The sequence below is a fragment of the Triticum aestivum genome, chromosome 2A, assembly GCF_018294505.1.
Source record: "Triticum aestivum cultivar Chinese Spring chromosome 2A, IWGSC CS RefSeq v2.1, whole genome shotgun sequence".
NCBI classification, from domain to species: Eukaryota; Viridiplantae; Streptophyta; class Magnoliopsida; order Poales; family Poaceae; genus Triticum; species Triticum aestivum.
In genome coordinates this window covers 764,291,856-764,363,944 of record NC_057797.1, presented here as the reverse complement: position 1 = coordinate 764,363,944, position 72,089 = coordinate 764,291,856, and the positions used below count along the sequence as shown (strand labels likewise).

Sequence of the window (72,089 nt, the reverse complement as noted above, 5' to 3'; positions counted from 1 at the left end):
GGTGAAGATGTACTTGAGACTCTTGTGATCAGTGAAAATATCCACCTTTCTTCCCAAGAGAAGATGTCTCCAAGTCAACAAAGCATGCACAACTACCGCCAACTCGAGATCATGAGTGGGGTAGTTCTTCTCATTAGGCTTCAACTGGCGAGAGGTATAAGCAACAACTTTCTTCTCTTGCATCAGTACAGCACCGAGACCTTGGAGAGAGGCATCACAAAAGACCTCGTACGGCTTGGTTTCATCAGGTGGAGTCAGAACTGGAGCAGTGATCAATTTCTCTTTCAAAGTGTTGAAAGCAATATCACACTCCGGAGACCAAACGTACTTGACGTGCTTCTGAAGAAGATTTGAGAGAGGCTTCGCGATCTTAGAAAAGTTTTCAACGAATCTTCGGCAGTAGCTTGCGAGACCGAGGAAGCTACGGAGTTGCTTCACGTTCTGAGGAGGTTCCCAATTAACAATTGCAGACACCTTCTCAGGATTCACGGCAATGCCCTTGGCAGAGATGATATGACCAAGATAAAGAACCTCATCGAGCCAAAATTCACACTTGGAGAACTTGGCGTAGAACTGATGTTCCCTGAGCTTGTCAAGAACCAAACGCAAGTGCTTGGCATGATCTTCCTTGTTCTTGGAGAAAATCAGAATGTCATCGAGATAGACCAAAACGAAGTCATTGGTGTAGGGGTTGAAGATGAAGTTCATCATGCGAGAGAACATCGGAGGAGCGTTGGCGAGGCCAAAAGACATGACAGTGTATTCATATGACCCATAGCTTGTCCTGAAAGCCGTCTTGGGAATATCTTGCTCACGAATGCGAATCTGATGATAACCCATACGAAGATCAAGCTTGGAGAATACTTGGGCACCCTTGAGTTGTTCGAACAGCTCATTGATGTTGGGAAGTGGATATTTGTTCTTGATGGTCTTCTTGTTCAATGGACGATAATCAACACAAAGTCGGTCCGTTCCATCCTTCTTCTTCACAAAAAGAACACCACAACCCCATGGAGAAGTACTAGGCTGAATGAGACCCATTCTTTCTTGAACATCGAATTGTTTCTTCAACTCCTTCAACTCTTCGGGGCCGAGCTTGTAGGGACGTTTGCACACAGGTTCCGTACCGGGCTCAAGTTCAATAACAAATTCAACCGGCCGGTGCGGAGGCATTCCTGGGAGTTCTTCTAGGAAGACGTCTTGATACTCACAGACGACTGGGATTTGCGAAATAGCATCCAATTCACCCTTCTCATTGAGAGAAAACAACTGGATTGTATTATCCCGAGCAGCAAAGACAATGACATCCTCAGACGAATGAGTCAGTTGAATCTGCCTGGCTGCACAATCGAGGTGAGCCTTGTGCTTAGAGAGCCAGTCCATCCCAAGAATAAGATCAATATCTGAATCACCAAGAACCGTTGGAGAAGCCAAGAACTTATAATCGCCCAAAGTGATACTAACATCCGGAATGATGGAGTTAGCCTGCATGCGCTTACCAGGAGAAACAACTGCTAATGGGCTAGGCAGAACTTGTGAAACCAATTCATGCCTAGATGTAAATGGCCTCGAGATGAAACAATGCGAAGCACCCATATCAAAAAGAACTTTTGCAGGAATATCATTAACAGGGAGGTTACCCATGATGACATCTGACGAATCCTCTGCCTGAGTTGCGTTCATCAAGTTGACCTTGGCGGACTTGGGGTTATGCTTGTCCACAGCTGTACTTGCCGATCTGACAGGAGGAGGAGGAGGAGGAAGACGCCTCTGGTTGAAACACTTGTTGGCGTAGTGACCCTTCTGTTGGCACTTGTTGCACGTGACCTCTGAAAGCGGACGGTGGTACGGAGCACTCGATCTTGGAGCTTGAGATGAAGTCTTGTTCTGAAAGCCTGGGTTGGGTGGGTGGGAAGAAGCACTGCCACCTTTGCTCTTCTGCTGATACGGCTGACGGAACGGAGGAGGAGGAAGCCAATACTTCTGCTGCTTGGCCACTTGAGTAGAGGAAGAAGGCGTAGTGTCTCTGACTCGCTTCCTGGAAGCATCACACCTCAACTGAGTAGCCTCTTGCTTCAGTTCCATGTTGTAGAACTCATCGTATCTCAGCGGCTCAAAGAGGACAAGAGCGAGCTGAATTTCTTCACAGAGACCACCCCTGAACTGATAGATCATGCTCTTCTCATCAGGAACATCCTGCTTGGCAAAATGGGCGAGCTTCTGGAACAACTTGTTGTAGTCATAGACAGACAAAGAGCCTTGCTTCAGATTGCGGAATTCCTCACGTTTGCTTTCAGTCACACTCTGAGGGATGTGATGAGCTCGGAAATCACGACGGAAATCATCCCAAGTGATCAAAAGTCCACCTCTGGAATCCTTGTACTGCTGGTACCACTCTGCAGCCTGATCTTTGAGCTGGAAAGAAGTGAACTTGACGAAATCTTCAGGCCTGACGTTGCTGCATTCAAAATGCTTGTGCAGATCCACTAGCCAATCGTCAGCATCGGTAGCCTCAACACAATTGCTGAACGTCTTTGGACCATTTGCGAGGAACTGGTTCAGAGTAGCAAAATGGTTATGGTTGTTGCCTTGATTCCCTTGACTGCCTTGATTGCGTTCTTGGAGGATTTGCATGATCAACTGTGTATTTGCATTGGTTGCGGCCATCACAGCTTGCCAAGCCTCCGGAGGCGGTGGAGGTGGTGGCAGATCAGGATTCGGAGTCGTGCGCGTTGGAGGAGCCATCCTGAAGAGGTTGACCACCATTAGCACACAAATAGACAAATATTGAAGGTGAATCCAACGGAATGAAAATTGCAACATAAAGTCTTCACATCCGAACAAAATGAACGAATGCACTTCTCTTGAAGTGGTCACATATTCCTAAATTGCGAAGCCACGAAGAATTAGGTAGAAGAGGTGCATCAACGAGGGATGGAATCAACATATGACTTCGAAGCAACTCGAATACCACAACTCAAAATAAAACCAAGGATTGGCTTGCGAAATAAGCCGGAACAAACATATCATAGAAATTTCGTCCAAGTTTTCATGGTGGGACCTACACGGGCTCGATCGTACAGCACCATCATGTACAAGGCAGTGCACATGACATACGAAGTGTCCCCGAGTCAGCATAGCCAAGGACTCTTTAAGACACAACGAGACCACTGTAAAATCGACCGTGAATAGGCGAACCACTAGACGTCGAACCCCAATTTCATATCATACATCTGTCGGAAAGATATCCTAAGAGCTACTTGAATTCCCACCTATGAAACTCCCGAAACTTTCCGGTTATGCAATCAGGTGTTGGGGATACAGGGGAAGCAATAATATCTCACCCAAACTAACAATACCTACATCCAGCTGTATCCATCCTTCAACACATAACCAAGAAACCTTCGGAAACCATCTACCTCAACCTTCGAAAAGTATCCGTTATACAAGTTATGGCGATACTCCCGAACTTCCGCCCTAGTACTGGGTGGCGTCGAGGTTATCTCACCAACGAACTGCATTAAGGAGATTTTCGATGTCGCGAACATATCTCAAGTATACTAGAATTGCAACGATAAAATTATGATGACAACACCTCAGAGCTCAACTCCCCGGAACACTTCCACTAAACTCGTGACAGGAGGCACCAAGACAGTATTCTCATCATAAGCCATCGGAACAAATCCAAGATACTCGCGTGATCCTAAAAAAAATTTAGTGAAATTTGAGAAGAGAAGAGTCAAAACTCTACGTCAGGATGCCTTACCAGAGCGATGAGGAGACTGGGAAGTAAAAAGCATTCCTAAGCTCTCCGATATATAATTCCTAAGGACTCAAAACATTTTTCAAGACACAACTCGGCTGCTAAAAACGATCAAGCAATGGGGGCTCCTAAGGTCGGGGAAGGCTCTGATTACCAACTTGTAACGCCCTCGATGCGGCTATATCTCCCACGTGTCGAGGCACGACTTAGAGGCATAACCGCATTGAAAGCAATGTCGCAAGTCAAGAAATCATCACACATTCCATGTACATAAATAATATAAAGGGGAGGTACATAGTTGGCTTACACTCGCCACGTCATATCAAAGTACATAAATAACATCCATCATACAAATCACTCATGGCCCGACTACGGCGCCAAAATAGAAAAGACCCCAACATGCGACAAGGCCCTGAATCTACCCCGACTGGGCACCACTACTGATCATCAGGAAAAGACACATAGTAACGCTGAGAGTCCTCGTCGTACTCCCACTTGAGCTCAAGCGCGCCATCTGGAGCTGTATCATCTGTCCCTACATCTGGTGTAATAGTAATCTGTGAGCCACAGGGACTCAGCAATCTCGCACCCTCGCGATCAAGACTATTTAAGCTTAATAGGTAGGGAAGGGGTAATGTAAGTGGAGCTGCAGCAAGCGACTAGCATATATGGTGGCTAACTTATTCGCAAAAGAGAGCGGGAAGAGGAGGCAAAGCACGAGCGAGAAACTAGAGAGCAACCTGCGCAAACATAACTCCAACACCGTGTCCACTTCCCGAACTCCGCCGAGAAGAGGCCATCACGGCAACACACTCAGTTGATTCATTTTAATTAATTAAGGTTCAAGTTATCTACAACCGGACATTAACAAATTCCCATCTGCCCATAACCGCGGGCACGACTTTCGAAAGATCAATCCCTGCAGGGGGGTCCCAACTTAGCCCATAACAAGCTCTCACGGTCAACGAAGGAATAGACCTCCACCCAAGGCACACCGATCAGACTCGGTATCTCGGTACAACAAGACGATTCGACAGGTTAAAAACAAGTCCAGCAACATCGCCCGAATGTGCCGACAAATCCCGATAGGAGCTGCACATATCTCTTTCTCAGGGCACACTCAGATTGTCCTAGGTACGGGTAGGCCAGCCCAGAGTTGCCCCTGGTGGCCACCGGTAGCTTACAGTTGGACCAACACTCAGAGGAGCACTGGCCCAGGGGGGTTAAAATAAGATGACCCTCGGGCTCCGGAAACCAAAGGGAAAAAGAGGCTAGGTGGCAAATGGTAAAACCAATGTTGGGCATTGCTGGAAAAGCTTTAATCAAGGCGAACTATCAAGGGGTTCCCATTATAGCCCAACCGCGTAAGGGACGCAACAATCCGGGAACATAACACCGATATGACGGAAACTAGGGCGGCAAGAGTGGAACAAAACACTAGGCGAGAGGCCGAGCCTTCCACCCTTTACCAAGTATATAGATGCATTAAGATAACAAGGCAATATAATGATATCCCAACAAGTAAATAAATGTTCCAACAAGGAACGGCTCCAATCGTCACCTGCAACTAACAGCGCTATAAGAAGGGCTGAGCAAAGCGGTAACATAGCCAATCAACGGTTTGCTAGGACAATGGTGGGTTAGAGGCTCAATCATGGCAATTGGGAGGCTGACAAGCAAGTGGTAGGCATCGTAGCATTGGCAAAGCAAAAGAGCGAGCAAACTAGCATAGCAAAGATAGTAGTGATTTCGAGGGTATGATCACCAAGCAAAAGAGCGAGCAAACTAGCATCATGAACTAAAATATCCCAGACTTAGTGAAAATCACCAAGTCCCTGAAAACAGAATTCTCAGGTGCCCCTCTTTGCAAGCTTGCACAAGTCACCACACACATCCTAAAAATGCATGGGTGGCACCTCTGGAAAGAAGACAAAATGCTTAACAATTCATCCCAAAGACTCACAGGCATATCATGCACACAATAAACATGGCAAAAATGACAAAAGTCTATGATGAACTAACGGATCTGCAATTTAACACACGAAGCCTCCTTCTAACAGCATTTTGGGCATCAAGATGACCTCAAATGAAAATGATGCAATGGAATGAAATGATGTACATGTTGAGGCAAAGATTTTGATATATCATATGTCCAAAACGAAGCTACGGATGCGGAGATATCGTCAGTCAAAGAATGCATAAAAGATTAAGGGGGAGAGGGAGAAGTCAACCCTCAGATCTAGGGTTCCTGTAGCAACTGTCCAGATCCGGGCGCGCCGGACCTCGCGCTCACCGGAGAAGGACGCCGGAGGAGAGGAGGATCTCGCCGGAGCTCGGGGAAGAGGCCGGGGGGCCGGATCCGGCGGAGGGCAGCGGCGAGGGGCCGCGGGGCCGGCCGGACATCGAGGTGGCGGAGGGCAGCAGCGTCGGGTGGCGGATCCGAGTGCGCCGGCTTGGGGCGGCGATGGCGATGCGGCAGTGCTGGCGACCGGAGCCGAGGAAGGCGGCGGCGCGGGGCGCTGGAAGCTGGGAGGCGCGGGCGGCGGCGAACGGGCCCGCGGGGGCCGGGCGGGCCTCGGGCGGCGGCGGCGATGCGGTCCCGCCCCGGGGACAGGTGGCGGCGGCGGATTGGGTGGCGGCGGCGGGCGGACGCGTCCGGCTCCGTCCGGACGTGTCCGATTGGCGGCAGAGACGAATTTTTAGGGTTAGGGGGGAGAAGAACCGAGATTTGGAATGGGGGTATATATATAGGCATAGAGGGAGCTAGGAGAGTCCAAATGAGGTGCGGTTTTCGGCCACGCGATCGTGATCGAACGCTCTAGGACATGGAGCAGAGTTTGGGTTTTGGGCCAAATTGGAGGGGTGTTGGGATGCAACACACACGAGGCCTTTTCGGTCCCTCGGTTAACCGTTGGAGTATCAAACGAAGTCCATATGACCCGAAACTTGACAGGCGGTCTACCGGTAGTAAACCAGCCGCGTGGCAAGTCTCGGTCCAATCCGGAAATGTTTAATCCCCACACACGAAAGAAAGCTAGAAATGACCACCGGAGGAGAACGAAGCGCCGGAATGCAAAACGGACAACGGGGAAAATGCTCGAATGCATGAGATGCACATGTATGCAAATGCAATGCACATGATGACATGATATGAGATGCATGAAAAAAAGAAAACAACACACGGAGACAAAGACCCGAACCCGAGAAATAAATATAACTTAATGCCGGAAACGGCAAGAGTTGGAGTACAAATTGGGAAAGTTATATCTGGGTCGTTACACCCCCCTCCTCTGTGCGCATGGGCCTCCTTTTATATGTCTAAGGGGTCACCGACAGGTGGCAATAGAGGTGGGGGTAAAACTGTAAAAGAGGTGGTAGTTGGCTCCACCACCTACAACAGTCGTATCATACCTAACCCTAACGGCAGGGGACAAGGGCATTAAATGCCTGTCTGTGTCACCTAGACAGTACAGAGAGGGACCGCTAGGAACGCCACCGTTTGCCACGATGGCTATCTTGTCAGCGCTTGCTTGCCACCGCATGCCCCCGGCTGCATAGCCTCCCGCCACGTACGCCAGGAGCGGTCCCAGAGCGACACGTTGGTGGGTGAGCTGGAGCGCGGGCTGCGGAGTAGTAGCTTGCCGCGGCAAGCGCCTTGCCGTGGATGTTCCCTTGTCGCGTCCGGGAGCTTGTCGCTCACCGGGTCTTGTCGGGACGCGTAGTGCGCCGCAGCGAGCTTCTTGAGATGCTTTGGTTGTCTTCCCGGCAAGCTCCTCTTGCCGGGGTCTCGTCTCCTTCCCGGCAAGCTCCTCTTGCCGGGGCCTCGTCTCCTTCCCGGCAAGCTCCTCTTGCCGGGGTCTTGTCTCCTTCCCGGCAAGCTCCTCTTGTCGGGGCCTTGTTTTGCTCTTGGATATTTTGTTCTTGAATGGCCCGAAAGGAACCACATAGGGTCTTCGCGGTCGCCCGGCAAGCCTTGCCGCGGGTCGCTGCAACTGCCCGTGCACAAGTTCGGGATACTAAGGTACCCCTACTTTAGTACACCGACAGGAGCCCCGGGCCTGGGCCATACACGGTGTTGAGCGCTGTTGGACTAGGCCCAAAACAGTGCACGGGCACGCGCGGCCTAGGCCACGCCATAACTCACTCTGCATCCACCGCGCCCTCCCCGCACGGCACGCGTCAAACGCGGCATCGTGGGAGAGATCGTGGGCGGTTTTCGAGGTGCCCACTCCCCACGATCACGGGTTGGGGAGAGGCCGCCCCATCCGTCGCCTCGGTTCTACACGCCTGCCACGCGGCTCCCATGCGCTTGGGGTCACGGATGGCGGAGGCGGGAAACGGGGCCGTCGTGGGTCGAGGCAGTGGGTCGGCCCCAGCTTCCTGCCTTCCCGCGTCTTGATTCGCTGAGCGGGGCGGCCGAGCCCCCACCTCGCTCCTTTATAAAGAGCGGGAGGGGAGGACGGAAGCCCGCATTCTCTCATCTTCTCCTTCCTTCAGCTCCTGCTCCCCTTTCTCTCATTCGCCATGGAGAAAGGGAACCCTGGTCCTTCATCAGTGGTGGCGAGGGTCGCCGCCAGACAGCGCATCCCTCCCTCTCCCACACCCGTGGTGGCGGAGCTAGCCGTAAGGGGAAGAAGGAGGGGGCGAGGTCGTGGACGAGGTCGTGGACGAGGTCGAGGACGAGGCCGCGGCGCTCGGGGAAGAGGTGGACAGGGCGGCGCGCCGGCTTCGCCTCCGCCGGCGGCTCCTCTTCCCACGGGGGTCCATGTTGGGGACGACCCCTGCGAGTTCTTCGTCAGGCTGCGCCGGGCGCCTCGTCGTCGACTCCGACTCCCAGCTCCATTTGCGGGCGCGATGGAGTTGGACCCGCCCGAGACACTGAGACTACACATGAGGGGCTGTGGGATCAGCGGCACACGAGTCCGCGTTGAAGTCCCAGCCCCCGGTGTGATGTATCTTGGTCGAGGGTGGAAGACGTTCGCCCGTATCCACAGCTTGACGGCGGGGCTCACCCTCCATTTTGAGTTGATGGAGGGCGATCTCCTCTTCGTCAAGGCCTTTGGGTGCTTCGGCACTCGGGCGAAGTGCTGCGTGGACAGATCCTCCGATAGCGAAGGCCCCTCCTCGAGCGAGAGTGACGAGGAGGGGAGCGACAGTGACGACGAGGGTAGCGGGCGGCAGGACGACGGGTCCGATTAGGTGTCGGGCGCCGCTCCGTGCGGCACCGGCGACCCCATCATCCGTGTCGCCGGCTCCTTGAACTCCCCGGGGTCGTCTCCTTGGGCGGCTGGCGTGGGGAGGCTGCGGAAGAGGAAGAGGGCTGGCGGCAAGGCCGTCAGGTCGGAGTACGAGGGCGTGGTGCCCTCGACAGTGTGCTGACGTCCTGCCGCCTCGTCTTCGAGCCCCGCTTCCGGCGCCGCCATCACCGTCCAGCCTTGAAGGCCCCCGGGATGTTCTCTTGGTGTCTTCTGGCTCTCGTAGCTTGCCTAGGCGCCCCTTTTGCCCTTCTCGCCTCCTTGACCTACCTCCTGAAGAGAGGGACAAGAAAGGATTACGGGCATCTTATCTTTTTAATTTGTAAGCCTTCAGGCCTTAGTTGCATTTAAACTTGTAATTCTCTCTTTCATGTTTTTCATCCTCTATGGACTGTACCTGTGTGGAATGTTTTTTAATGAAAAGGGGATGTTTGCCGGGTCATTGGTCTCGCGGGTAGAACCCACGTCAAGGAGCAAATCCTTGGTATCTTTCAGATAGACACTCCTTCCCCGGCAACAGGCCCTGCCGTCTTCCCACGTCGCTCGACCTTTCTCATGCTTTTGAAGGAGGCAGGGACGAGGCAGGTGCGGCCCCTCATTTCATCCCTTTGCTGCCGCGACTACGACCAAAACTTGGCCCCAGGAACGAGCCCCGGGGCCTAGAGCTAAGGGAGCATGGTAGTTTTTGGGAAGAAACGAGGTTTTGTATTCCCTAGTCCATAAGAGAATGCATGAAGAGGGATGAAAGACTTATCTGAGATTGCAGCCCCCGGCAACTCTGGCTTGCCGTGGGTGAACCTTGGTACTTGCAGCCCCCGGCAACACTGGCTTGCCGGGGTCCAGATGCCGGCACGTCCTTCTTCTCCTTTTCGTCCCCAGGCGGTCCAGCAAGGATATGCGAGCCCTGCGAACCAAAGGAAACAAAAGAAAGGCAAAGGGACGCACACTCGACCTCTAAGTTAGGGGTTAGCCGCTGTTAAGCACTATCAACCCTAACCAAGGACCCGACTCGACCTAGCATGCATGCTATAACTCTGGGCGCCAGCGCTTCATTTACTTGTGCTCAGGGTCTGCGCCTGGCTTTGTACAAAGGATTACATGCAACAGCGGCAAGACTTGTACAAAAGGGTGGTTGCCGGACAGGGTCCGACAACCGCGCCTTACGGGTAAAACTTACGAAGATGCTCGATATTCCAGGAGTTGCTCACTGGTACGCCATCTTCGGTCTCCAGGCGGACAGCGCCAGGCCTGGTGACTCGTTTCACCCGGTAAGGGCCTTCCCACTTCGGCGTCAACTTGTTGGAATTCTTGGCGGACTGAACGCGCCGAAGAACAAGGTCGCCTTCCTCGAGACTTCTGGCGTTAACTTTGCGGCTATGATAGCGGCGCAAAGCTTGCTGGTAGCGAGCGGCTCGCACAGCAGCCTGAAGACGATCTTCCTCAAGGAGCAGCGCGTCATCTTGTCGCAGCTGCTCTTGCTCAAGCTCATCGTAAGCGAGCACTTGAGGTGACCCGTATACGAGTTCCGTGGGGATAACTGCCTCCGCTCCATAGACTAGAGCGAAGGGTGTCTGGCCAGTGGCTCGATTTGGCGTCGTCCTGATCGACCAAAGAACCACCGGCAGCTCCTCGATCCAGTTGCGTCCGCACTTGTGCAGCCTGTCGAAAGTTCTGGTCTTGAGCCCGCGCAGCACTTCAGCATTTGCCCTCTCCGCTTGGCCGTTGCTTCTCGGGTGAGCAACAGAAGCGAAGCAGATCTTGGCGCCAAGATCTTGGACGTACTGCATGAAGGTGCGGCTCGTAAATTGTGTACCGTTGTCGGTGATTATCCTGTTGGGGATTCCGAAACGGCAGACAATCGACCTGAAGAACTTGACTGCTGACTGTGCTGTCACCTTCCTCACTGGTTCCACTTCCGACCACTTTGTGAACTTGTCGATTGCGACGTACAAGTACTCAAAGCCCCCGACAGCTCGGGGAAAGGGGCCGAGGATATCGAGCCCCCAGACCGAGAATGGCCAGGATAAAGGGATCGTCTGGAGAGCTTGAGCTGGCTGGTGTATCTGCTTGGAATGGAACTGGCACGCTTCACACTTGGTTACTTGTGCATTTGCATCCTGGAGGGCTGTCGGCCAGAAGAAGCCTTGCCGGAATGCTTTTCCGACAAGAGCTCTCGCGCCAATGTGGTGACCACATATGCCTCCATGTATCTCTGCCAACAGCTTATGTCCATCTTCCCGAGGAATACACTTCAATTTCACACCGTTGAGTCTTCTTCTGCACAGTGTGTTGTCGACAAACTGGTACATACTAGACTGTCGAGCTACTCTTTCCGCTTCTTCTGGTTCCTCGGGAAGCTCTCCTGTCTGAAGGAAACAGACAATCTGCTGCGCCCATGTTGGAGCCTGTGGCTCGACAACAAGGACTAAAGGCACATCTGCTACTGCGGGAACGTCCGCTTCTATGGCAAGAGCCCGTGGCTCTGCCGGAGCTTAACGTTCCCCGGCAAGCTTGCCGGAGCAAAACTTGTCGGGAGAATCTGCTTCAACGGAACAAACCCTAGGGCTTGCCGGAGCAGACTGCTCCTCAGCATTCTTGGCGTCGATCTTGGGGACCTTCTTGGCGGCGACTTCGGGAAGCTCTGCCGGAAGATAGTCACCAGAAATCAACTTCCTCTTCTTGCTCTGGCTAGTTGATGGTGTTACGGACGGTTGAGTCAGCTTGAGCACAAAAATCCCTGGTTCCACGGGTAATTTAAGTGCAGCGCACTTCGACAGGCCATCGGCAATGTCGTTCTCAGCTCTTGGAACATGTTCCATTTGCAGGCCGTCAAAGCACTCTTCTAGCTTCCTCACTTCATCAACGTAAGCTTCCATCAACGGACTCTGGTAAACCTTGTTCACTTGGCGGATGACAAGCTGCGAGTCACCCCTGACAATGAGCTTCTTAATCCCAAGTTCTGCCGCGATCCTGAGACCGGCAAGCAAGCCTTCATACTCTGCAGTATTGTTTGTCGCTTGCTCCTTGGGAAAGTGCATCTGGACTATGTACTTGAGGTGCTCTCCGGTGGGCGCGACAAGCAGTACACCAGCACCGGCGCCTTGCAGCGAGAAGGCACCATCAAAGTACATGAGCCACTCTTTGCTTGCTTCCTTGGCGGGGATGCTCGTCTCTGGAATTTCTTCGTCTGGAGTTGGCGTCCATTCTGCTATGAACTCTGCCAATGCTCTTCTCTGGATTGTTGATGTACTCTCAAACTTGAGGCCAAAGCTTGACAGTTCCAGTGCCCACTCGACAATCCTGCCTGTTGCTTCTGGATTTTGCAATATCCTCTTCAGCGGAAAGCGAGTGACAACTGTGATCTCATGTGCTTGGAAGTAATGGCGCAGCTTTCTCGAGGCCATGAGAAGGCCGAAAAGCAACTTCTGCACACCATAGTACCTTGACCTAGCCCCCTGCAAAAGGGAACTGACAAAGTAAACTGGGCGCTGCACCATCTTCTTCTGTATCTCCTCTTGCATCTGCGCAGATCCTTGCTTGTCGGGACCAGAGCTTGTCGGGGAAGCCCCCTGCTTGTCGCTGGATGTGCTTGCCGCGGTCGCTGGCTCGTCATCTGCCTCCCTCTCCGCTACTAACGCAGCACTAACCACTTGATTGGTTGCCGCTATGTACAGCAGCAACTTCTCTTGTGGTTTAGGTGCGACAAGTGTTGGAGTGGAGGACAGGTATCTCTTCAAGTCTTGCAGCGCAGCCTCCGCTTCCGGAGTCCATTTCATTGGACCTGCCTTTTCAAAATTTTGAAAAATGGCAGGGCGCGCTCAGCAGACCGAGAGATAAACCTACTGAGAGCAGCCACGCAGTCGGCAAGCTTCCGTACATCCTTGACGCGCTTTGGTGCTTCGATCTGCTCAATGGCCTTGATCTTGTCGGGATTAGCTTCGATTCCCCGCTGAGACACAAAGAACCCGAGAAGCTTGCCGGAAGGGACTCCAAACACACACTTCTCGGGGTTGAGCTTGAGGTTGACCTTGCGCAGATTTGCAAAAGTCTCTTCTAAGTCTTGGATCAGAGTTGCCCTGTCTTTGCTTTTGACCACTATATCATCCATGTAAGCTTCTACATTTCTGTGTATCTGTGGCTTCAAAGCGATATGGACTACTCTGGCAAATGTTGAACCAGCATTCTTTAATCCAAAAGGCATCCGTACGAAACAGTACGTGCCACATGGAGTAATGAATGCGGTTTTCTCCTCATCCTCTTCTGCCATGAAGATCTGATGGTATCCTGAATATGCGTCAAGAAATGAAAGCAACTCACATCCGGCTGTGGAGTCAACAATCTGGTCAATGCGCGGCAAGGGAAATGGATCTTTGGGACAAGCTTTATTAACATCAGTAAAGTCAATACAAAGCCTCCATTTCCCATTCGCCTTGCGCACTACAACTGGATTGGCCAACCACGTGGGATGGAGCACCCCTCTGACAAGGCCTGCTGCTTCCAATTTCTTGATTTCTTCTGCTATGAATTCTTGGCGCTCCACCGCCTGTTTCCTGACCTTCTGCTTGACGGGCCGCGCATGAGGACAAACGGCAAGATGGTGCTCAATTACCTTCCTGGGAACACCGGGGATGTCAGACGGTTGCCATGCAAACACGTCGACATTCGCCCGCAGGAAAGTAACGAGCGCGCTTTCCTATTTAGGGTCAAGCGTGGCACTGATGGTGAAGGTACCACCAGTGCTGTCCTCCTTGGCGGACACCTTCTTGGTAAGTGGTGGAGCTGCCATCATCTTCTTACTCTTGCCGGTGGAGCTCGATGGTGCGTCCTCGACGGCAGCGCAGCACTCCGAAGAGGTGCGCTTGCCGGAGTAGGCATCAGAGCTCTTGCCGGACTTGGTCTTCTTCTTCCCCCCGGCAGCTTCAGCGGCAAGTGCCTTGCGGTCTGTCGCAGCAGCTGCTTCCCGGTAGATCTTGTCGGTGCAGATAAGGGCATCCTTCTTGTCGCCAGGGACAGAGATGATGCTTATCGGGCCTGGCATCTTGAGCATGTTGTATGCATAGTGAGAGGCTGCCATGAACTTGGCGAGCGTTGGACGGCCAAGTATCCCATTGTAAGGCAATGGGAAATCAGCAACGTCAAAAGTGACCCTCTCCGTTCTGAAATTCAGCTCGGTGCCAAATGTCACCGGCAACGTGACCTTCCCTTTCGGCTTGCTCCTTCCCGGGTTAATTCCTTGGAATGTACCGGTCTCTTCGAGCTCGCTGTCCGGGATCTGGAGTTTCTGGAGCACAGCGGAGGAGATCAGATTTAAGCCGGCCCCGCCGTCAACTAGCATCTTAGTGACTTTGAGGTTGCGGATTGTTGGCGAAACCAACAACGGCAAGCACCCGACCGCAGTTGTGCGATCAGGGTGGTCCTCAATGTCAAAGACGATAGGCGTGCTGGACCACTTCAGAAGCTTGCGTGATTCGACAGGTGGCTCTGCCGCATTAACTTCCCGGAGCCACTGTTTGAGTTGGCGGTGGGAAGTATGCAGAGAAGCACCACCATCAACACACAAGACTTCTGTAGCCTTCTGAAACTCCTGCTCACTGTTCTCAACATCATCCATGTCTTCGTCGTCGTCTTCGTCATCATCCTTGTCGCGGCCGCGGGGAGGTCTGTCTCCTTGCCGCTGCTTGACCTTGTCGCGGCGTCCTCCCTGGCCAACGCGCTTCTTGCAGGCCTCTCCACCGCCTCCTTGAGCTCTCTCCTTGTCGCGCCGCTCGTACTCAGCTTTTTGTTGCTGGACAAGCTGCTCGACCTTCCTGCAGCTCTGGAGATCGTGGCCCTTGGTGCGGTGGATCTTGCAGTACTGCTTGTCGGAGCTGCCCTGCTTGTCGGCGGCCGCCACAGCTTGGCAGTTGGTGCATGCGGCAACCTCCTTGCCGGAGCTACCAACTTTGGCTTGCTTGGCGGCGCCGTCATCGCCGGACTGCTCGACGACTACCACCTCTTTGCTCTTCCTCCTGTTGCGCCTCCGGTTCTTCTTTGCCGGGGCGGCATCCTCACTGTCAGATCCCCCTGTTCCAGTAGTCTCTCCGGGGAGTTTCCTCCCTTCCTCAGCGCGTGCGCACTTGTCGGCCAGGGCGTATAGCTCACTGACGTCTCTGATCCTGCTCATCGCCATCTCCTCTCGCATCCTGCGATTACGCACGTTCTGATGGAACGCGCTGATAACCGCGGCAGGGTGGATGTCCGGGATGTTGCGCTGCACGCGGCTGAATCTCTGGATATACTTGCGCAGGGGCTCTCCTTCCTTCTGGGCAAGCAGGTGGAGGTCACTCTCTTGGCCATGTGGTTTGTGGCCGCCTGTAAAGGCGCCGACAAACTGATGGCACAAGTCCGCCCAAGAGGATACGGAGTTGTCCGGCAAGTGCATGAGCCAGGATCTGACTTCAGGCTTGAGCACGAGCGGGAAGTAGTTGGCAAGGACCTTGTCGTCTCGCCCCCCGGCAGCTTGCACCGCAATGGTGTAGATGCTGAGGAACTCCGACGGATGCGACTTGTCGTCGTACTTCTCCGGCACGTCTGGCTTGAAATGTTTCTGGCTGGGCCACTGGACTTGCCACAGCTCACGGGTAAACGCAGGGCAACCTGCCGCGTACGGCAAGTCGCCTAGTTCTCCGGGCGCATGCATGTCAACAGAGGGCCCAGCATGCAGGTCTGATTGACGCCGCGCTTCTCTTCGGCGCTCGATGCGTGTTCGAGCGTCTTCCTGCTGTCTCTCATGAAGAACTTGGCGCTGATCGCGACGAGCTCGCGGATCTGACGACGCGGTGGAGTAGCTGTCAAGGTGGATCCGGCGAGTCGGTGATCTTGGCCTTCGGGGCGGAGAGTCCACAGTGGTTGCACCTTCGCCGGTCTTGTCGCCACCGGCTCGCGCCTGGCTGACTTGCCGCGGCAGCGATGCGCTCGGCTGCCGTGGGTTGTCACCGTTGGCGAAGCCGATGAGGCTCTGGATAGTGGCCCTCCAGTCATCGATCTTCTCTGGCGCTGAAGGGTAGTCTAGGAGTAGCTGGGCACGTGCCAACGCTTCCGTCGGAGTGGTGGGCGGCGGCAGCGAACGGTGCGAGGAGCGAGATATGCTCGGACTTCTAACTGCGTTAGAAGGAGCAACATCTCGTCCAAGCGACCACGCCACGCTCGCGCCAGCATGTTGGCGTGCATGCTGGTCCTGAGCACTCCGGGATCCGCCAGCTTGATCTTGGCCCAGCAGACATATGGTACTATGGGTACCATGACGCTGCTGGTCCCGCGCCTCCTGGGACGGGCGCGGTGCGTGTACGGACGCCAAGGTCTTGGAGTGCGCGCGGTCGTTGTGGGAGGCGACCGCGCCGCCGACGTGCGATGCAGCCTTGTCCTTGGACCCGGCAGCACCATGAGTCCCCCCGTCGTTGCCCGCTCTTCCGCCGGCGCCTACCCCACCAGCCGTTCGCTCTGGCGATGGTGGGATCGGCGCAGACGGATCGGCGCAGACGGAGCGGCTACCTCCGAAGCCTTCTTCTTCGGCGGCATGTTGATGAAGAGGATGAAGATTTGGCTCGTGCGAACGCCGGATCAGGTTCGCACAACCTCGACGCACCCCCTACCTGGCGCGCCAAAGATGTCAGGGGTTGCTGATCCCACGTACACCTATGGGGATCGGCGGACCGAGCCCCTTTCGGTTCGGCAGGGGGCGGTGGATGCACAAAGAGCAGATCGAGGCGAACGCACGAGCGACGCGGTCGGTTTACCCAGGTTCGGGCCGCACGGATGCGTAAAACCCTACTCCTGCTTTGGTGGTTGTATTGAGTTCTTGCTAGGGAGCGATGAGTGCTACAGTACACTCAAGCAGCTGGCGAGACCGAGCGTGAGAATGGCCGTCCCCCCCCCCCCTCCTCTATTGTGCATGGGCCTCCTTTTATATGTCTAAGGGGTCACTGACAGGTGGCAACAGAGGTGGGGGTAAAAATGTAAAAGAGGTGGTAGTTGGCTCCACCGCCTACAACAGTCGTATCATACCTAACCCTGACGGCAGGGGACAAGGGCATTAAATGCCTGTCTGTGTCACCTAGACGGTACAGAGAGGGACCGCTAGGAACGCCACCGTTTGCCATGATGGCTACCTTGTCAGCGCTTGCTTGCCACCGCATGCCCCCGGCTGCATAGCCTCCCGCCACGTACGCCAGGAGCGGTCCCAGAGCGACACATTGGTGGGTGAGCTGGAGCGCGGGCTGCGGAGTAGTAGCTTGCCGCGGCAAGCGCCTTGCCGCGAATGTTGCCTTGTCGCGTCCGGGAGCTTGTCGCTCACCGGGTCTTGTCGGGACATGCAGTGCGCCGCAGCGAGCTTCTTGAGATGCTTTGGTTGTCTTCCCGGCAAGCTCCTCTTGCCGGGGTCTCGTCTCCTTCCCGGCAAGCTCCTCTTGCCGGGGCCTCGTCTCCTTCCCGGCAAGCTCCTCTTGCCGGGGTCTTGTCTCCTTCCCGGCAAGCTCCTCTTGCCGGGGCCTTGTTTTGCTCTTAGATACTTTGTTCTTGAATGGCCCCAAAGGAACCACGGAGGGTCTTGGCGGTCGCCCGGCAAGCCTTGCCGTGGGTAGCTGTGACTGCCCGTGCACAAGTTCGGGATACTAAGGTACCCCTACTTTAGTACACCAACACCTCCCCTTGCTCCTTTATATACGGGGGCAGGGAGCACCCCTAGACACACAAGTTGATCCTCGTGATCGTTCCTTAGCCGTGTGCGGTGCCCACTGCCACCATATTCCACCTCGGTCATATCATTGTAGTGCTTAGGCGAAGCCCTGCGTCAGTAGAACATCATCATCATCACCACGCCGTTGTGCTGACGGAACTCATCCCCGAAGCTTTGCTGCATCGGAGCCCGGGGAGCGTCATCGAGCTGTACGTGTGCCAAGAACTCGGAGGTGCCGGAGTAATGGTTCTTGGATCGGTCGGATCGGGAAGAAGACGTACGACTACTTCCTTTACGTTGTGTCAACGCTTCCGTTGCGATCTACAAGGGTACGTAGATCATACTCTCCCCTCTCGTTGCTATGCATCACCATGATCTTGCGTGTGTGTAGGAATTTTTTTGAAATTACTACGTTCCCCAACAGTGGCATCCGAGCCTAGGTTTTATGGTTTGATGTTATTTGCACGAGTAGAACACAAGTGAATTGTGGGCGATATAAGTCATACTGCCTACCAGCATGTCATACTTTGGTTCAGCGGTATTGTTGGACGAGACGACCCGGACCAACATTACGCGTACGCTTACGCGAGACCGTTCTCCCGACGTGCTTTGCACATAGGTGGCTTGCGGGCGACTGTCTCTCCAACTTTAGTTGAACCGAGTGTGGCTACGCCCGGTCCTTGCGAAGGTTAAAACGGAGTCAAATTGACAAACTATCGTTGTGGTTTTGATGTGTAGGTGAGATTGGTTCTTACTTAAGCCCGTAGCAGCCACGTAAAACTTGCAACAACAAAGTAGAGGACATCTAACTTGTTTTTGCAGGGCATTTTGTGATGTGATATGGTCAAGACATGATGCTAAATTTTATTGTATGAGATGATCATGTTTTGTAACCGAGTTATCGGCAACTGGCAGGAGCCATATGGTTGTCGCTTTATTGTATGCAATGCAATCGCGATGTAATGCTTTACTTTATCACTAAGCAGTAGCGATAGTCGTGGAAGCATAAGATTGGCGAGACGACAACGATGCTACGATGGAGATCAAGGTGTCGCACCGGTGACGATGGTGATCATGACGGTGCTTCGGAGATGGAGATCACAAGCACAAGATGATGATGGCCATATCATATCACTTATATTGATTGCATGTGATGTTTATCCTTTTATGCATCTTATTTTGCTTTGATTGACGGTAGCATTATAAGATGATCTCTCACTAAATTATCAAGAAGTGTTCTCCCTGAGTATGCACCGTTGCCAAAGTTCGTCGTGCCCAGACACCACGTGATGATCGGGTGTGATAAGCTCTACGTCCATCTACAACGGGTGCAAGCCAGTTTTGCACACGCAGAATACTCAAGTTATACTTGACGAGCCTAGCATATGCAGATATGGCCTCGGAACACGGAGACCGAAAGGTCGAGCGTGAATCATATAGTAGATATGATCAACATAACGATGTTCACCATTGAAAACTACTCCATCTCACGTGATGATCGGTTATGGTTTAGTTGATTTGGATCACGTGATCACTTAGAAGATTAGAGGGATGTCTATCTAAGTGGGAGTTCTTAAGTAATATGATTAATTGAACTTAAATTTATCATGAACTTTGTCCCTGATAGTATCTTGCTTGTTTATGTTGATTGTAGATAGATGGCTCGTGTTGTTGTTCCATTGAATTTTAACGCGTTCCTTGAGAAAGCAAAGTTGAAAGATGATGGTAGCAATTACACGGACTGGGTCCGTAACTTGAGGATTATCCTCATTGCTGCACAGAAGAATTACGTCCTGGAAGCACCGCTGGGTGCCAGGCCTGCTGCTGGAGCAACACCAGATGTTATGAACGTCTGGCAGAGCAAAGCTGATGACTACTCGATAGTTCAGTGTGCCATGCTTTACGGCTTAGAATCGGGACTTCAACGACGTTTTGAACGTCATGGAGCATATGAGATGTTCCAGGAGTTGAAGTTAATATTTCAAGCAAATGCCCGGATTGAGAGATATGAAGTCTCCAATAAGTTCTATAGCTGCAAGATGGAGGAGAACAGTTCTGTCAGTGAGCATATACTCAAAATGTCTGGGTATAATAATCACTTGATTCAATTGGGAGTTAATCTTCCAGATGATTGTGTCAATGACAGAATTCTCCAATCACTGCCACCAAGCTACAAGAGCTTCGTGATGAACTATAATATGCAAGGGATGAACAAGACTATTCCCGAGCTCTTCGCAATGCGGAAAGCTGCGGAGGTAGAAATCAAGAAGGAGCATCAAGTGTTGATGGTCAACAAGACCACTAGTTTCAAGAAGGTCAAAGGAAAGAAGAAGGGGAACTTCAAAAAGAATAGCAAGCAAGTTGCTGGTTAAGAGAAGAAACCCAAGTCTGGACCTAAGCCTGAAACTGAGTGCTTCTACTGCAAGCAGACTGGTCACTGGAAGCGAAACTGCCCCAAGTATTTGGCGGATAAGAAGGATGGCAAGGTGAACAAAGGTATATGTGATATACATGTTATTGATGTGTACCTTACTAGAGCTCGCAGTAGCACCTGGGTATTTGATACTAGTTCTGTTGCTAATATTTGCAACTCAGGGACTACGGATTAAGCGAACACTCGCAAAGGACGAGGTGACGATGCGCGTGGGAAATGGTTCCAAAGTCGATATAATCGCGGTCGGCACGCTACCTCTACATCTACCTTCGGGATTAGTATTAGACCTAAATAATTGTAATTTGGTGCCAGCGTTGAGCATGAACATTATATCTGGATCTTGTTTAATGCGAGACGGTTATTCATTTAAATCAGAGAATAATGGTTGTTCTATTTATATGAGTAATATCTTTTATGGTCATGCACCTTTAAAGAGTGGTCTATTTTTGATGAATCTTGATAGTAGTGATACACATATTCATAATATTGAAGCCAAAAGATGCAGAGTTGATAATGATAGTGCAACTTATTTGTGGCACTGCCGTTTAGGTCATATCGGTGTAAAGCGCATGAAGAAACTCCATACTGATGGGCTTTTGGAACCACTTGATTATGAATCACTTGGTACTTGCGAACCGTGCCTCTTGGGCAAGATGACTAAAACACCGTCCTCCGGTACTATGGAGAGAGCAACAGTTTTGTTGGAAATCATACATACAGATGTATGTGGTCCGATGAATATTGAGGCTCGTGGTGGATATCGTTATTTTCTCACCTTCACAGATGATTTAAGCACATGTGGTTATATCTACTTAATGAAACATAAGTCTGAAACATTTGAAAAGTTCAAAGAATTTCAGAGTGAAGTTGAAAATCATCGTAACAAGAAAATAAAGTTTCTACGATCTGATCGTGGAGGAGAATATTTGAGTTACGAGTTTGGTGTACATTTGAAAAATTGTGGAATAGTTTCGCAACTCACGCCACCCGGAACACCACAGTGTAATGGTGTGTCCGAACATCGTAATCGTACGTTATTAGATATGGTGCGATCTATGATGTCTCTTACAGATTTACCGCTATCGTTTTGGGGTTATGCTCTAGAGACGGCCGCATTCACATTAAATAGGGCACCATCAAAATCCGTTGAGACGACGCCTTATGAACTATGGTTTGGCAAGAAACCAAAGTTGTCGTTCCTTAAAGTTTGGGGCTGCGATGCTTATGTGAAAAAGCTTCAACCTGATAAGCTCGAACCCAAGTCGGAGAAATGTGTCTTCATAGGATACCCAAAGGAGATTGTTGGGTACACCTTCTATCACATATCTGAAGGCAAGACATTCATTGCTAAGAATAGATCCTTTCTAGAGAAGGAGTTTCTCTCGAAAGAAGTGAGTGGGAGGAAAGTAGAACTTGACGAGGTATCTGTACCTGCTCCCTTATTGGAAAGTAGTACATCATAGAAAATTGTTTCAGTGACACCTACACCAGTTAGTGAGGAAGCTAATGATGATGATCATGAAACTTTAGATCAAGATACTACTGAACCTCGTAGATCAACCAGAGTGAGATCCGCACTAGAGTGGTACGGTAATCCTGTTCTGAAAGTCATGGTACTAGATCATGATGAACCTATGAACTATGAAGAAGCGATGGTGAGCCCAGATTCCGCAAAATGGCTTGAAGCCATGAAATCTGAGATGGGATCCATGTATGAGAACAAAGTATGGACTTTGGTTGACTTGCCCGCTGATCGGCAAGCAATTGAGAATAAATGGATCTTCAAGAAGAAGACTGACGCTGATGGTAATATTACTGTCTACAAAGCTCGACTTGTCGCAAAAGGTTTTCGACAAGTTCAAGGGGTTGACTACGATGAGACCTTCTCACCCGTAGCGATGCTTAAGTCTGTCCGAATCATGTTAGCAATTGCCGCATTTTATGATTATGAAATTTGGCAGATGGATGTCAAAACTGCATTCCTGAATGGATTTCTGGAAGAAGAGTTGTATATGATGCAGCCGGAAGGTTTTGTCGATCCAAAGGGAGCTAACAAAGTGTGCAAGCTCCAGCGATCCATTTATGGACTGGTGCAAGCCTCTCGGAGTTGGAATAAACGCTTTGATAGTGTGATCAAAGCATTTGGTTTTATACAGACTTTTGGAGAAGCCTGTATTTACAAGAAAGTGAGTGGGAGCTCTGTAGCATTTTTGATATTATATGTAGATGACATATTACTGATTGGAAATAATATAGAATTTCTGGATAGCATAAAGGGATACTTGAATAAGAGTTTTTCAATGAAAGACCTCGGTGAAGCTGCTTACATATTAGGCATTAAGATCTGTAGAGATAGATCAAGACGCTTAATTGTACTTTCACAAAGCACATACCTTGACAAAGTTTTGAAAAGGTTCAAAATGGATCAAGCAAAGAAAGGGTTCTTGCCTGTGTTACAAGGTGTGAAATTGAGTAAGACCCAAAGCCCGACCACTGCAGAAGATAGAGAGAAAATGAAAGATGTTCCCTATGCTTCAGCCATAGGCTCTATCATGTATGATGCTGTGTACCAGACCTGATGTGTGCCTTGCTATAAGTTTAGCGGGGAGGTACCAAAGTAATCCAGGAGTGGATCACTGGATAGCAGTCAAGAACATCCTGAAATACCTGCAAAGGACTAAGGATATGTTTCTCGTATATGGAGGTGACAAAGAGCTCATCGTAAACGGTTACGTTGATGCAAGCTTTGACACTGATCTGGACGATTCTAAATCGCAAACCGGATACGTGTTTACATTAAACGGTGGAGCTGTCAGTTAGTGCAGTTCTAAACAAAGCATTGTAGCGGGATCTACATGTGAAGCGGAGTACATAGCTGCTTTGGAAGCAGCGAATGAAGGAGTCTGGATGAAGGAGTTCATATCCGATCTAGGTGTCATACCTAGTGCATCGGGTCCAATGAAAATCTTTTGTGACAATACTGGTGCAATTGCTTTGGCAAAGGAATCCAGATTTCACAAGAGAACCAAGCACATCAAGAGATGCTTCAATTCCATCCGGGATCTAGTCCAGGTGGGAGACATAGATATTTGCAAGATACAAACGGATCTGAATGTTGCAGACCCGTTGACTAAGCCTCTTCCACGAGCAAAACATGATCAGCACCAAGGCTCCATGGGTGTTAGAATCATCATTGTGTAATCTAGATTATTGACTCTAGTGCAAGTGGGAGACTGAAGGAAATATGCCCTAGAGGCAATAATAAAGTTATTATTTATTTCCTTATTTCATGATAAATGTTTATTATTCATGCTAGAATTGTATTAACCGGAAACATAATACATGTGTGAATACATAGACAAACAGAGTGTCACTAGTATGCCTCTACTTGACTAGCTCGTTAATCAAAGATGGTTATGTTTCCTAACCATGAACAAAGAGTTGTTATTTGATTAACGGGATCACATCATTAGTTGAATGATCTGATTGACATGACCCATTCCATTAGCTTAGCACCCGATCGTTTAGTATGTTGCTATTGCTTTCTTCATGACTTATACATGTTCCTATGACTATGAGATTATGCAACTCCCGTTTGCCGGAGGAACACTTTGGGTGCTACCAAACGTCACAACGTAACTGGGTGATTATAAAGGAGCATTACAGGTGTCTCCAAAGGTAGATGTTGGGTTGGCATATTTCGAGATTAGGATTTGTCACTCCGATTGTCGGAGAGGTATCTCTGGGCCCTCTCGGTAATGCACATCACATAAGCCTTGCAAGCATTCCAACTAATGAGTTAGTTGCGAGATGATGTATTACGGAACGAGTAAAGAGACTTGCCAGTAACGAGATTGAACTAGGTATTGGATACCGACGATCGAATCTCGGGCAAGTAACATACCGATGACAAAGGGAACAACGTATGTTGTTATGCGGTCTGACCGATAAAGATCTTCGTAGAATATGTAGGAGCCAATATGGGCATCCAGGTCCCGCTATTGGTTATTGACCGGAGATCTGTCTCAGTCATGTCTACATTGTTCTCGAACCGTAGGGTCCGCACGCTTAACGTTACGATGACAGTTATTATGAGTTTATGCATTTTGATGTACCAAAGTTAGTTCGGAGTCCCGGATGTGATCACGGACATGACGAGGAGTCTCGAAATGGTTGAGACATAAAGATTGATATATTGGACGGCTATATTCGGACACCGGAAGTGTTTCGGGCGATTTCGGAGAAAACCGGAGAGCCGGAGGGTTACCGGAACCCCCCTCCCCCCCGGAGAAGTAATGGGCCATATGGGCCTTAGTGGAGAGAGAGAGGGGCTGCCAGAGGTGGGCCGCGCGCCACCTCCTCCCTGGTCCAAATTGGACTAGGGGAGGGGGCGGAGCCCCCCCCCTTTCCTTCTCCCTCTCCACCTCTTTCCTACTCCTACTAGGAGGAGGACTCCTCCTTGGAGCGCCACACCTGGCCGGCCGGCCTCCTCCCCTTGCTCCTTTATATACGGGGGCAGGGAGCACCCCTAGACACACAAGTTGATCCTCGTGATCGTTCCTTAGCCGTGTGCGGTGCCCCCTGCCACCATATTCCACCTCGGTCATATCGTTGTAGTGCTTAGGCGAAGCCCTGCGTCGGTAGAACATCATCATCGTCACCACGCCGTTGTGCTGACGGAACTCACCCCGAAGCTTTGCTGGATCGGAGCCCGGGGAGCGTCATCGAGCTGTACGTGTGCCAAGAACTCGGAGGTGCCAGAGTAACGGTGCTTGGATCGGTCGGATCGGGAAGAAGACGTACGACTACTTCATTTACGTTGTGTCAACGCTTCCCCTCTCGTTTCTATGCATCACCATGATCTTGCGTGTGCGTAGAATTTTTTTTGAAATTACTGCGTTCCCCAACACTTGTGGAGATCTATTCGATGTAACCTTCTTTTTGAGGTGTGTTTGTTGAGATCGATGAATTGTGGGTTTATGATCAACTCTATCTATGAATAATATTTGAATCTTCTCTGAATTCTTTTATGTATGATTGGTTATCTTTGCAAGTCTCTTCGAATTATCCGTTTGGTTTGGCCAACTAGATTGGTAGTTCTTGCCATGGGAGAAGTGCTTAGCTTTGGGTTCGATCTTGCGGTGTCCTTTCCCAGTGACAGAAGGGGCAGCAAGGCACGTATTGTATCGTTGCCATCGAGGATAACAAGATGGCGTTTATTTCATATTGCATGAATTTATCTCCCTACCTCATGTCATCTTGCTTAAGGCGTTACTCTGTTTTTAACTTAATACTGTAGATGCATGCTGGATAGCGGTCGATGAGTGGAGTAATAGTAGTAGATGCAGAATCGTTTCGGTTTACTTGTCACGGACGTGATGCCTATATACATGATCATGCCTAGATATTCTCATAACTATGCTCAATTCTGTCAATTGCTCAACAGTAATTTGTTCACCCATCGTAGAATACTTATGCTCTTGAGAGAAGCCACCAGTGAAACCTATGGATGCCGGGTCTATTCTCATCATATCAATCCCCATCACTTTAATCTTGCTTTGCTATTTACTTTGCCTTTTACTTTTACTTTGCATCTTTATACCAAAAATACTTTATCTATCAAATCTCACTCTCGTAAGTGACTGTGAAGGGCTTGACAACCCCTTATCGTGTTGGTTGCGAGTAGCTATCATTTTGTGCAGGTACGAGGGACTTGAGCGTGGCCTCCTACTGGATTGATACCTTGGTTCTCAGAAACTGAGGGAAATACTTATGCTACTCTGATGCATCATCCCTTCCTCTTCGGGGAAATCCAACGCAAGCTCAAGAGATAGCATTCCTCGGTTAACCGTTGGAGTATCAAACAAAGTCCAAATGGTACGAAACTTGACAGGCGGTCTACCGGTAGTAAACCAAGGCCGCTTGGCAAGTCTCGGTCCAATCCGAGAACGTTTAACACCCGCACATGAAAAGAGGCAAAAGGGGACACCGGAGGACATAGGAGCGCCGGAATGCAAAACGGACAACGGGGAAAATGCTCAGATGCATGAGACGAACACGTATGCAAATGCGATGCACATGATGACATGATATGAGATGCATGACAAAGACAAAAACAAAACTAAGACAAAACCCAACAACGAGGAAATATCATAACTTAGTGTCGGAAATGGCAAAACTTGGAATACAAATATGGCAGGTTACATGTGGGGTGTTATAGGGGGAGACGGCTCGACCCGTTAAGTGGGCCTTCTTTGCCATCTGCTAGCAGACGACAAAGAGGGCAGCCGTTTAGGGCTGGCCCACGTCTCATCTTTGTCGTCCGCTGGCGGACGGCAAAGAACCTGACCTAGCCACACCGTGCCCTGTGGGGCCCACCTGGCCCTTTGTCGTCTGCCTTCTAGCTCTTTGTCGTCAGCTGGCTGACGGCAAAGAAACAGCGGATGACAAATAGACTTTTTGCCATCTACACATTCTTTTCCATCCGCTTTGTGGAAGCGAATGGCAAAGAGGTTCTTTGCCGTCAGCTAGCAGACGGCAAAGAGGTGGCAGACGGCAAATTGCCAGATTCTAGTAGTGTAAGCTTGGGGGAGTTGATACATCCATTTTGCATCATGCTTTTATATCGATATTTATTGCATTATGGCATGTTATTATACATTATGTCACAATACGTATGCCTTTTCTCTCTTATTTAATAAGGTTTACATGAAGAGGGAGAATACCGGCAGCTAGAATTCTGGGCTGCAAAAGGAGCAAATATTAGAGACCTATTCTGCACAACTCCAAAAGTCCTGAAACTCCACGAAAGTCAGTTTTAGAATATATTAAAAATATTGGGCGAAGAAAGTACCAGAGGGGGGGCACACCCTGTCCACGAGGGTGGGGGCTCACCCTACCCCCTGGGCGCGCCCCCCCTGCCTCGTGGGCCCCCTGCCAGGCTTCCGGTGCCCATCTTTTGCTATATGAAGTCTTTTGTCCTGGAAAAAATCAGAAGGAAGCTTTCGGGACGAAGTGCCACCGTCTCGAGGCGGAACCTGGCGAAACCAATCTAGGGCTTCGGTGGAGCTGTTCTGCCGGGGAAACATCCCTCCGAGAGGAAGAAATCATCACCATCGTCATCACCATCGATCCTCTCGTCGGGAGGGGGTCAATATCCATCAACATCTTCACCAGCACCATCTTCTCTCAAACCCTAGTTCATCTCTTGTATCCAATCTTTGCCTCAAAACCTCAGATTGGTACCTGTGGGTTGCTAGTAGTATTGATTACTCCTTGTAGTTGATGATAATTGGTTTATTTGATGGAAGATCATATGTTCAGATCCTTTATGCATATTAATACCCCTCTGATTATGAACATGAATATGATTTGTGAGTAGTTACGTTTGTTCCTGAAGACATGGGAGAAGTCTTGCTACAAGTAGTCATGTGAATTTGGTATTCGTTCGATATTTTGATGAGATGTATGTTGTCTTTCCTCTAGTGGTGTTATGTGAACGTCGACTACATGACACTTCACCATTATTTGGGCCTAGGGGAAGGCATTGGGAAGTAATAAGTAGATGATGGGTTGCTAGAGTGACAGAAGCTTAAACCCTAGTTTATGTGTTGCTTCGTAAGGGGCTGATTTGGATCCATATGTTTCATGCTATGGTTAGGTTTACCTTAATACTTCTTTTGTAGTTGCGGATGCTTGCAAGAGGGGTTAATCATAAGTGGGATGCTTGTCCAAGAAAGGGTAGTACCCACGCACCGGTCCAGCCACATATCAAATTATCAAAGTAACGAACGTGAATCATATGAGCATGATGAAAACTAGCTTGACGATAATTCCCATGTGTCCTTGGGAGCGTTTTCCTTTATATAAGAGTTTGTCCAGGCTTGTCCTTTGCTACAAAAAGGATTGGGCTACCTTGCTGCACCTTGTTTACTTTTGTTACTTGTTACCCGTTACAAATTACCTTATCACAAAACTATATGTTACCGATAATTTCAGTACTTGCACAGAATACCTTACTGAAAACCGCTTGTCATCTCCTTCTGCTCCTCATTGGGTTCGACACTCTTACTTACCGAAAGGACTACTATAGATCCCCTATACTTATGGGTCATCAAGACTCTTTTCTGACGCCGTTACCAGGGAGTGAAGAGATAAAACGTAGACTGAAAAAGTATTAGATTGATTTGTTCGATTGTGTGTTCTTCAATCGGCCATCACCCCCAACATATATAAGAGGCGGCTGGCCTTCCGTACAAGTAAAGGATTCATTTTAGGCTTTCCTTACAAAAAATTACATCAATTCACGTCCTAGAGTCCTAGTTCTATTCCAACTCGGATCCAGTCTGAATTTGGCCCAACTTCTGTCTTCCTCCTTGCGCGGGCCGTCGAGCTTGCATATGATATCCGATAAAGACGACCCAAATATCAAACTTGTGCGCCTCGACAAGACGAACAACTCTCATGTTGATCACTTTTTCAAATAAGGCCATCTTGAATACTTTTCGGGGTCATCTTTACCTTCCAGTCGAACTCGATCTTGCAGCGGACTAGATTATCCGAGTCTCGTAGTGAATTTGTAGGCCATATACTATCTCTGATGATGATGTCTCCAAAACCAAAGTTTACTGTTTTCACGATACACACAACTTCCGTATTGTATACTTCTCCATCTGAGGTCATCTTGATAAACTTTCGGGCACATGTTCAGTTTCACTCGGATTCGAGCTCATCCACTCGGATATCAGAGTCTTTCACTCGGATCGTCCGACTGGGTTTTTTCACTCGGATGTCAGAATCTTTCACTCGGATGGCAAAATTTTCACTCGGAAGACAATCTTTCACTCGGATGACTATATTTTCACTCGGAAGACAATCTTTCACTCGGATGACTATATTTTCACTCGGAAGGCAATATCTTACTCGATCGGCAAGTTTTCATTCCGACGGTAATCTTTTCACTCGAAATATTTCACCTGGAGGACAATTTCACTCGGATGACTATATTTTCACTCAGATAATAATAAGTCCACTCGGATGGCAAACTTTCACTCGATAGGTAAGTTTTCACTCGGATGGTAAGCTTTCCACTTGGATTTCCCGACTGAGAGCATAGCCTGATCTTAATTTATCTCTCCAGGTCTCATACGACCTCGGATTGAGACGAATTATATATGAAAATCGGTCGGCTCAACGAGACGAAACTTTCTTGTGTTGAAGGTTTTTCTATTCAAGGCTTTCTTGAGGGCCGAATTGCTCACGCATTGCACCAGACACTCATCAACATGTGTCTAGTGTCGAGCGTAATATTTTGGTCTCTGATAGGGCTGGACTGTATTGACTGTAAGTTTTACATACGAACTCGGATTGAGATGATTTATATATCAAATTCGATTGCCTCGACGAGACGAAGACAATTCCTTTAGAGTGCTCCTTCATCCGAGGTTGTCTTGAAGGCGTGATCAGCCGAAAACCACTTGGAACATTGAATTCTGCCACTCGGAGTACAATTTCGATCCTTAAGATGGGTTCGGATGATGATAACCTAAACATCAAAATTGTTTCATTCGGCGATGTGAAAACTCTCCATGCTGAAAACCCTTTCACTCGAAGCCATCTCATTTTCTTTTGTGCCATGCCAAAATCTGATGTCAACAGTATGGCGTATGGCTTCTGCACAATTATCGTTGGAACATCTCTTCTTCTCTGATAGAACTGGAAATAGCCTCGAACTTGTCCACATAGATATCAGTAATGCCAATACTTCTGCTTTTAACCTAAATTTCGCTGGCATATTAATAACCCACAAGTATAGGAGATCGCAACAGTTTTCGAGGGTAGAGTATTCAACCCAAATTTATTGATTTGACACGGGAGCCAAAGAATATTTTCGAGTATTAGCACCTGAGTTGTCAATTCAACCACCTAAAAGACTTAATATCTGCAACAAAATATTTAGTAGCAAAGTAGTATGGAAGTAACGGTAACGATGACAAAAGTAACAGTAGTAGTTTCGTAGCAATTGAAACAGTGGCAACGAAAGAGTAACGAAGCAAATTTTAATATGAAACGGGCTCGTAGGCAATGGATCAATGATGGATAATTATATCGGATGTCATTCATCATGCAACGGTTATAACATAGGGTGACATAGAACTGGCTCCAATTCATCAATATAATGTAGGCATGTATTCCGAATGTAGTCATACGTGCTTATGGAAAAGAACTTGCATGACATCTTTTCTCCTACCCTCCCGTGGCAGCGGGGTCCTATTTGATACTAAGGGATATTAAGGCCTCCTTTTAATAGAGTACCGGACCAAAGCATTAGCACTTAGTGAATACATGAACTCCTCAAACTACGGTCATCACTGCGAGTAGTCCCGACTATTGTCACTCCGGGGTTGCCGGATCATAACACGTAGTAGGTGACTATAACTTTCAATATCGGATCAAGAATACAAATATATTCATGAAAACATAATAGGTTCAAATCTGAAATCAATGCACTTGGCCCCTAGTGACAAGCATTAGGCATAGCAAAGTCATAGCAACATCAATCTTAGAACATAGTCGATACTAGGGATCAAACCCTAACAAAACTAACTCGATTACATGGTAAATCTCATCCAACCCATCACGGGCCAGCAAGCCTATGATGGAATTACTCACGTACGGCGATGAGCATTATAAAATTGGTGATGAAGAATGATTGACGATGACGATGGTGACGGATTCCCCTCTCCGGAGCCCCGAACGGACTCCAGACCTGCCCTCCCGAGAAAGAACATGGCTTGGCGGCGGCTTCATATCGTAAAACGCGATGAATCCTTCTCTCTGATTTTTTTCTCCCCGAAAGAGAATATATGGAGTTGGAGTTGAGGTCGGTGGAGGTCCAAGGGGCCCACAAGGTCGGAGGTCGCGCCCCTCACCCTTGTGGCTAGGGTGTGGGCCCCATGCTGCTGATTCTTTTGCCAATATTTTTTATTAATTCCAAAACTTATCTCCATGACGTTTCAAGTCATTCCGAGAACTTTTTATTCTGCACAAAAATAACACCATGGTAATTCTGTTGAAAACAACGTCAGTCCGGGTTAGTTTCATTCAAATCATACAAATTAGAGTTCAAAACAAGGGCAAAAGAGTTTGCAAAAGTAGATACGATGGAGACGTATCAACTCCCCCAAGCTTAACCCATTGCTTGTTCTCAAGCAATTCAGTTGACAAACTGAAATTGATAAAGAAAAACTTTTACACACTCTGTTTGATCTTATTGTTACAAATATGTAAAGCCAACATTCAAGTTTTCAGCAAAGATTGTGAACTAACCATATTCACAATAACTCTTAGGTCTCATATTTATTCATATCAATGGCATAATCAACTAGCGAGCATAATGCATAGTTATTTAAAAGAATGCTTACTACAATTTATATTTGTCAATGGAGTAGCTTGATTTGCTAGATTAAAATACGTTTTTCTTCAAATTGTTGATGTTTAGTAAAAAAAGAAAAATCGTTCGCTAAAGAAGACTCCAACTTAAGTGAGGTGCTTTTGTCCATGCCTTGATTTATGTGCACACTTGCAAATGCTACAAGCACATAACTTAGATTAGAAATTTAGTTAGAACAGAGGACATATTGTGTGATGGTGGACTAATAAGAACTTTAGGAAACAAACATTTTTTTTTTGATTTCTCTGACCATGTGATGGGGCAATTCAGAACTTGAGCGCACGAACTCGGGCCTTGCAGAACTTGAGGGCACAAACTCTGTGCGTTCAAATGCAGAAGGCGAGACGGAGCACCACAACTCCATTTGGATTTAGATTTCTTAAGAGAGAAAATGAAGATTTTTGACTAATCTCAATAATGTAGCCGTGGGTACTTAAAAAAACGACAATTTTAGAAACGATTTAGTCTATCCTTATTTTTAATAATAAAGTATGAATTGACTTTGTCGGGTTCACCGTTACAATACGCTTCTTCCCATGAATTTACGCTTTCATTTTTTTCCCGCTGTCTATTTTGTAATACTAGCAAAAAGACCCGTGCGTTGCAACGGGAGAAAAATGTTCAATTTGTATGTAAAATTGTTAAATTTATGTTAAAAAATGTTCAATGTATATTCTTCTAAAAATACAACGTATATCAAAAATAAATAAACGTTTGGAATTGCAAAATTTGTTCAGGTTTCAAAATTTTGTTCGAATTTTTGATATTTATTCACGATTTTAAAAACGTATTCATATTCAAATATTTTAAGGAAAATCGCCCACACTTGTTTCCAAGAATTGTTGAAAATATTTAAGAAAAATAAATAGACCTGTCGCTAAACTACTTTAACTGGGGCGCTGCAATTTGACTTTTGTCAGCACAGATTGATTTTTGTCGGGTTCACCGTCACAATACGTTTCTTTCCATGAATTTACGCTTTCAGTTTTTTCCTGCCATCTATTCTATAATAGCAAAAAATAATTTTGTCAGCACAGATTGATTTTTGTCGGGTTCACCGTCACAATACGTTTCTTTCCATGAATTTACGCTTTCAGTTTTTTCCTGCCATCTATTCTATAATAGCAAAAAATAATTTTGTCCTGAGATTCGAACTTACAACCTTCCGTTCACACTCTACAACAACAACCAGTTGAGCTGGCACCCAAGTTGCAATATAAAACTGGGTTAGCTCTTAATAACCTTGGTTCGAAAGCTGGCCAAATATTCTGGCCCACCCAGCCAAACGTAGCCTGATGGAGTGAGAATATGGAGGGCCCAATTACCCTGGCCCTCGTGCGAACGAAGCAAGGTTAATTCCAATCGATACATGCATGCTTTGGAGTGGTCGTATCTGAAGGCAGTAATGATCAAAATGGGTTTTAGTCCCAGATTCACTGAAACTATACTGAGGTGCGTAACATCGGTATCCTTTTCAGTCCTCTTTAATGGTGGGAGTTTGGATGTTTTCAGGCCATCTAGGGGTCTACGGCAGGGAGACCAATATCGCCGTATCTTTTTCTGCTGGCTGCTGAGGGTTTATCATGCTTATTAAAGGCAGAAGGAGTGGTACGGGGCATAGAAGTTGCACCTGGAGCCCCGGTGGTTAATCATCAGCTTTTTGCAGATGATAGTTTACTCTTTTTTGAAGCCACCGATGCTAGTGCTGTACGAGTCATGGAGATACTCACAAAATACTGCAATGCGTCCGGCCAACGAATAAATGCAGACAAGTCGTCCATATTCTTCAGCAAGGGCGTGGCAGATGTTACGAAGGGCTCAGTTAAACAGATTTTGAATGTTTTTAACGAATCTTTAACAGAGAAGTATCTTGGGTTACCTTCAGATGTAGGAAGAGCAAAAGAAGGGTCTTTCAAATACTTAAAGGATAGAATCTGGAAACGGATTCAAGGATGGATGGAGAAGTGTTTATCAAAGGGAGGAAAAGAAGTCCTAATTAAATCGGTGGCACAATCCATTCCCACTTATTCGATGGCATGCTTTAAGCTTTCACGTGGTTTATGTGAGCACATTAATAGCATAATCCGGAAGTTTTGGTGGGGAAGCAAGAATGGAGAAAGGAAAACAACTTGGGTGTCGTGGAATACAATGACAAAACCCAAGTTCATGGGTGGACTCGGCTTTAGAGATGTGGAGCTTTTTAACTTGGCGCTTCTTGCCCGACAAGCTTGGAGACTTTTACAGGAACCAGAAACGCTAACCGCGCGAGTACTTAGAGCCCGCTATTATCCTGGCACTAACATCATAGACGCCACTTTGGGCACGGCCCCCTCCCAGGTCTGGCGATCGCTCTTGGAAGGACGGGATGTTCTTTCCTTGGGCCTCATCAGGAGGATCGGGTCATGTGCGAGCACCCGAATCTGGAGCGACAATTGGCTGCCGCGAGATTTTAAGCTCCGGCCGATCTGCGCAAGAACAAACGACCCACCTATGATGGTTGATGAGCTTATCGACCCAGTAACACGTTCTTGGGATAGGCAAACTCTCATGGATGTGATTCTTAGTATACCTATCAGCGCACCCGGTTACAGGAGGACTTCTGGGCGTGGCACTATGATCGACGGGGTGTTTTTTCAGTAAAATCAGCATATAGAATGATCACTGCTATTAAGGCGCAGAGAGAGGATTGGCTAGAGCATCGGACGGGACACTCTAATGTTGCTGCAGATAGGAGATCATGGACACAGCTGTGGAAAGTGCAAGTCCCATCTAAAATACGAGTGTTCGTTTGGCGACTCGCACATACATCGATCCCTACAGGACAGGTCCGATTCGAGAGGAATATGACGGACACCCCAATATGCTCTATTTGTAATGCAGCGGAGGACTCGTGGCGTCACTCTCTTCTTAGCTGCAGTATGGCCAAATGCGTGTGGGCTCTAGGAGATGAAGAACTTCTGGAACATGTGCTATCAAACCAAAATGAGGATGCAAGGCTATGGTTGTTCTGGTTGTTTGAGTCCACAAATCAGCATGATCTTACTCGAGTTCTAGTGACCATGTGGGCGATATGGTGGGCTCGGAGAAAGGCCATCCACGACAATGAATTCCAAAGCCCACTGTCCACGATGTGCTTCATTAAGAGGTATTTGGAAGAGCTAGAGATTGATGTTGTCCGTTTGCCACAGAAACACACGGGTGCTGTTCATCGGCCACAGGCCAGGAAATGGTCACCACCGTCAGGTAATGCAGCAAAAATGAATTGTGATGGTGGGCTATCTACTTTGGGAGACAAAGGGGCTGCCGCGGTTGTTTGCAGAGACAAGTCAGGCACATACTTGGGAGCCTCGGCTGTTGTTTTCGAAGGCTTGGTTGATCCGGCAAGTCTGGAAGCGAAAGCGTGTAGCGAGGCTCTAGCCCTCGCGCGAGACCTAAATCTGAACGACTTGGAGATTGCTTCAGATTGTCAGGAAGTAATCTCAAACATCACCAATGGAGGGTCACCTACTTATGCACCGATCATCAGGGAGACAGAGCTCAGTAGGAACCTTTTTTCTTCTGTTATTTTCCGTTTTGAGCATAGAGAAACTAATTTTGAGGCTCACTCGCTAGCTAAAGGAGCTGCGTCTCTGGCGGTGGGTCGCCACGTGTGGCTGGGGGTTTTGCCTGACATTGCTTGTATTCCTCGACTTTTAAGTTCTGAATAAAGCCCCTAGTTACCTTCAAAAAAAATGCATGCTTTATAGCTTGGGTGTTGAATAATCCCACCTCGTTCTGTTAGGTTGAGTTGTCTCAGTTTATATACGTTCCCAAGTTAGCTGAAAAATCAACAAAGCCAACTAGGAATCAACAAGCAGCCCCGAGAGCCAATGGGAGAAGACCATGCAGTACCATTGAACAGGCTTGGCGAGGCAAAGAGGAGTAAAGCTTGTTGAGGGGCGAGGGACGCGTGGAGGAAGGGGAGTGGCTTGGACAGGGGCGGCGGAGCCGATGGCATGCCGGCTGCAGCGCGAAGGCGGGAACTTTACGGGCCTCGGAGATCCCGGCCGGGCCTGTGTGCCTGAGTTGGAGGTTGGGATCGGGAGAAATCTCTGTTGGCTTGGCCGATAACGATGCGGTGGCACCTATCGTTGGATGTCTCGGTTGGTTGCTTTGTATACAAAGCGGGGGAAACCCTTTTTCGGCAAGAAGGCTGACCCCAAGAATTGGGGGGCGGGGTAGTTCAGCCGACGGATCACGCTCTTGCATCCGTCGTGCGTGGAGCCGTTGGATCACTTTTGATCCGATATACCACATGTACCAATAAATTCTAATGTTGCAGTGGCAACACGACGATGCGGATAAAAAATTTCTGCAACATTATCCTTGTTGCAAGAAAAATCTACAACACAACCTTTGTTACAAATGTTTTCTGCAACATGACACATGTTGCAAAAAGTTCCGCAACAAAACCTATGTTGCAAAAGTGGGAAAAGTGAAGAACGACCCTTGACTCAGGTTTACACCAGATTTGATGGCTCGCGAGGCGACCAGTTTTTTAAAAACATCAGCCGGCCGACGCCCGACGCGTAGCACACCGATCAATCTTTAATTTTTTTCGCAACAAGACCTTGTTGCAAAGAAAAATGCAACAAGACCTCTGTTGCAAAAAAAAAACAAGTACATGCTCGTGTCGCATGATCTTTAAAATTCTGCAAGAAAAAAAATTCTTAAGCAAGTTTTTTGTTGCAAAAAATTTAAAAAATACAGGCACTGTTGATCTTTAAAATTTCTGCAACAAGATCTTTGTTGCGAAAAAAATCCTGTAATAAGATCTTTGATGCAAAAAATAAAAAAACACGCTCGGGTGATTGCAACAAGCAGACAGTTGCGGAAACAACACCCTTGTTGCAAAGGATGGTTGCTTACATTGGTAGATCGGAGGGTCATTAATGCGGCGGATCCTTTTTCAATTTCGACCGGCGGACGCGTAGCATCGCCCATTTGAAAATCAATTGGGTTCGAAGAAACTTGAAACTATTTTTTTGGTCTTTTGGGGTTGTGCCAACTCCACATGAACTATCCGAAGTGGAACTTATATTTACATTGCTACAAATATAATTCCAAATATTAATTAAGAAGTTTAAATTAAGAGTGGGTTATGCTTAATTCGAAATGAATGGGATTGTTATTTTTAGCTCCCTAATATTTTTGGGGGGCTATGTTCATGAGTAATAAAGAGAACCATCATGTGAATTCCCTCAATTTAGATAGATTGAAGATCCATAAAATTACTTATTTGAATTTCATTTGGTTGGCTAATTTAATAAAATTCAAGTGAGGGATTTTTAAAAAACCTCAATTCAAATCAAAGCAAATAACATGAAACAAACATTATAGTTTAGTAGATGTAGTATTGATTCAACAGAAGCCTAAGAGGGTGTTTGTTTCCAGGGACTTATTGATTTAGGGACTTAAAAAAGTCTATAAGTCCCATCTAAACCAAACAGAAGGGACTTAAAGTGGGTATTTGAGACTTATGAAATAAGACTCTTAGTGCTTGTTTGGATAGTGATACTTAGCCATGCGTTTATCAAAAACTTGTTTATAGCAGATTTTTAGTAAAATCCGTTTTGCTAGTTTTTCTATAAATAATCAGTTTATGTAGAATCACGTTTGGTGTCAAAAAGGCTAAAAGCTGGCCTATCTAATTTCTTGTTTGGATAACCATCGCTCCCGTGAGTATAGGTAGGAGCGGGCCGTGAGAAACGAGCGCATCATGAGAAGTTCAGTTACGATCCAGTATATGTGAAACGTGTTTTTGGAAAAACCACTAGTAGTCGTTTTTCCATAACCATGAAATTCTGGGTTTCCTAGAAACATGTTCTTTATATCCACGGATTAGTTAGAATACCCAAACAAGATTTTTTTTTTCTGTTGGATGGTTTTCCTAGTTTGTAGAGATTGCATTCTATATATTCTATCTACCCAAACAACCCCTTAGGGCATGTACAATGGTTGATAAGATAGTCTTATCTTAAGTCTTGCATGTAATTTAAAGATGACAAAAAAGTATGTCTACAATGGGTTATATCTTAGCCTTATCTTCAATAACTAGCAATTCCTTAAAATATGGTGAGACAAATTGTGCTAAGAGATTATCTCTTGTCTTATCTTAAATAAGAGAAGATAAATCTTTTTTACGAGTTCTCTCTCCTCCACCTCATCATTTATCCTACGTGGCACTCCTAAGATAGCACCATTGTACATGCCCTTAAGGAGGGACTTATAGTTGTAATATGGTTTTATAGAGACTTATAAGTCCCAGGAACCAAACAGATAGAGACTTTTTAAGGACTTGAGACTTATAAGTTGGGACTAAAAAAAGTCCTAAGACTTATGAACCAAACGTGGCCTAATATGCCCAGACATGTTGCACTTGAAAAAAGTGAAGTATCAGGCACAAGGAAACTTCAAGGAAAAGGCCTGGTTGACTCGGTCCTTATACACGTTGTTCCGAAAAGCGCACGAAGCCAAGCCGCAACACAAAGTTATGTAAGTTTTTTTATGTATTGCACTTTTTACTAACCGTGTGGATTTCCTAAATTTTCAACAACGGTAATGGTGTCTTAGTAAATAAAATAGGCATGTTTAACAGAATGCAAGGGCATTAGTGGTGATATGATCAACCGATCAGCTTTATGCACATGCTCATAATAGAAATACCTTTAAGTTGATGCTTTAGTTTTTTTTTAACTCTGTAACAACGCATGGGCCTTTTGCTAGTAATATAAAAAGCATACTCAGTTTTTACAAATACGACATGCTCCCTCTGCCCCGTGGGACGGAGGGAGTACATTATTATTCTGAAAATAAATAAATTTGTGAAGTTCCAAAATCCAAAAATTCAAAATCGTACACCCACGCACGTCAAAGACAGAGAAGAGCTGTCCAGTCCAAGCAGCAGCAGCAGCAGCAGCTTTGATCGGCGCGCTATGCCCACCCACGCACGCAACCTCCCCTCCCCACCCTGCTGCTACTGCGTACTCTCAGTCGTCCCATCTTTACCCGCCAACCAGCAACCAGCATTCCCCCGATGAGATTCCAGGCTCGCATCGCATGTGGGACCAGGAGCCGCGCCCCAAACCAAGCAGAGGGAGGGGAGGGAGCGCTGGCCAAAAGGCCCAAAATCCCGCTTGCATCCCACCAGTTCATTCAAAAGAAAAAGAAAAGAAAAAACTCGTTCGCAGTTGGCAAAGCCTTCCCTTCTTCCGGAAGCCTCCCTGCTGCCACTGCGAGCGCCAGAGCGAGAGGGGCCGCCCATGGCCGCGCCGTTCGTCTACACCCGCAGCTCCGGCGGCGGCACCAGTACGGCCAGCCTCCCCCAGCTCCTCTCTCTCTCTCTCTCTCTCTCTCTCTCTCTCTCTCTCTCTCTGATTTTGCTTTGTGTGTGTGTGCAGGTCAGGACGCGGCCATGCGGGCGGCGTTCGACGGCGACCTCCGGCGCCTCAGAGGTCAGCCTCTCCTCTCCCTCCGCCCCCTCCCACGTTCCTCAGCTTTTCCCCGCCTCGCGAGGCCGTAATCTGTTCGACCGGGTTAGGGTTTTGCTTCCGGCTGCCGCGGCCATCCAATCCCCGGCGGCTAGACTATGCGAATGCCACCATTCTTCCTTAGCCGCGCCAATTTGGGCCCTATTCAATTCGCAGGACACTAGGAAAGTAGGAATGACCCCTCCCTTGTTATCGTAATTTAGGTTTCCTCCTGCGCTTGCGTGGAGCGCGGCTATGAGGGCAGGTTATCTTGTTGTTATTATGCTGTATTGCGCGCAGTTAAGTGTAAATTAGGTGCACGCTGCGATTTTCCTCTGAATTATAAAAACAGAAATTGCTCTCTGAATTGGGGAGGGTTTCTGCACTTGTGTGGAGCAGTATGATGGTGGGTCATCTTATTATTATGCTGTATGTATGTAGACTAGTACTATGATTGTCTTGTTAATTTGGTGTCAGCTTTCGCATTCTAGTCGATTAAGTGTAAAATCTGGCGTATACAGCGGTAATTATTCTCTGCATTAAATAATCTTTTTCTGCGGTTGTGGTCTTTTGGACTGTTCAAAGGGAAAGGCGAGTTATTCAGAATTTGGTCAAAACAAGTGCTTGCCTTGCACGGGCGGGGCACATCTTACGATCAGGTCACTATTCTTTTTGTCAAGTCCATGCACTGATTGACTGTGTGTCCAGGACGTGAACAAGTCCCTTGACATGAGTGGAAATGGGAAACCTTTAGGGTACCCTCCAACCCTATCAACTGAATTTCCAAAATCACAAATATACCTCATTTGTTTGAACTAAGGAGGGATCAAGGGTACTCTCAAGCTCACCAGTTTGCATGATTGCATCCTTGCTTGACTTAGAGCCTGTTCGGCAGCCCTCTGCTCCGCAACTCCGCTTCGGGAGCCGGCTGAGCGGCACCGAACACCTCAGCTCCGCGAATCTCTAATCTCGGAGTGGAGCGGCACGTAGTAGATTTTCCCGGAGTAGCAAAAGTGATGCTCCGCGAACTCCGCCTTAGTGAGGTTCTTGTCCATATATGCAACACATGTGGGCTTCTTTTCTTTTGGTTGTCTAGCTAGCTATGATTTGGCAGTTTGATTCATCAGTGTATTGATGCTTGGGTGTTTACTTTGGGTGAAAGGTACTGTAAAGAGTCTCGACGACCCAAGGGCGGTCTTCTCTTACGACATGGGTGGTGGCATTGGTGTGCTGCACATCGCAGCCGTCGGAGGGCATCTTGAGGTTTGCAAATACTTGGTGGAGGAACTCGGGGGAGATGTGAATGCTCCTGCTCCTGGAGTAGGAGGTCTTTCTCTAACTCTTCCTTCTTTTTTCTGGAAATTGGCACCTGTCATGTCTATGTTTCGCACCATGAGATGTCTGAATTGCGTTGTTGTGCTTTTTGATTGCAGACTTTGCAGGTGTGACACCCTTTATGTCATCTGCTCAGTCTGGCGATGTTTCTACTGTGAAGTATTTGCTTGATCATGGCGGTGATCTAACAAAGTCAGATGCTAAAGGACGCACAGTTCTCCACCATGCGGCATGCATAGGTAGCTCTCTTGGCCCCTCACCCATGCAATTTGTTTTTGTATTACAAAGCGTATCTTTGTGTAGGACACTATGGGTATGGTTCCTTTACTCTAATAATATCGTAGAAGAAAAGTTTTGTGATCATTTCTCATATGGTTAATATAGATTTATAACTAGTCAAAGTTGTATAAATTTTGCCCATCTATGATTTACACCAGGGTGGTCATTATAGTAGTAGTTACTTGCTGCTGTACACTTAGATGCGTAACCACATGACTATTGCAATTATTTTATTCACCACAGGAAGCTGTACGGTCACCGAGTTCCTACTTTCAAAAGGAGTAGCTGTTGACATAGACTGTGGCCATGGTACACCACTCCATCAAGCTGCTACTAATGAACAAGATAAAACAGTAAAGATTTTGTTGGAACACCATGCAGATGTATATAACTCTTACCATTTCTTATTTTTGTTTTCTAGATTTGATTTGCATAGATAGCTTGTTTTTTATTTTGTCGGCTACTTGGATTGACAATTTATGGCAGCTCATAATCCATTTCTTTGTTCCTTTATATTCTATAACAATTATTACTCTTGGCAGCCTAACGCCACTGTCATCGGGATTGGTACTGCCCTGATGGGTGCCCTTCTTTACCGTTCTTTGAAGTGCATGAAGCTGCTGATCAAGGCCAGTATTCTGTTTTCTACGTTCATTGCTATGTTCTACCATCTCAGCCATGCTTTTGTGTCAATCTACATGGAGAGGGAGCCGTGAAACATTCTATTCCACAATCCTTTTTACAGGGTGGCGCTGATGTCAATCGAGGGGGCTCCCTTCCGATGACTCCCTTAGTGTTCACTACAGGGTGGGGAGGCTATACAAACTTTGTGAAGTTTCTGTTAAAGGCAGGAGTGGATCCTAATATTCCTGATGCTGTATGTTCTCAATATTTTCTAGATGTATTCTGTTGAAACCTGTACTGATATGAATTTAAGTTGCTTTTAGTCTTTTGACTGTGCCATGAGAAGTTGCACACACCTACCAAAATATTGCATGTGTAGGCAAAAGGTAGGTGTGTGAGCTCCCAGTTTAACGGTTTATATCAACGAATGCATATCACTGTTGTTGACTATTCCCTCTGCTTGAAAATATTTGACACTCTAGTTTTGTCACAACCCAAATTCTTTGAGTTTCATCAAATTATAAATAGACTTACCAACATCTACCAAACCAAATTGCACTTCAAGAAATTTGACTTAGGAGAAAACAATATCATCAAATATTTTGGAACGAAGTAGCAAATTTTGGGTTTTCTTCTAGAACAACATGCTCTGTTCTGTGCAATAATGTATATTTGTATCCTTAGTCTGAAATGCTTTTGAATACGGTGGATGTCCTTGTATGGAGCCTACAAGGCCACAAGTACCCAAGATATAGATACGAGGTCGGTGCTTAACTTAACATTTGATGAGATACTTAGATCTCATAATGCAGCATTCATGGTATCCACATTTATCAAATGTACTCGTCCAGCAATCACCAGAATGATTTGAATTCGCTTAGGCTGTGTTTGGATGTATGTATTCAGCTTACTTTATGTTGTTTTCTTCATCCCAATCGTTGGTATTCGTTCATTTACTCTGAAGTGTCAAATTATATTTGCGCTTTCAATAATCGTAGAACAATTTTAAAATTCATATATAGCTACTTTTCCCTATACTATATAATTCATGGGGACTCGTAAAGGTTATGCCACTAAAAATCCATGTTACCTCTCAGTCTCAACTATTGCTGAAATACCTGTTTTTAGTCCCTTGCTGAAGGAAGACCTTTTGGTATGCTGTAGGAGTATGTTGACTGTTTGAATTGCTACTAGAATTTAGAAATGCTTGCTGGGATGAATCCTGGTTGAAACATTTTGTACCAGTATTATGTAGACCCTGCTCCTCTCCCATGGTACTATAGTTTCCTATACGGTTTATATCTTTTCATTCATAATGCTCATATTCTTTTACTGCATTCTAGAGGGTCCTTTAATTATGTAGTTATTTCAAAAGAGTTGACACTTTTCCTTTTGTTGCCCAGTATGGTAACTTACCAATAGAGCTTGCTGCTAAACGTGACTGCATGGAAGAAGTTGAAATGTTGTTTCCTTTGACTTCCCCAATACCAACTATCCCAAACTGGAGTATAGATGGAATCATCTCGCATGCAAAATTTGAAAGTTCAAAGCCACTGGTACGTTATTTATTGCTGTTATGCCCAGATAAAATTTACTTGAATTCCTGGTCATATTTTTTGTTCGCCAGTCCTGAATTTGTCCATCAACTGTTATGACTTGGAGTTACTATATATGCATGAGATCATCACATTTAAAAATAGTATCGTGACTTTTTTATGGGATTTTCTGTAGAGCATCACCTCGCCAAAACAATAAAATTGAAGTAGTTAAAGCTCTTGAGAACAAACTACCAATTCTAAATCGGAAGGACCAGACTGGGACCCCTTATTTGTTGTCGGCTGTTCCTTGGTTAAAAAATACTTGGTTATTCAGTATCGATCCAATGAACTGCTGTAAACTGTTCGTCATCCGCAGCCTTTAAGATACAGAAATGCTTTACAAGCATAATGCTTGTACATAACTCGAAGCATGGTTCCTTATTGTGGATTTAAGTTGTGAGCTGTGAAATACACGCATGTATATGCTGTTTTAGTAACCTATATAGTAATAATTTGACATATTAATTCTAAATTATGTTGGACCTTTTCCTCTTGTGATTAAAAGCTTGTGTGAGTAACTGCTGCCTTTTGCTGTGTAACATAATGTGCAGTTTGTCTTGCAGCATAAGCATATCTAGATACCAAGCTATGAAGAATGTGTAACTGAGTTGTGAAGTGTCTATTTTAATCGGAATGTCTTTGAAATGATGCTTCATTCCTACATTTTTTTCCCATTGTTTAATCATTCAGGATGGAAGGCAGCTTGAACAAACAAAAGCTACGCTCAAGGCACATGCAGATCATTTATTCAGGCTGAAGGACTACAAGGTGGCATCAAAAGCATATGGTGTGGTAAGCCCCTTAAACCTTGTCAAAAGCATGGTGGCTTAGAAGTTTTCTTTTCTATTAACAGGGAACCAATTGCAGAACATTATTTGTTTGCTGAATAGTTTTCTAATATTGTTCTCTAGTTTCCTGCTTATTAGCTGTTAATTTGCCATTATTAAGCATTTCTATCGGATTAATATTATTTTGCGGGACTAATTAACCTGCCATGGTGAGATGATAATCGTATAACCTGTTATGTTTGACCATAGGCAATAGCTGTCGCGCCGAGTGCAACATTGTACGCGAACAGGAGTCTTTGCAAACTGCTGTTGGATGATGGTGAAGGTGCTCTGTCAGATGCTCTCAGATGCAGAATGCTGCGACCTAACTGGGTGAAAGCTTGCTACCGTCAGGCTGCAGCTCACATGCTACTCAAGGTGAGTTACTACATGGTCCAGCTTGCCATTGTGTTTCCCCACTCTGTTCGAGTCTATATAGTCGCTCATGTTCCTCCTTTGACGTGCTCTATGCCTAGGAGTATAAACAAGCTTGTGATGCTCTCCTGGACGCTCAAAAGTTGGATCCTGGAAACGTAGAGGTCGAGAGAGAGCTACGGTAATCTGCTGTCTTGTATTTATCTCTTTTTTGAGTACACGTCCTGCGTGCATGAACGACATATACTTCCATACTAGTGACCAGCAGTTGCACGCTGAACAGCGTGCCTACTGCCGAGTGACATCCTTCCATATATCTGATGGTGCTGCGATTACAGCTGACATTTGTTTCATTTTGGTTAACTCTGTACAGGAAGGCCAGGGAATTAATGAAAGCTCATGGTGAGGCTGACAAGTGAAGCATGCTTTGTTAGGGAAATGCTCTTTTGGCTTGGATTAGAGTAGTTGATCAACTGAATGTGATGGTACTCATGTGACCAGAAGGCTGGTGGTACCCAACTTAAAGTCTAACTCTAGAGTCGTTGAATTTCTAGAGTTCTTACTACTGCTACTTGTTGATTGCATGCTGAGAGGATTTGGTGTGAAAATGTGCTGTACCTAACTTAAAATCTAACCCAATTTGAATATTTGCTGATTTTTCGGACGCCCTCCCATTTGCATCTTCTAACAGTTTATTAGGGGTCATTCAGTCACTCTCTGAACATGCATGAGAAGTTCTGTTCAACAATGTTGCTCGCTGATCATTTCAATTGTAAATTTGTCATACATTTACGAACACTATCATTTGCCTCGTGTTTGATCGGAAATCTTCACTCAGTCAGTGCAAACCCTTGGAGCCCTAATCTAGAGGCCTTGTATGAAAATGCAGAGATTCCAAAGAAATTCAGAAGAATCTGACAAACTGCTAATCTAGAGGAGTAAATATATTTTTTGAATGTGTTCACATATTTTGGGCCGCGACCAGCCTGCTTGCAACATTTGGCCCAACCCAAGAAGAACATGCCCAACCCTAAGCAGGCACGAGCTCACTCCACTCGCTAGCCACTATCGCCTCCACAGTCCACACCACTTCGCCGGCCATGTCAAATCGCCGCCGGAGCCGTTCATCGGCGTCAGCATGGAGCGGTTTGAGGCCAGCCTGGAGAGGGACGGCCTTGGACCCGGGTCGCTGGGGCCCGGCATGGACATGGTGAGGACCGTCGTCCAATGCTCCCTCCCCATGCCGCCCGTCTCCCCCGCCGCCCCTCTCTCGCTCGCCGGCGCGGCCTGGCTCCCCGGCGGCGCCGACCGCATCAGCGCCCTCCCCGACCGCCTCCTCCGCGACATCATCTCCCTCCTCCCCGCCGCGGACGGCGCGCGCACCGCGGCGCTCGCCTCGCGCTGGCGCCCCTTCTGGCGCTCGGCGCCCCTCGTCGTCGCCGACACCCACTTCCTCCCGCTCGGCGTCGGCGAGGAGGACTCATCCAGGTTCGCCGACCTCGTCACCCGCGTGCTCGCGGCGCACCCGGGGCCCTTCCGCTGCGTCCACCTCACACGCACCACCATGGACGCGCACCGGGGCGAGATCGCGCGCTGGCTCGACGTCCTCGCCGCCAAGGGCGTCCAAGAGCTCGCCTTTATCAACCGCCCGTGGCCGCTCGACATCCGCCTCCCCGCCACGCTCTTCCGCTGCGCCCCCCTCACCCGCCTCTTCCTCAGCGCCTGGAGGCTCCCGGACACGGCCGCCGTCCCGCGCTCCGCCGCCTTCCCCAACCTCCGGGAGCTCGGCCTCTCCCTCGTCGCCGTGGAGGACCGCGACCTCGCCTTCCTGCTCGACAGCAGCCCCGTCCTGGAGATCCTCACCGTCATTCTGTCACAGGTCCCAGTGCGCCTCCGCCTCGTCAGCCACAGCGTGCGCTGCGTCCAGCTCTGCTATTCCATCGTGGCGGAGGTCTTGGTGGTGGACGCCCCTCGCCTGGAGAGCCTCTTGCAGTCATGGGGCCTCCGCCTCGGCAGCAAGTCCGATCCGGAGGTGCTGCAGCGTTAAGATTGGCCATGCGCCCAAGCTGCGTGTTATTGGATACCTTCAGCCAGGAGAGCATGACTTGGAGATTGGCAACACCGCTATCAAGGTCATCACATTGTATACACTTGGAGTAGTTCATAACTTCATATGTAGTATACATTTGTCAGTAACATGTGTGCCATGCCATCCAAAATATGATCTTAATTAGCATATCTTCAACATTTGCATTGCAGGCTGGGACTAAGTTGACCACCAGCACCCTTGTCCCGAGTGTCAAGATCCTGGCCTTGGAACTTAAATTCCAAGTCTGCAGTGACCTCAAGAAAGTGCCTAACTTCCTCCGATGTTTTCCCAACGTCGAGACGCTTCATTTCCAGGTATTCAAAGATCATTTTACATTGCCACTATCTATCTACGTAGCGTGCTTAGCTAGATTAATTGCTTTATGATCCAATTTGATACCTTCTTTTTTTGCAGTCTGAAAAGGCGTGTGAGGAGCCTACCGGCAAGGTCGGTCTCAAGTTTTGGCTGGAGGGCGGTCCCATTACGTGTATCCGGCAGCAATTGAAGAAGTTAATATTCCGTGAGTTCCGAGGGTCGACAAATGAAGTTGCTTTCCTTAAGTTCGTCGCCGAGAAGGCTCGGGTGCTGGAGAAGATGGTGGTTGTGGTCTACTTGTCTTCGGAGGTTGACGTGAGTGCCATGCTGAAGCCTCTGACTTGTGCAAAATGGGCAAATGAAACTTGCAAACTCCAAGTATACAAGAGCATATACAGCGATGGGTCACGGCCGGTTTATGGCGTCAGGCTGGCATCAGAGGTTTCGCCCGCTGACCCTTTTGACTTGAAAGACTATTATGAATCGCTGCTGTAAGGTTAATAATTAGTAGCATTGTTCCTCTGTTAGAAGACATTCTGGCAGGTACTTAGATCTGATTGTCATCAGACAACTTGTATCTATCTATCTGCAGTTCATGTCATTTCTCTAGCAAGTTGCTTCCGTGATGTTACATCACAAAACTTGCTCTAAATATGTACCAGTACCAGTATCATGCTACAAGATGATCGTTGGAATGTTGGCTGTCTTTAGCTTATTATTCTGTTTGCTGTTTGTGTGCGTGAATCCAGATTATCTAGTATGTTATGTTCATTCTTGTTAGAGTTTAACTTGTTGTTTTGTCACCGAGTTGAATAAGTACACGCCTATGTTCATAAGTATGAACAGCACAACTGTGTGGTGTGCTGAAGTGTAGCGGCATGTTGCAGTTTGCCTGCAACTGAAGCCAACTTGCATAGGTGACAGAATGTGTTTCTGTCCTGGTGAGTTGAACCGCTGGGTGCGTCAGTTCAGTGTTTAAGTCAGTTTAGGCATAAATGTTTAGTCATTCGTTGTAATGAACAGGCTAATTGAAAAAGAAGAAGAAAAGGGCATGTGTTGCCCGGAACCAAATAGTACTGTCTCCTCTGTTTTTTCTCTGAAACTCTGAGGCAGCCATCGTTCTGAAAACTGCGTGCGTGTGTCAACAGAAATCAGAGAGCGAGAGAGACTGATGGTCTGAGCCTACATTTCTGATCTGTTGAGCTGCAAATCAATTATGTTATCCAGCTATTGGAGTTGGTTTGATTTGTGGTCACCTGGTCCTGTTTCGAAACTAGGAGTTCGAACCTCGCAGGCACAATCCTCTGAATTCCTTTTGCGTTTCTCCAATCTCATACAAGGCCTCTGGATTAGGGCATCTAAGGTTTGAACCAATTAAATGGATTTAGAATTATGCTCAAACTCTTATGCCGTCGCCATTTTACATGAAGAAGGTAGGAGTTATTGTATTCCAGTGAGGTATTTATATGTTTTTTTTTACATGAAGAAGGTAGCAGTTATCTAGGGTATCTTGATGGAAACTAGCATCTATCTCAGGTATGATTCACTTTGTTTTCTCTTTTTTCTCTATATATTACATATTCCTTGCACGTATCTTTCTTGGTGTTGAAATATAGTTAGTTGATGGATACCATGGAATTGACTTGATTGTGAACTTAGTGAGGTTATAGTGGCACTGGCCACATTAAGGGTTTTCACCATTTTGTGTGGATCTGCAGGAGTGTCATTTATCAGTAATGATCATTAGTTCCCTGTGATGTGTTTCCCGAGTAATTTCAGTTTAATCACGTGCCTCAGCTATTATCCATGTTTGCCCAGCTTTGTCATTGTTGTGGTATAGATTACCAGGAAACGCCACTTTTCACTGAGGTGTATCTTCAAAATACACATGTTTATTGATCGATCCAACTACATTACTTGATTCTCTTGTGTTCTTTGTCAATGAAAGATCTGCCTTTACACTGAAATTGGTTCTTTGTACAGATTTGCCACTTTGCGCGTTATTTGGAATTTGCCACTAGAGAGGCCGCTTCTGCTTTCCTCGCGGGTGTTTAGTGGTGCATGTTTTTCTTCTTGCATTTTCTCTATATGTAAACGAAGATCTGTTTCAGTAATAATTTGCTTTACATATGTACTGTTTGGTGCCAATGAACCTTCTCCTCTAAGAACTGAACAATGCATGATTCTTTTACATTTAGAGCACGTTGGTCTTTGAATACCAGTAGAAATATTTGATACTGATGTTTTGTTTGCCTATTGCTCACCTGTATGTGTTGCGTTGCCTCTACCTATGGTGTACTACGTCATTCTTTTCTATTCGTGTTATGAAGTGTTTCTGTGTGCCTTTTTGCTTCTTTTCTATTCGTGGTCCGAAGGACGATCGCTGGTTCTGTAGGGAGAAGCTCATTTTAAACTCTCTTTGGAGCTCATGTACATTTTCCTGACGTCAAAATGATAGTAGTTATATCCCCTGTCAACCCTGAACTCCCTCCTTATCCTGGAAAAGTTGATATGACTGTTGCTGTTCAGCCGGAGCCTGTGCTTGCCCCTGCTTCCATTTACATCTCTGAAGAACAGACTGCTGACACATCTGTTGGCTTGAAAGACTCTGATGCTGGCTTCGTCAACGCTATTAAGGAGATCAGAGCATCTGAGAAGGTTATCATAGAGGATCTGCACCTTATTCGACCACGGCTGCCCTCTCCAGCTATTGCGGGTAACTTTGGCTGGCACTGCTTTTGCCATTGCTTCAAGCAGGATCCTTAATGCTCTTCATGCAGGATCTATTCTGATTACTTCCTCTCTTGGGCCTGCATAGACAGAAATCTTACACTACGCGACAGGAGTTTTTGCCGAGCCTATCCTCTTACCCTCTGAAGAAAATTTAAGTGAACTTGTCCATCAAGTCTCCGCATGCTGTTTCGAACATGAAATGAAGATTTCTGAAGTTGAGTTGGCCCAAACGTGGATGGATATCTCTCCTCAGTACAGCCAACCTGTGCCTAATCTCAGAGCCCAAGTGATCAATGAAGGCATCGACCGAAGACTGCTATTTCTGGATCCTCTGCAGGTTCATGATATCCTGTTTTTTGTTTTCCAATCGTTGCCCATCTTTACTTAGGCCTCTTTGTCTTTTGTTTAAATCTTGTCCTTGGCGAACCTATAGTGTGTATTTGGCATATCCTGCACCTGGACCTTGTCGCTATGAGCTACAAAAATAACGGTTGTCGGCATTGCAGTGTCGTATGTCTGGTTTGTTGTGGCGCTGGACAGCGTTGGGCGGTAGGCTTTGTTGCAGCAAAAAAATGATGTTCGACCGTACAACATTGTGTGTCCGACTTGCATCATGTAGTGTCGTGCGGTCGGTTTCGGAGCAGTAAATAAAACTTCTTGCATTGCAGCATTGTCGGTCCAGTTTGCGAAAGCTTTGATTGGCCGCCATTGCAACATTGTGTCTCGGTTTGCAGCAGACCCTGCATCGTGAAGCACCTACCTTGCAGCATTGCAGCAAAACCGCCAGGAACAAAAATATTCTATGCACGCAACATTCAAACCGAATCAATTGTTGCATGCGCTTGCATCATGGAGCAATGTTGTAGCAGACACTCCAAAGTGGCCGCAACAACACACACACACACACACGCGCGCGCGCGCGCACACACACACGGTACACAACATTTTTTAAATGATTTGGCAACTATTACCACTGCTCATTCTTTTTGTCTTCCCTCGTTGAGTTCATGCGGGTAATGGTGGTGTCATTTTTCTAGAGTATCGGTCTTATCCTGTAGCTACCAGTAGCCCTAGTACTAGCTAGTGCATGGGAGAGAAAAAAAGAGTTCATAGGAGCAATACACTAGCCTTTGTAGTTTTTTTAAGTTAACCGCATGTATCATTAATCACAAATAAGGTGAATACAAGCACGCACACGGAACCGACCAGAATAGGTCGAAAGACAACATGTGGTCACATAACTTTGCGGAAAAAACTGAGGTACTCCTGCAACTGCCAGTGCCGCCGGTAACTATCACCGGACCCGTAGGAAAGCCATAGCCCAGAAAGGCGTTGTGAGTTGATGAAGAAGCCCGCCGTAGGCACGGCCTTTGTCGTGCTGGTGCGTCGACCGGGGATTGTTCTCACCCTCCTCGTGTCCCGAAGCCACCATCAGCCGTCGATGTCGTTGAGGCCAAACGTCAGATGAAGGCCTAAACCCACATACCAGAAGGGTCTACAGGAGACCAGCAATGAGACCGCCTGGGACGACGACCACCGGGTGAAGACCTAAACCCACAGACCGAAAGGGTCTATAGGAGATTGAGCCGCCCATCGGCTAGCTCCTTGATGCTGCTATGGATGCCGTTGAGACGAAATTGGAGCCGAGGCATTATTCTTGGATGCGGCGTTGCTGTCACTGTCAGAAGCAACGCCACCCCACACACGAAGCCTACCCTATGTACGGTCGGAGAAAAACCCTGGGGTCCCCACTCCCTCTGGTCGCTGGAGGAGGCAGGGACCAACGACTTTGCCTGAAGGAAGGAAGGAAGGAAGGAGCAGGGCCGGGCCGACAAAATAATTCGGGACCTTGTGCCAAACTCTAAAATGCGGTCTGTTTCACCAGTAGAAAAATCTCCTAACTATAATCAACTTATCTACAACCCCTTTATGATATATTGAATTAAACCCTGTAATTCTAATTTTCTTGCCATGCCTCGTGCATAACTAGATTCATATTATGTATTCTCTAGCTAGCGGGCATAACTTAGATGTTGAAACACAAATATATGATTATATGAATGATGGAAATAATAACGAAATTAAAGGGACGCACGCATCATCAATCAAACATCCAGTAGGAAATTATCTGTAGAAGTGAGAGCGCGGAACTCACATACATCAAACCTGGCCTTGTGGCCCCGCAAGCAAAAAAACAAAAGGCAGACAAACTTGGGCTTGTGGAAATGTTTTCCCAATGTATCCAGGCATGCATGTGGTAGCTTGATGAGGCGTGATGGATTGATGGGAAGGCGAGACCGATAGAGATGGATGGATGAGGCGATCGATCACGTGTGTAAGATGTGTGAATTGCACGAATATTGCTCTTCGTGCATAGGCATGTATATATGATGTACAAAGGTGGTTCACGGACCTCAACTATACAAAAAATTAAGAGACGGGCCCAGTACACAATATGCACCTAACACATATACTCAAACACCCCCGCAGTCGAAGCGGCACCGCGGCTGACGCAAAGACTGGACTGAAACTCCTCAAATGACGCCGTAGGCAAGCCCTTGGTCATGATATCGGCAAAATGTTGGGAAGTAGGGACGTGTAAAACACGAATATGGCCAAGGGCCACCTGTTCCGGAACATAATGAATATCCAACTCAATATGCTTGGTCCGTCGATGATGCACCGGGTTAGCGGAGAGGTAGACCGCCGAGACGTTGTCGTAGTAGACCACCGTGGCACGGTCAACAGGGCAAGGGAGCTCCTGAAGCAGCTGGCGAAGCCACGAACACTCGACGACAGCGTTGGCCACTGCACGATACTCAGCCTCAGCATTGGAACGGGAGACCGTAGGCTGTCGCTTGGACGACCACGAGATAAGTGAGGGTCCAAGGTAGACACAATAGCCCGAAGTAGAGCGACGAGTGTCAGGACAACCCGCCTAGTCTGCATCGGAGTAGGCGGTGAGGGCGGTGTCGGCGGAGGCGTGAAGCGTGACGCCAAGATCCATAGTGCCACAAATATAACGAAGAATCCGCTTGACGGCAGCCCAGTGAACGTCTCGAGGAGCATGCATATGAAGACACACCTGCTGCACGGCATACTGTATCTTCGGTTGAGTCAGAGTGAGGTACTGGAGAGCACCAACGATAGACCGATAGAAAGCAGCATCCGAAGCAGGAGAACCATCCGTGGCAGGAAGCTTGGCCTTCGTATCAACAGGAAGCTTGGCCTTCGTATCAACATCCGTGGCAGGAGGCGGGCTTGCAGTTAAGCATGCCGGCGCGCTCCAGGAGCTCGTGAGCGTACTTCCGCTGATGAAGGAAGAAGCCATCCGGACGGCGCACCACCTCGACACCAAGGAAGTAGTGCAAAGGACCCAAGTCCTTGATGGCGAACTCAGTGCGAAGACAAGCCGTGAGCTGACTGAGGAGACCAGCCGTACATGCCGTCAGAACGATGTCGTTGATATAGAGCAGCAAGTAGGCCGGGTCAGAGCCCTGATGATAGACGAAGAGCGAGCTTTCTGCCACAGATAGTTCTCCGACAAAATATGCACATAACATATATACTCAACAACGTAGACCAAGATGTCACGCCCTTGAGTAGTAACACCTCACCGGAAAATCTTGGTTCGTCAATCGATGCAAACCCTCGATGGATCGGTGCCACTCGCACTTGTGTGTTCCTCTTCCTCTTCCCGGTCGCCTCCCTCTCTGCACAAGAAGCTGCAGCGGTTATATAGAGTCAACCAAACCAAGACACAAAAGCCATCAAGCCACCAACGGCACACACTTACCAGATGGATGGATGTGGACGTGTGGGATGGCGACCACAAGAGAGAACGCCGCGACCGCGAGCACCTGCCCCCTCACCGTGCTGATCGAGGAGGAGCGATTCCCTTGTGCATTTTTGGTTTGCTGATTGACTTGGCGGCTACTCTTACTCACTGCCTTCCTGCAGCCGGTGGCGCGCTGTTAGCTAATCTAGTCGTTGGTTTGTCTTGGTTTATTTCCTCTTCAAATAAGCAGCTAGATAGACACAACTTGGGCGTGATCGCGTCCTTGGCCCGCTAGTCTCGCTCGCAGGTGGCCTAAGGAGACACGACGATCGGCACTCGTGGGATCGTGCCGCATAGTCAGGATCGCCACCGGCCTCATCTTCTTTGTAGTAACAAATAAATACTCACTCCATTTCTAAATATATACTCCCTCCGTTTCTAAATATTTGTCTTTCTAGAGATTTCAAATGGTGTCTATATACGGATGTATATAGACATATTTTAGAGAGTAGATTCATTCATTTTGCTTCATATGTAGTCACCATTTGAAACCTCTAGAAAGACAAATATTTAGGAACGGAGGGAGTATTTTTTTAGAGATTCTTAACAAGTGACTACATATGAAGAAAATGAGTGAATCTACTCTCTAAAATATGTCTATATACATCCGTATATAGATACCATTTGAAATCTCTAGAAAGACAAATATTTAGGAACGGAGGGAGTATTTTTTTAGAGATTCTTAAAAAGTGACTACATATGAAGAAAATGAGCGAATCTACACTTAAATATGTCTATATACATCCGTATATGGTACTTTATTTGAAATCTTTAAAAAGACAAATATTTAGAAACAGATGGAGTAGCAGAGAATGAAAAACAAGAAATTGCACGCGACGCAAAAACCACTGTCCATTCTGTGATTGTGAGATTAGTGAGCCTAGTTTCCTAACAAGTGGCATCAAGCCTCGTTCCTGCGATCCCGGCCACCATCTTGGACAAAGAGGCGGGGGTGGGCCGAGCCGCTCGGCGACTCCACCACGGGAGCGCAGCCGCGGGCGTGAGGCGGGAGCGGCAGGTGGTGATCCACCAGGCGGCGGCCATGGAGCGCGCACCGGCACCACGTTCCCGACTCTCACCTCCACGAACTACATCGAGTGGTTGCTGGTGATGAAAGTGCACCTGGAGCCGTGGGGGCTCTGGGACAAGATCCAGGGCAATGCGCAACACATGCGCGACGACAAGACAACGCTTGGCGTCCTTCTCCGAGCCATCCCGCCGGAGATGCTCGGCGTCCTCGTCATCAAGGAAGGAGGCCTGAGATACCTTGAAGGTCATGCACATGGGGTGAACTGCGTGCGTGAGGCCACCGCACAACGACTCCGCGTGGAGTTCGAGCAGATCACATTCCAATACGGCGAGACCCTCGACGCCTTCGGGATGCGGATCACCAGCCTCGTCAACCAGCCGCACACCCTTGGCAACAACGTCGAGGAGGTACGTGTCGTGCAGAAGCTGTTGCATGTTGTTCCCTCACGATACTTGCAGATCGCTAGCAGCGGCGATCGAAACACTTCTCGACCCGAGGACGATCTCGGTTGAGGAACTCCTAGGCCGATTGCGGATCGCCGAGGAGCGTTGCGCTGCGCCCGCACCGAGCCATGGGGGCAGGCAGCTCCTTCTCAATGAGCAGCAGTGGGAGGCGCACAAGCAAGGGCGCGAGGGTGGCCAAGGCTCTGGTGGCGGCGGTGGTAACGGTGGCCAGAACAACCTCCGTGGCAAGAACCAGGGGCGGAGAAAGGACTCTCGCCCACCTCAGAATGGTGGCGGCAATGCCGGCGGCTCCGGCGGTCACAACGGAAACGGTGGCCGCGACATGAGCAAGGTCAAGTGCTACAATTGCAACAAGCCGGGGTACTTCTCGCGGGACTGCACTGAGCACCTCTGCGAACACAAGGAGCAGGTCAACCTGGCAGAAGGCGGGACCGGGGAGTCCACGCTCCTCCTGGCGAGTCTGTGCATGCTCACTGCGACCACGGAGACGGCCGTTGAGCGCATCATACTCAACGAGGAGCGCTCCCAGGCGTGCCCGAAGGAAGGAAGGAGCTGGCCTGGGCGGGCCGACAAAAAAATTCGAGGCCCTGTGCCAAACTGTAAAGTGCGGCCTGTGTCACTAGTAGAAAAATCTCCGAACTACAATCAACTTATCTACAACTCCTTTATGACATTGAATTAAGCCCTGTAATTCTAATTTCCTTGGCATGCCTCGTACATAACTAGATTCATATTATGTATTCTCTAGCTAGAGGGCATAACTTAGATGTTGAAACACAAATAGTATATGATTATATATGAATATGAATGAGGAAATAATAACAAAATTAATTAAAGGGACGCAGGCATCATCAAACAATCCAGTCAGCAGGAAATTATTTGTGGAAGCGAGAGTGCGGAACTCACAAGACGTCAAACGTGGCCGTGTGGCCCGGAAAAAGAAAAACTTGGGCTTGTGGAAATGGTCCTGGATGAGGCAGGCGTACGTGAGGGAGTGATGGAGAGGCGAGACGGTATGACACACATCGAGATGGATCGATCGATGAGGCGATCGATCACGCGGACGAAGATGTCACGTCCTTGATTAGTAATCTATAAAAAACTCTTATATTAGTTTATAAAGGGAGTACGTATTATTAGCACTCCCCTGCGTACGTACGTACACCCCATTATCAATCTTTCGAGACTCGACTCGACTCCTCCTCGGATGGACCCTGCCTGCCTCACAAATGGCCCAATCCAATCCATGTGCCGCGAGAACAAGTGCCACACACCAGTCCAATCTTTCTGGAGCCGGACGCTAGCTCCATGCGAGGAGACGACCCGTCCGTATCTCACTTCACTCAGCGTGACACACACACTTAGGCTCCGCTTGGATTAGCGTTTGGCCTCTCAATACCCCTGTAAAAACGATACAGACCTCTAGGCGTCGTTTTTTCTCCCGGCGAAACTCACGCTGCGGCCGGTATAATACAAGTGTATACAAAATCCGGATGTAATATCTTACACCGAATCCAAGCGGGCCCTTAGAGGGAGACGCCTACCAGATGGATCGATGTGGACGTGTGGGATGCCGATCCAGGAGGGAGGAGCCCATCTGCGTACGTGCGTCATCTGCTCCGCTCCCTTCCCTTCCCTTGTGCATTTTTAGCCGCCGGCCTACCGCGACGCGATTCCATCCGCTTTTTTAGCTACTGGTGTGCTGACTGACTTGGTGGCTACTCTGCTCAGTACCTTCCCGCTCCCTTCCTTTTATAGCTTGTATTCCTTGCCCATCTTTAGCTTAGGCCTCTTTGTCTTTTCGTTTAAATCTTGTCCTTGGCGAACCTATAGTGTGTATTTGGTATATCCCGGACCTGAACCTTGTCGCTATGAGCTACAAAAACAACGGTCGTCGGCATTGCAGGTTTGTTGCAGCGCTGGACGGCATTGCAGCATTGGGCGGTAGGCTTTGTTGCAGCAAAAAAAAAAGTTGTTCGGCCCTACAGCGTTGTGTGTCCTACACTCCTACTTGCATCATGTAGTGCCGCGTGGTTGGCTTCGGAGCATCACAACATCGTGTGTCTGGCCCTGCACTGCGAAGCACCTGCCTTGCAGCATGCACCATCACACAACCATGCAGTATGGCAATCCTGCTTTGCAGAAAAAACGTCAAGAACAATGATACTCTGCGCATGCAATATTCAACCCAAAAAAAAATCAATTGTTGCAAGCACTTGCAGCATGGAGCAATGTTGTGTCAGACACTCCAAAGTGGTCGCAACAACACACACACACACATGGTACACAACATTTTCAAGATGATTTGGCAACTAATACCATTGCTTTTTTTTTTGCCTTCCGTATTTGAGTTCATGCGAGTAATGGTGGTGTCATTCTTTTAGAGTATCGGTCTTGTCCAGTTACCTGTAGTCCTAGTACTAGCTAGTGCATGGGAGAAAAATAAATAAGAGTGCATAGCAGCAATACACTAGCCTTTTGCAGCAGTATTATTAAAGTTAACCGCATGTATGATTAATCACAAATGAAGTGAATACAAGCACGCACATGGAACTGACCAGAATGGGTCGAAAGACAACATGTGGTCACAAAACTTTGCAGAAGAAGCTCAGGTACTCCTGCAACTGCCATCGCTGCCGCTAACCATCGCCGGACTCATAGGAAAGCCATAGCTCAAAAAGGCGTTGTGAGTCGATGAAGAAGCCCGCCGTCGGCACGACCTTTGTCGTGCTGGTGCGTCAACCGGGAATCGTCCCCACCCTCCTCAAGTCCTGGAGGCACCGTCAGTCGTCGAGGCCAAATGTCAGATGCGCTACCATCAATCCTGTCTGAAACCGCCATTCTCTCTCGCCCACTAGTGACACCGCCTGGGACGACGACCACCGGGTGAAGAGCTAAACCCACATACTGAAAGGGTCTGTAGGAAACTGACCCCATCGGCTCCTTGACGCCGCCATGGACGCCGTCGAGACGAGACCGGAGCCGAGGCATTATTCTTGGATGTGGCGTTGTTGTCGCCGTCAGAAGCATCGCCGCCCCACACCCGAAGCCTACCCTATCTACGCCTCTACGGCCGGAGCAAAACCCGGGGTTCCCACCTCCTATAGTCGTCGAAGCATACGCTGGAGGAGGAAGCAAGGAGCATGGCCGAGCCGACAAAAGAATTGGGGCGCTGTGCCAAACTCTAAAATGCGGCCTGTTTCACAAGTAGAAAAAAAAATCTAACTATAATCAACTTATGTACAACTCCTTTATTATGCCTACAATTCTAATTTCTTGTCATGTCTCGTGACTAGATTCATATTCTCTAGAGACATAACTTAGATATTGAAACACAACGTCTAGACGAATTATTATATAATTATATAGTAAATGATGAAAATAATAACAAAACGAAATTAAAGGGATATACACGTGAAACAATTAGTAGGAAATTATTTGTGCAGTAGAAGTGAGAGTGCGGATGTGAGAGACATCAAACTTGGCCGTGTGGAAATGATCCTGGATGGAGAGACGAGACGGTGGATCGATGCATGAGACGATCACATGGAAGAAGATGTCACGCCCTTGCCTTGAGTAGTAGTACTAGTACTCGTCGTATAATTATAACTGTGAGGAGGATTGTGGTAAAAAGGAAGGAAGTGACAAGGAGCTAGCACCTTTCCTGTCCTCCCCGCGTTGAGGTCTTCTGCTGCGCCCGGGCCTGGGAAAGGAAGGAAGGAGCGGCACTTGTGTCGGTTGGTCTTGTCTTCCCCGTCGCTTCTCTCTGCAGAACAAGTTGCAAACCAAGACGCATCATCATGCAAAAGCCAGCAACGGACCCCAAAAAAGGCTCCCTGTGTGCCTGCCTCGCAAGTCATTGGCAGTAACAATATAATCATCAATCGTTCGAGACTCAACTCGACTGCCCAACAAACAGATGGGATGAACCCTGCTTGCCTGCCTCACAAATGGCGCGGAGGAGCATGCATGCATGTACATACCGAGGCCGAGGCCGAGGAAGCCACCACAAGAAGAAGGCCGCGAGGCAGGCAGAGATCGATGGGGACGTGTGGGATGGATGGATGGCCACCACAACGAAGTCTTCCACGACCATGCATCTCCCGGCCGGCCTTGGGCGTCTGGTTAGCACGCAGCCTACCGCTGCTTGGCGCACTCGATCGTGCAGCTTCTCACCATTCACAACATGCATGCACGTGTACACACACAAGGAAATACAAACACAGCTCTATATGTATACGCACGCACAGCAAGCAGCCGCCGCATGAAATGGCTAGCGGGAGTGGACGGTGCTGCTGCTGCTGCCGTTCATCCAGGACAGGGTCTCACGAGCGCTCGCCGCGTCGCAATACTGACCTATGCCGGCCGGTGGATGCACGGGAGCTGCGAGACGAGGCGGTGCAACACATACCAACTCTATTTGCATGAGATGGACACATGAACGACAGCGACATCCACACCGGTCGCTCTCTGCTCGCCGTGCGCGCGCACCATGGTGGCGTGGCTGCCGGAGCCGGAGCACAAATGGTACGGAGGAGCATGCCTGTATCGATACGCTCTGTTGTGCTGTGCCGTGCTCTGCTGCTGCGATTCAACTCATCTGGTTAATTTGGTTTGTACAGTAAAGTAATGATGCTTGCATGGGACAACAAGTTCTACTACTACAGCCATGCGATGCGAGCACTTGTATACCAGATCGATGTAGACATGTTGGATGGCGACCACAAGAGCCCGAGCACATGCCGAGGACGACCCTTGCGTCATCTGCTGATAGACGCGATTCCCTCCATCCCTCCCTCCATTGTGCTTTTTTAGAAGCCGGTGGTGGTTCACTGACCTTGCTGGCTAGCTCTACTCATGAGCCTGCTTGCACCGGTGGTGCGCTAGCTTCACCGCGTGGATTGGATTGCAAAAAGGCACCACATTGACTCCTAGTTTTGCAGAGAACATCCGTTTACGAATTTTTGCCACTTATCACTAATTATCAATCTAATCTTTTGCAGAAAACATTGATTCGGTCTTTTTAGGCATTCTAACCTCAACTATGACATGTGGGGCCGCATTTGAGATGTGGCGTAACGGTAAACAATAGACGATGTTGGACTGGCCTTTTCCCCATAAAACCCTCCCTAAAAAAATACTCCCTCCCGCTTCCCTACCCCGATCCAGATCGGGATCGACCATTCCTTCCTCCTGCCCAGCTGCTGTCATCGTGCGTGTGCTCTCTTGTACACTGGACATGGCAAACGCGTAGCATGCACCGAAGGGCCGCTCGGCTCTTTCCTGCCGAGCGAAGAGCTGCTCGCCGCCCAACTGCACCGCCGCCGTGGCCTGGGCCAAGGTGCTCGCCGCCCAACTGTACCGCCGTCGCGGCCTAGGTCAACTTTTGCGGGGTCCACATGCCATAATTGAGGTTAAAATGTCCAAAGAGACCGATCAGTGTTTTCTGCAAAAGATTAGACTGAAAATCAGTGGTTAGTGGCAGAAATTCGTAAATGAGTATTTTCTGTAAATGTAGACGTCAATGTAGTGGTTTTTTATAATTCACTCTGAGCGCATGCGGTTTGTATAATTATTGCCCAGCAATGTGCATATATATGCTGGAGTTATTGCTTAAAAAAATCAAGTCATGTTTAAGAAAAGTGTGGTCGAGGACCAGATACAACTGCTGCAGCAGGTTTTTGGGTCCAACTTCACATAGTGCCCCCCATTGATTGAGCGAGCCGGATACTACAAAATTATTTACGGTTGCCGGATGCTACAATGGTCTCTCGTGCATGCACCTTTACGGTTACCAACACAAACTCTGGCTGATTTCTCAAGCTCCCCGGGTCTGCTCCACCTGAGAGTTGCTTTCAGTTGACAACGTTACCAACACAAAATTATTTACGGTTGCCGGATGCCACATAGGAAATGTGCTATTTAATTAGGTGAACCGTTAGTTCAATGACATTACGATGTGTGTACAGATTTTTTAATTGTCATTGGTATGGCATAAATTAGTATAAATCACATTCTAGACTTAATGACTTAGATGCCAGTTATATTTTGTTAATTGTAACTGTTGACATTGTAATATGGCATTGCTGACAAAAGGTGGAATGCTTATTCCAATGACATGTTGTCATATAAGACACCGGAATCCACATTTCACATTGATATCCACATTTCACATTCCAACTTTTGAACCACATCCCATTCACGTTGAGATCTGACATTGTAATACATATTTCGCAATTCTTAGTTTGAGTTTGAGTCATATGCATTGGAATGATATTTGAAATTGTACTAGGTGATATTGAAATGTGGAATACATATATTGAAACATGTATTGTATGGCACTATAATTAGAAGTGACATACTACCTGGTGGCAAATGTGAAATTCAATACATTGAAATGTGATACTTTCCAGTGGTCCGATAGGATAACAAAATATGAAATTGAATCCAGGCCATTAGCATACATCACAAAGAAGTATATCATTAGAAATTTCAAATGTCATATAATCTAATAGCATAAATTTAGATTATATTACACTTTCCAGTGGTTGAAACTTCTGTTTTTCATCTACTTTTTATTTTCTTTTTTAAAATTACATGAACATTTTTTGAAAGTCACAAAAAATCTTAAAGTTACGTTAAAATATATTTCAATAATTGCCTGATTTCTTTTAGAATTACATGAATATATTTTAACACGTGATTTTTAAAAATGCTTTAAGAATTTATAAAAGTATGTTCAAAATTTATATATTAAATGAACGGTTTTTCAATGTGAACACTTTGTACGAATACATTTTACAAAATTTATATGAGCATTTTTTTTCTCCAAAATGCATGAACACCTGTTGAAATTATATGTACTTTCTTCAAGAAGCATGAACATTTCCTTGAGAAGCTCGCACACTTTTGCATTTTATGAACATTAATTAAAATAGGTGAAGTATTTCAAAATATCATGAAATTTTTTGAAAATGTGCGAACAACACTCATACTGGGTAGGTAATATAAACAATGTTTCCAAAAATAATGAATCATTTATTTATTTTGAAATAAAAATAGATTAAAAAAGGAAAAAAAGGAAAAGAATCAAAGAAAATAAAATCTTACCGCCCCCGCTTGTTAAGTAATTGAGTACACATGATGGCTACCCACGGTGGCTAATGGGAGCACCGTCACATGCAGTAGTGTCGTGGTCGTTGCTGACGACATGAGGCCGCCAGAGCTCTCGATTCCGGTGTTGGCTAGGGAGGACAAGGTGGGGGAGAGGGAGGCGAGGCTGGTGCACGCGGGGCGGGGGGCGGGGGGGTGTTCTGGCAGACGCGAGGGAGGAAATATTTGGGGAGGGGGAGACGGGGCTGCGGGTGGACGGATTTTGGCGTCGGAAGGTGGAGGCAAACGTTTGAGATAGCCAAAATTTGTTGAAACTTGGTGCTTTGAGAGGAAACTGATTAGAGAGGTTTGAGGATGAAAAGCTATAATTTCATTTGGCTGGAGCTGCGAAGGGAGGTCTGGCAAGGCTTGGGTTTCCGGGGATGTGGATACATAGTATTCCCTCTGTAAAAGAATATAAAAGCGTTTAGACCACTAAGAGCATCTCCAATAAAAAATGTAGATGCAAAAATAACTATCTTTTGCATGTCTGAGGCTCAAAAACGCTGCTCCAACATACGACGTAGATGCAAAAAAAAAATTGCATCTCCACCTCCCGGAGAGGTATTCTATACCACTTTGCGGTGTAGATTTGCATCTCCAATTCCAGGAGATGTAAAATCACGTCCGCCCGCCAACCGCCACTTCCCACCCCTTCCGCGCGATCGGCCGCCGCCGCCTGCCTCTGCCGCCGGCCAAATCCACTTCAAATCGACGCCGCCAGGCTGGCCGCGACTTCTCCCCCTGTCCCCCGCCGCCTGCCTCGTCGGCGCGCCTCACGGAGCCGCTGAATCGAAGTTTCTACAGCAGCTTCATAGAGAGGGAGGAAGGGACGCAGTGGGAGGGGTGGGCATACGACCGACGGTATGTTGGAGTGAATGGACCAGACCGGCTGGCCACCGGTCGATCCATACATCTTTTATTCTTTGGGTATAAAAATTATACCAAATAGGAAGGAAAATATTATGAGTCCGAGGAAAAATGGAATGGGAACCCCGATCGACGAAGCTACCTCCCTCTCCATCCATCGCTGTCTATCAGACCGGAGTCGTTGGCAACTCCCGGCCCCTCACACACACTCACAGGGAGGGAGGGAATCGATGACCACTGCTCTGCTCGCACCGACCACGCGGTTCCTCTGGCTGCATACTACTACTAGTAGATAGCTAGCCTGCCGAGCCGATCACTGGCCTCTTCTTTCTGGCGGCTCTCCGTCTCCATGCCCTGTTCTTCTTGAGCCACTCCCACCTACTTGTAGGTCGCTGCAAGCAATCGCTTCTTTGCCCTCCGGATCGATGAAACTCTCTGGGGTGATCTTCGTCCTCGGCGCGGTTAGGACCGGCCCATAGGACAGGCAAAAGGGGTGACCGCCCCGGGCCCCAATATGGGAGGGCCCAACTAAAACTTACATTTCTAAGCAATGTACGCAGAAGCATAAGTTCACACCACATGTTAATAAGTTATACCTTGCATAGGCAAACCAATCCGACTGACGAAATAGAGTTCAAATACACTAGTCTCTCTTTACAATATGGATGTCTTAATATCATAATGAAAATTATAGGTTCAATGTTTAAACCAACACACAATTTTTAATTTGATAAACGCGTAGGACATCTCATTTGCATCAAATCAAACCATTTAAATCTTGACAAACATGTTATGTAGTGGAACCAAACGTAAAAGTATAATAAAAAACAAATATTTTTTCTTCTTCAATGATTTTATTACTGAACCAGCTTGCAAGTCCAAATTTCTATGCTCTAGAAGTTTCTAGCAATATGACTGCCTAATATACACCAGAAACCGCTATTAAAATATTTGTTAATATATATATATATATATATATATATATATATATATGTATACATATATGATTTAACCACTATTAAAATATTTGTTAATTTGTATATGATTTAGAAATCTCTACTGTAATATTCACTAATATTAAAATATACATAAAAACACACATAGATATGCAAATGCATATACACTACATCATTTATGCAATATTAGAAAAATAAATCAGAAAAATTATTTTATAACAATAAAGATTTTTTTGTTAAATCATAAATTTTTCATTTTATAGAATTAAAATTTTCAATAATATACATTATAATTGAATACCAATGAATAATATAACTATTATTTAAAAACATTTTTATGTGGTTCAATAATACGAAAAATATATTAATTACAAATATAATATGATACACATAGTTTAAATAAGTATAAAAGTTTAATATGAAAAACAATGCCCCTGGCCCAAAAGGCAGCCGCAGCAGTAATGCAACTACCCGTGCCCGCCCTGCAACTGCCCGCCGCAGAGCGCCTGCCCTGCCTTGCCTTCTGCCCGGCGTCCGCACCGTGTGCGGTCATCTTCTACATCACCACCACCACCACCACCACCAACAACAACAACGAGGCGGCCTCGTCCAGCCCCTTCCTCGTCGGCTCCCCCCAAAAAACCCAATGCCGCCACCACCATTGACCCGGGCGCCACCACAACGCAGGCTAGCTGTGTCTGCTCCTATTCTCAGAAGGGGTCTGATTGCCCCTTCGACAACTGCACGGCAGGGCCGTGCACGGCGGCCGCACTTCCTCCAGCGGCCACCACCTCCACGGGCGACGGCGGGGGCTCTTCAGGTCCCGGCGTCAAGATCTGGGGCAGCATCACTGACGTGCTCGCCACCATCATACTTGTGTACGACGATTGGATGCATTGGCACATCGTGTTCTGGTTCCGCCGTCGCGAGGAGGAGCCCCGCCGCCGTCGTCGCCCCTTCTTTGCCATGAATTACAATTTCCAGTCAGCCCTTGTTCTTCAGAGGCGTTCTGCATTTATGTTTTGCGGTCTCAGAAAGGGCTAGTGAGATACCATCTATTTATATTGTATCATGATTGTTTTGATTCAAGTGTTGACATTTGAAACTTATTATTATTGCTCGCTAGTTGATTATGCCATTGATATGAGTACATCATGAGACCTAAATGTTATTGCAAATGTGGTTAGCCTATGGTCTTTGTTGAAAACCTGAATATGAGTTAGACATAATTACAACAACAAGATCAAACAGAGTTCGTAAAAGTTTTTCTTTGTCTCTTTCAGTTTGTCAACTGAAGTGCTTGAGGACAAGCAATGCTTTAAGCTTGGGGGAGTTGATACGTCTCCATCGTATATACTTTTCCAAACTCTTTTGCCCTTGTTTTGGACTCTAATTTGCATGATTTGAATGAAACTAAACCAGACTGATGTTGTTTTCAGTAGAACTGTCTTGGTGTTGTTTTTGTGCATAAATAAAAGTTCTCGGAATGACCTAAAAACTTACGGAGAATTTTTATGGAATATATAAAAAATGCTGGCGAAAGAATTACCTGGAAGTAAGTTGCCACGGGTGACGAGCCCTATAGGCGCGCCCCCCTAGGGCGCGCCTGGCAGGCTCGTGGGCCCCTCGTGGCTCCTTCGTCCTCAACTCTAACTCCATATATTCACATCCGCGGAGAAAAAAATCAGAGAGAAGAGTTCATCGCATTTCACGAGACGGAGCCGCCGCCACCTCCTGCTCTTCCTCGGAGAGAAGATTTGGAGTCCGTACTGGGCTCCGGAGAGGGGAAATCGACGCCGTCGTCATCATCAACAATCCTTCATTGCCAATTCCATGATGCTCTCCGTCGTCCTTGAGTAATCTCATCGTAGGTTTGCTGGACGGTGATGGGTTGGGTGAGATCTATCATGTAATCGAGTTAGTTTTGATAGGGTTTGATCCCTAGTATCCACTATGTTCAGAGATTGATGTTGGTACGACTTTACTATGCTTAATGCTTGTCACTAGGGCCCGAGTGCCATGAACTCAGATCTGAACCTATTATGGTTTCATCAATATAAGTGTGTTCTTGATCCTATCTTGCAAGTTGTAGTCACATACTATGCGTTATGATCCGGCAACCCCGGAGTGACAATAGTCGGTACCACTCCCGTTGATTACCGTAGTATGAGGATTCCATGTATTCACTAAGTGCTAATGCTTTGGTCCGGTTCTCTATTAAAAAGATTCCTTAATATCCCTTAGTTTCCATTAGGACCCCACTGCCACGGGAGGGTAGGACAAAAGATGTCATGCAAGTTCTTTTTCTATAAGCACGTATGACTATATACGGAATACATCCCGTACATTACATTGATGAATTGGAGCTAGTTCTATATCACCCTATGTTATAACTGTTGCATGATGAATGCCATCCGACATAATTATCCATCGATGATCCGGTGCCTACGAGCTTTTCATATATTGATCTTTGCTAAGTTACTTTTCTGTTGCTACTGTTACGCTTGCTACACAAAATCACTATTGCTACTCTTACCACCGTTACCGTTACTTCCATATTACTTTGCTACTAAAACTTTGCTGCAGATATTAAGTCTTTCAGGTGTGGTTGAATTGACAACTCAACTGCTAATATTTGAGGATATTCTTTGGCTCCCCTTGTGTCAAATCAATAAATTTGGGTTGAATACTTTATCCTAGAAAACCGTTGCGATCCCCTATGCTTGTGGGTTATCAGGGAACCGTACGTCTTTTTTAAGTATATATACTAGTAGTAGAGATAATAGTGTAGAAAAAAGAGAGATAATAGTATAATAAGAGATTGTGTTTTTTCTTGATTTTATTTCATTTTTTCACTTGTATTTTCAGCCCTTGTACTTTCAAAGCTCTAAAAAGCCCTTGTCTCCTTCCTTCCTCCTCTACTTGTCGCCCGCGTGTCGTCACGGCCAGCCGCTCGTCTCCCGCGCCTCACCACAGCCAGCTCTCTCTTCGAGAAGGTCCTGCGCCGCCCACGAGCAGGTCCTGCTCCGCTGATGAGCTCGCCCAGGAGCAGGACCTCCGCCCCCCGCCCACCAAGAGGGCCTCCGCCACCGATTCCTCCGCCCACTAAAGCCACGTTGGTCAACTTCGCTACCTATTCCGCCGCCCACTTCTGTCGCGCTGGTCCACTTTGGTCGCTGCGCTGGTCTGCTTCGGCCGCCGGCTGGTGGTGGTGGGTGACGCCTCTGTTGTCGTTGTTGCTGGTGGTGACCGACTCCGACGCCCGGATCTCCGCCCCCATCTTTGCCGGTAACGACTGACCCTGCCCCTGATCCTCGCCCCCATCTCTGCTGCGAGTTAGTACTCTTTGATGCTGAGAATTTAAAAATCCAGTTAGCTGGGTTGTTGCTGTCAATTTCATTTCATATTTGAAAATTCAATCAATTACTATATAGGGCGTGCTACACGTTAGCCGGTGGATCATTTTAAAAGATCCGCCACCTCGCGAGCCGTTCGATTTGATGTTATGAGATGTTCGTACCGTTTCTCTTCTTTATTTTTTCTGCAACAAGTCTCTTGTTGCAAAACCTAGTATTTTTGCAGCAAGACCTTTGTTGCGAGACCTTCTATGTTTCTCTTCTTCTTTATTTTTTTCTGCAACAAATCTCTTGTTGCAAAACCTTACATTTCTGCAACAAGACCTTTGTTGCGAGACCTTCTACGTTCTTCTCTTCTTCTTTATTTTTTCTGCAACAAACCTCTTGTTGCAAAACCTTGTATTTCTGCAACAAGATCTTTGTTGTGAGACCTTTGTTGACCATTTTCTACTGCAATTTTTGCAACAGAACTCGTCTTACGAAAAAGCCTTTAGCAACATTGGGTCATGTTGCAAAGAGCATTCTAGTGGTGGTTGCGTGTAGCTCGCCAGAGAAGCTCGTCGGCGCCAAGCGCCGGTGGCGGTGGTCGGAGCAGCACGAGGAGACAACAACTCGACGGGGGAACTCGGTCTCTCTGCTTGCACGCCTTGCACCAGCTGCAGATCACCAGAGAAGCTCATCGGCGTGCTAGTCGATGGCGAGCGTCGATGGCGGCAGTCGTTGGCGGTAGTTGGAGCAGCACGAGAAGACAACGACTCGACAGGAGCTTGGGGTTGCCGGAGCAGTGCAGGGAGGCGACAAACTTGACGGGAGCTCGAGAGGAGCACGAGGAGCGAGTTCTCTCTGATCCAAATCCTGCAACAGAGTCGTTGTTGTGACGAGAGAGATTGAAACAATAGGCTAGTTGCAAAAACTTAAGGAAATTTGAATAAGAATCCTGAAAAATTGGACCAACTTTCTGAAATTCCAAAGACAAATGCAGTACCAAGCTTCTGAAACTTGGGCTTCCAATAAAAAACATAGAGGTCCGGAATTTAGAAACTATCACTATAAAACAATTTGGCATTCAAGCTTTAAAGTTGTTTTTTGGATTCAGACAAGTCCTGGTCTTGTGGTTGTGCAATTCACCAGCTTGTGAGCATTTACATTGTAGCCCGCAATGCAGCATGTTTGCCGATGACTGCAACAAGAAAACGAGGGGTACCTTTTTACTCGGGCGAGCTCAGCGGTGAGATGTGATCCTCCCTCCACCTTGAGCGCGTAGCCATGCCGCGACACTCGTGCTTCTCATGCTGGGTCTGCTGCAGTCATTTGTCGAACCTGTACGTTGTTGGGGAACGTAGCAGAAATTCAAAATTTTCCTACGTATCACCAAGATCTATCTATGGAGAGACTAGCAACGAGTGGAAAGAGAGTTCATCTACATACCCTTGTAGATCGCTAAGCGGAAGCGTTCAAGTGAACGGGGTTGATGGAGTCGTACTCGTCGTGATTCAAATCACCGATGACCAAGTGCCGAACGGACGGCACCTCCGCGTTCAACACACGTACAGCCCGGTGACGTCTCCCACGCCTTGATCCAGCAAGGAGAGAGGGAGAGGTTGAGGAAGACTTCATCCAACAGCAGCACAACGGCGTGGTGATGATGGAGGAGCGTGGCAATCCTGCAGAGCTTCGCCAAGCACCACAGAAGAGGAGGGAGAGAGAGACGCAGGGCTGCACCAAGAGAGATCTGATCCGTGTGGTGGGCAGCCCCCAGGCCTCATATATATAGGGGAAGGGGAGGGCTGCGCCCCCTTTAGGGTTTCCCACCCCTAGGGGGGGCGGCAGCCCTAGATGGGATCCAAGGGTGGCGGCCAAGGGGGGGAAGAGGGGAAGGAACCCACTAGGTGGGCCTTAAGGCCCAACTGGACTAGGGTTTGCCCCCTCCCACTTATCCTTGCGCCTTGGGCCCCTTGTGGGGGGCGCACCAGCCCTCCTAGGGGCTGGTCCCCTCCCACACTTGGCCCACGCAGCCTTCTGGGGTTGGTGGCCCCACTTGGTGGACCCCCGGGACCCTCCCGGTGGTCCCGGTACGTTACCGATAAACCCCGAAACTCTTCCGGTGTCCAAAACAGGACTTCCCATATATAAATCTTTACCTCCGGACCATTCCGGAACTCCTCGTGACGTCCAGGATCTCATCCGGGACTCTGAACAACATTCGGTAACCACATACTAACTTCCTTTATAACCCTAGCGTCATCGAACCTTAAGTGTGTAGACCCTACGGGTTCGGGAGACATGCAGACATGACCGAGACGTTCTCCGGTCAATAACCAACAGCGGGATCTGGATACCCATGTTGGCTCCCACATGTTCCACGATGATCTCATCGGATGAACCACGATGTCAAGGACTTAATCAATCCCGTATACAATTCCCTTTGTCTATCGGTACGATACTTGCCCGAGATTCGATCGTCGGTATCCCGATACCTTGTTCAATCTCGTTACCGGCAAGTCTCTTTACTCGTTCTGTAACACATCATCCCGTGATCAACTCCTTGATCACATTGTGCACATTATGATGATGTCCTACCGAGTGGGCCCAGAGATACCTCTCCGTTTACACGGAGTGACAAATCCCAGTCTCGATTCGTGCCAACCCAACAGACACTTTCGGAGATACCTGTAATGTACCTTTATAGCCACCCAGTTACGTTGTGACATTTGGCACACCCAAAGCACTCCTACGGTATCCGGGAGTTGCACAATCTCATGGTCTAAGGAAATGATACTTGACATTAGCAAAGCTTTAGCATACGAACTACACGATCTAGTGCTATGCTTAGGATTGGGTCTTGTCCATCACATCATTCTCCTAATGATGTGATCCCGCTATCAACGACATCTAATGTCCATGGTTAGGAAACCGTAACCATCTATTGATCAACGAGCTAGTCAACTAGAGGCTTACTAGGGACATGGTGTTGTCTATGTATCCACACATGCATCTGAGTTTCCTATCAATACAATTATAGCATGGATAATAAACGATTATCATGAACAAGGAAATATAATAATAACTTATTTATTATTGCCTCTAGGGCATATTTCCAACAGTCTCCCACTTGCACTAGAGTCAATAATCTAGTTCACATCGCCATGTGATTAACACTCACAGGTCACATCGCCATGTGACTAACACCCAAGAGTTTACTAGAGTCAGTAGTCTAGTTCACATCACTATGTGATTAACACTCAATGAGTTCTAGGTTTGATCATGTTGCTTGTGAGAGAGGTTTTAGTCAACGGGTCTGAACCTTTCAGATCCGTGTGTGCTTTACAAATCTCTATGTCATCTCCTAGATGTAGCTACCACGTTTTATTTGGAGCTATTCCAAATAACTGTTCTACTTGGAGCTATTCTAAATTGTTGCTCCATTATACGTATCCGGTATCTCTACTCAGAGCTATCCGGATAGGTGTTAAGCTTGCATCGACGTAACCCTTTACGACGAACTCTTTACCACCTCCATAATCGAGAAAATTCCTTAGTCCACTAGTTACTAAGGACAACTTTGACCGCTGTCCTGTGATCCATTCTTGGATCACTCTTGTACCCCTTGACTGACTCATGGCAAGGCACACTCCAGGTGCGGTACACAGCATAGCATACTGTAGAGCCTATGTCTTAAGCATAGGGGACGACCTTCGTTCCTTTCTCTCTATTCTGCCGTGGTCGAGCTTTAAGTCTTAACTTCATACCTTACAACTCAGGCAAGAACTCCTTCTTTGACTGATCCATCTTGAACACCTTCAAGATCACGTCAGGGTATGTGCTCATTTGAAAGTACCATTAAGCGTTTTGATCTATCCTTATGGATCTTGATGCTCAATGTTCAAGTAGCTTAATCCGGGCTTTCCATTGAAAAACACTTTCCAAATAACCCTATATGCTTTCCAGAAATTCTATGTCACTTCTGATCAACAATATGTCGATAACATATACTTATCAGAAATTCTATAGTGCTCCCACTCACTTCTTTGGAAATACAAGTTTCTCATAAACTTTGTATACACCAAAATCTTTGATCATCTCATCAAAGCATACATTCCAACTCCGAGATGCTTACTCCAGTCCTTAGAAGGATTGCTGGAGCTTTGCATACTTATTAGCATATTCCAGGATTGACAAAACCTTCCGGTTGTATCACATACAACATTTCCTCATAATCGTCGAGGAAACAATGTTTTGACATCCTATCTGCAAGATTTCATAAATAGTGCAGTAACTGCTAATATAATTCCAACAGACTTTTAGCATCGCTACAGGTGAGAAAGTCTCATCGTAGTCAACTCCTTGAACTTGTCGAAAACATCTTAACGACAAGTCGAGCTTTCTTAATGGTGACATTTACCATCATTGTCCGTCTTCCTTTAAAATCCATCTATACTCAACAGCCTTACGACCATCAAGTAGTTCTTCCAAAGTCTACACTTTGTTTTCATATATGGATCCTCTCTCGGATTATATGGCCTCGAGCCATTTATCGGAATCCGGGCCCACCATCGCTTCTCCATAGCTCGTAGGTTCATTGTTGTCTCACAACATGACTTCCAAGACAGGATTACGTACCACTCAGAAGTAGCACGCATCCTTGTCATCCTACGAGGTTTGGGAGTGACTTGATCTGAAGTCTCGTGATCAATATCATAAGCTTCCACTTCAATTGGTGTAGGTGCCACAGGAACAACTTCCTGTGCCCTGCCACACACTAGTTGAAGAGACAGTTCAATAACCTCATCAAGTCTCCACCATCCTCCCACTCAATTCTTTCGAGAGAAACTTTTCCTCGAGAAAGGACCCGATTCTAGAAACAATCCCTTATTGCTTTCGGATCTGAGACAGGAGGTATACCCAACTGTTTTGGGTGTCCTATGAAGATGCATTTACCCGCTTTGGGTTCGAGCTTATCGGCCTGAAACTTTTTTCACATAAGCGTCGCAGCCCCAAACCTTTTAAGAAATGACAGCTTAGGTTTCTCTAAACCATAGTTCATACGGTGTCACCTCATCGGAATTACGTGGTGCCCTATTTAAAGTGAATGCGGTTGTCTCTAATGCCTAACCCATAAACTA

The 72,089-nt window shown here is 47.3% G+C and overlaps 2 protein-coding genes across 2 annotated transcripts; both read left to right on the top strand.

The window, feature by feature from the left end:
* The first annotated feature begins 38,775 nt into the window (after window positions 1–38,775).
* On the top strand, window positions 38,776–44,827 carry LOC123186563 (ankyrin repeat, PH and SEC7 domain containing protein secG). The gene is made up of 12 exons (XM_044598303.1): window positions 38,776–38,964; window positions 39,057–39,110; window positions 40,288–40,452; window positions 40,559–40,699; window positions 40,983–41,122; window positions 41,282–41,368; window positions 41,485–41,616; window positions 42,767–42,919; window positions 43,652–43,753; window positions 43,999–44,166; window positions 44,265–44,344; window positions 44,537–44,827. Exons 1-12 carry the CDS (start codon window positions 38,919–38,921, stop codon window positions 44,580–44,582), a joined length of 1,314 nt encoding a protein of 437 aa, XP_044454238.1. The 5' UTR covers window positions 38,776–38,918; the 3' UTR covers window positions 44,583–44,827.
* Window positions 44,828–45,328: 501 nt separating this feature from the next.
* On the top strand, window positions 45,329–47,181 carry LOC123186562 (F-box/LRR-repeat protein At3g26922). Its single transcript, XM_044598302.1, has 3 exons — window positions 45,329–46,295; window positions 46,423–46,566; window positions 46,667–47,181. The coding sequence occupies exon 1, from the start codon at window positions 45,365–45,367 to the stop codon at window positions 46,208–46,210; it is 846 nt and encodes a 281-aa protein (XP_044454237.1). The 5' UTR covers window positions 45,329–45,364; the 3' UTR covers window positions 46,211–46,295; window positions 46,423–46,566; window positions 46,667–47,181.
* The last annotated feature ends 24,908 nt before the right edge of the window (window positions 47,182–72,089 follow it).

Coding starts and splice junctions, on each gene's coding strand:
- LOC123186563 (XM_044598303.1), top strand. CDS start 38,919: ATGGCCGCGCCGTTCGTCTACACCCGCAGCTCCGGCGGCGGCACCA. Junction 38,965..39,056: donor CAGCTCCGGCGGCGGCACCA/GTACGGCCAGCC, acceptor GTGTGTGTGCAG/GTCAGGACGCGGCCATGCGG. Junction 43,754..43,998: donor CATCAAAAGCATATGGTGTG/GTAAGCCCCTTA, acceptor GTTTGACCATAG/GCAATAGCTGTCGCGCCGAG.
- LOC123186562 (XM_044598302.1), top strand. CDS start 45,365: ATGGACATGGTGAGGACCGTCGTCCAATGCTCCCTCCCCATGCCGCCC.